This window comes from Trachypithecus francoisi, unplaced genomic scaffold, assembly GCF_009764315.1.
Source record: "Trachypithecus francoisi isolate TF-2019V2 unplaced genomic scaffold, Tfra_2.0 Lachesis_group13, whole genome shotgun sequence".
NCBI classification, from domain to species: domain Eukaryota; kingdom Metazoa; phylum Chordata; class Mammalia; order Primates; family Cercopithecidae; genus Trachypithecus; species Trachypithecus francoisi.
Window position 1 is genome coordinate 71,358,567 of NW_022681458.1, and position 71,812 is coordinate 71,430,378.

Genomic DNA, 71,812 nt, shown 5'->3' on the forward strand with positions numbered 1-71,812 from the left:
TTAATCAGCCTGATTTGATCATTCCACAATGTACACATGTATCAAAACATCACATTATATCCCATAAATATATGTAATTATTATTTGTCAATTAAAAAGAAAATAAAACTTAAAAAAACCAAAGCCCCAGGTGGGGATGCCGTGCCCTCAGGCACCATGAGAAATTCACCATTTCTTCCAGCCCTGCCAGGAGACATTCTCCAGCTCTTGCTGTGATGTGCCCAAGGTCCCCCTGGCTGCACAGGGGCCCAACATGGGAGGTACTCTTCTAGGTCTGCAGGCCATGCTCCATTGTTCACTTCACTAATGCCATACCCTGGCATCATGGAGTCATTGCCTTGATTGGACTCCACGGTATGTCCTTTCACTCCTTCCTTCCAGTGTGTGAGAACATAAGAAATCTAGTCAAAGTTCTTTGTCCTTCTCTGCTCATAAAATGGTTGAGTCTGCTTTGGGCCCTTTTCTTTGTTTTTGTTCTCTGAAGTTATCTGGGGGAAAATATTCATAATCCAGCTTGTTTTTCCCTAATAGGAAAGAGTAAGGCAGCTTGACTACTATCAGGAGAAAATAAGATCCTTGGTACTGGCCCAGCACAGTGGCCCACGCCTATAATCCCAGCACTTTGGGAGGCCAAGGTGAGAGGATCACTTGAGCTCAGGACTTCCAGACCAGTCAGGGCAACACAGCAAAACCCTGTCTCTACAAACAATACAAAAAATTAGCTGGGTGTGGTGGTGTGTGCCTGTAGTCTCAGCTACTTGGGAGGCTGAGCAGAGAGGATCACTTGAGCCCGGGAGGCCAAGGCTGCAATGAACCATAATTGCACCACTGTACTCCAGCCTGGGCAACTGAGTGAGGCCCTGCCAAAAAAAAAAAAAGATACGGCCAGGTGTGGTGGCTCATGTCTGTAATCCCAGCAGTTTGGGAGGCTGAAGCGGGCGAATCACCTGAGGTCAGGAGTTCAAGACCAGCCTGGCCAACACAGTGAAACACTGTCTCTACTAAAAATACAAAAATTAGTTGGGTGTGGTGGCGGATGCTTGTAATCCCAACTGCTCAGGAGGCTGAGGCAGGAGAATCACTTGAACCTGGGAGGCAGAAGTTGCAGTGAGCTGAGATTGTGCCACTGCACTCCAGCCTGGGCGACAGAGCAAGACTCCGTGTCCCCCCACCCCCCCAAAAGAAGATCCTTGGTGCTTATTCTGCCATTATTGTAAATTAGTTGTAAACATTTTTGTACAGTCCTAACTGATTGGGGTAAAACATGAACTGTATTGTTTGTCTTTGTCTCCTTTCCCAATTATTATCTCTTTCTCATTAGGTAGTAGACCCCTTAGCAACACCACCAGCTTGGATTCCATAACTTCCTGAACACCCTTGATTATTAAAGATGTTCCAGCTTCTCAAAGCTGTCTATTTTCCCATCTTGTCAGGCTTGTGGCTCAAAGGAACTGCAGTAGTTGGGACAGGGCCACGAACTGCTCTGGTCCTCTCCTTTCCACCTTCCCTCAGAGTAGAAGGGCTGTATCACCTCTAGGATGCCGCCTCCTCTTCAGCCTCCAGGCTCCAGCTGCAGTGGGGTGTTGGGCCCCAACTCACAACCCTACCAAATTCCTTCTTTCTGAGAAGGTGGTAGGGTTGGGGGGCTGGTTCGAGGCTATGACTGGTGTTAGAAGGGCCAGCTTGGCCAGGTGTGGTGGCTCACACCTGCAGTCCCAGCACTTTGGGAGATCAAGGCAGGCGAATCACCTGAGGTCCGGAATTCGCGACCAGTCTGACCAACATGGTGAAACCCCATCTCTACTAAAAATACAAAAATTAGCCGGGCTTGGTGGCATGCACCTGCAGTCCCAGCTACTCAGGAGGCTAAGGCAGGAGAATCACTTGAACCCGGGAGACAGAGGTTGCAGTGACCTGAGATCGCACCACTGCACTCCAGCCTGGGCAACAGAGTGAGACTCCATCTCAAAAAAAAAACAAAGAAGGGCCAGCTCAATACCCACCCCACCCCGCCCAGTAAGCTGTGAGCGTGGTGAGCATCCCAGTGGTTGGCTGCTTTCTTTAGAATGTGGGGTACTTACCGCCTTTTTGTCTCCAGCATTGGATCCCAAGCACCAGTTTTGGGGCAAACAGAAAATCCCACTCATTAACCTGCTACAAAGTAGAATGCCATCCCTCATGCCCCTCTTCTTTTCCCCCCACTGTGTTAGGCCACCAGACCCCACCTCCATCATTGGGGATTACATTTCAATGTGAGATTTGCAGGGAACAAACATCCAAACCATATCACCCACACACAGTTGCTTTGAGGGCTCACCAGAGGAATATCTGAGACTGGATAAGTGATAAATAAAAAAGGTTTAACTGGCTCACAATTCTGCAGGCTATACAAGCATGATGCCAATATCTGCTCTCCTTCTGGTGAGGCCTCAGGAAGCTTGTACAGCCTGCAGTACTGGTCTGGGGCTTCATGATCTCACCCCAGGAATCTCATCAGCCTGTCTAGGGTCAGGTGTCCATCCCTTTTGCCCAGAGGATTCGAATGCCTTGATTGACCACACTTGAGTTGGGTGACCACCTCTGGAATCAGAGGGTGAGCTCATCCCTTTACTTTCATTGGGAAAGAATGAAGAAAGAATATTTTCTCAAAGAAAAATGAGGGTGATATGACCAGAAGAAGAAACAATAGATGCCAGGCAGGCATAAAACACAAATGTCCATTATGGAGAACAAGGGAACCAGGAATAGGAATTTTGAAGTGGTTTTATTGCAATATTAAAGCAACCTTGCATACCACATTTATTACAAAGAATCCCACTTTTCAGCCCAAAATATAGTGAGATTTTCTTTATAAATTTGCTTTATATCATTTGCTCAGATTAAAGGATTTAAGATTCCGGCAGGTACATTTTGATGCATGTATCTGGTATCCTTTAAGTGTAAGAGATAACAGAAGCCTCATAATGCCTAGAGGCAGAGCCCTGTGGTGTGACTGGAACATTTCCTGTTTCAACAAAGTCTGTTTCATCTAAGAGTTACTGTTGCCATCCTCAAGGCAGCAAATCACCTGGATCACTGTGCTTGCAAACCAGCCTCAGAAATAATGTCCACGAAGCAGACAAAGTTAGAGAGCCCTTTCTAGAGAGGGGCTATTAATAGGCTTCAATAAGGAAAAGTTCAAACACATGCAGATCAGGAAAAAAGAAAATTACCCAAATGAAAGGTCTGAGATGTAAGAGAGAATCATGCACAAACGCAGTGGTAAATATGTGGGCACATCAAGCAAAAATCAACCAAACAAAATTATAAATAATGTACAAATTGTGGGATTAAAAGAAGAGAGACTTTGGATACTGGATACTGGATAGCATTGGCATACGTATTGGGAAGAGGATCAGAGTAAAAGTATTCTTAGATTCTTAGATGACTCATAAGGAGGATAAAATTATTAACTTTTGAAATGGTAAAATATTTATGCTATTGTGTCTAGGGTAACCAATGAAAAACAGACAGAGAGAGTATAACTTATAAGCAGGGGGAAAAATCAGAAAAACAAAAGAAACAAAAAGCAAACCTCAATGAATCCAAATTTTTTGACAAGCAGAGAAAAAAGAAGAACAGAAAAAGTGAAACAAACAGCACAAAATAAGATAATAGAATTAAATCAAAATATATCAGTAATCTCAATAAATGAAGTGAATGACATCCTTCAGTTAAAAGACAAAGAGGGTCAGAAAAAGGTTCAGGCATGGTGGCTCATGTCTGTAATCCCAGCACTTTGGGAGGCTGAGGTGGGTGGATTGCTTGAGTTCAGGAGTTTGAGACCCTACCTCTACAAAAAATACAAAAATTAACTGGGTGTGGTGGTACATGCTTGTGGTCCCAACTGCTTGGGAGGCTGAGGCAGGAGGATTGCTTGACCAGGATCTGGAGGCTGCAGTGAGCCATGAGAATGGCATTGCACTCCAGCACGTGACAGAGCAAGACCCGTCTCAAAAGAAACAAAAAAAAAAAAAAAAAAAAGAAAAAAATGATAAAATCTAGCTCTAGGCCATTTATACAACACAAACCTAAACCATAAGGATACAGAAATATCCTTAAAAGAGAAGAAAATGTATATCAAGCAGAGACTAATCTAAAGAAATGTGGTATAGCTATATTAATATAAGACAAAATATACTATTAGACAAAAAGGCAAAAAAACCCCACACCCAACACTGGTCACTACATAGTGATAAAAGCTTAAATCACCAGAAAAATATGAAAATGATAAACTTGTTTATACCTAATAATAGAGCAAAAATTATCCAACTACAAGAGAAAATTGATAAATTCACTGTATTTATAATCAAATGATAACAAAATAATATGTGCCAAGCCTTGTAGTATATAGTTAAAGGGATGCTTGTAGGGAAATATATATTCTTTTTTTTTTTTTTTTTTTTTTTTGAGATGGAGTCTCGCTCTGTCGCCCAGGCAGGAAGAAAAGCTCAAAATTAATGATCCATGTGTACAACCTGAGAAGTTAGAAAGAGGAACAGCAGGCTGGGCATGGTGGCCCACGCCTGTAATCCCAGCACTTTGGGAGGCCGAGGTGGGCGGATCATAAGGTCAGGAGATTGAGACCATCCTGGCTAACACTGTGAAACCTCGTCTCTACTGAAAATACCAAAAAAATAAAATAAAATAAAATAAAATTAGCCGGACGTGGTGGCAGGCACTTGTAGTCCCAGCTACTCGGGAGGCTGAGGCAGGAAAATGGTGTGAACCCAGGAGGTGGAAGTTGCAGTGAGCCGAGATCACGCCACTGCACTCCAGCCTGTGTGACAGAGCGAGACTCTGTCTCAGAAAAAAAAAAGAAAAGAAAAGAAAAGAAATAGGAACAGCAGATGAAACTAAAAAAAAAAAAACAAAAAGTAGAGGGAAGGAAATAATAAAAACAAAGATAAATTAATGAAGTAAAAAACAATCATACAATTAAGAATATTGACAAAGACAAACATTTTCTGAAAAGTTTAATGAAACTGACAAACGTCTGCTAAGATAAAGCAATAATGAAAGAAGACAGAAATTAACACTTAAGAAAAAATAGAGACTGTAACTACAGATAAAAACAGATTTTAAAAATAAGAGAATATTATAGACAACTTTATGCCAATGAATCTGAAAACTTAAAGTGTATGTAAATTCCTGGAAAAATACAACTCGCAAAAACTGACTCAAGGCATTGAAAATTTAGTTTATGAATAATGCCACATTAACACATGAAGAAGAAAGACATGATCATCTCAACCAATGCAGAAAAAGTTGATGAAATTAAACATTTATTTACTATAGAAACTAAAAATAAAGATAAATGTCATTAACATGTTAAAGGGCATTGGCCGGGTGCGGTGGCTCATGCCTGTAATCCCAGCACTTTGGGAGGCCGAGACGGGCGGATCACAAGGTCAGGAGATCACGGTGAAACCCCATCTCTACTAAAAATAAAAAAACCGTGGCGAACACGGTGAAACCCCATCTCTACTAAAAATACAAAAAACTAGCCGGGCGAGGTGGCGGGCGCCTGTAGTCCCAGCTACTTGGGAGGCTGAGGCAGGAGAATGGTGTAAACCCGGGAGGCAGACTTTGCAGTGAGCTGAGACCCGGCCACTGCACTCCAGCCTGGGCGACAGAGCAAGACTCTGTCTCAAAAAAAAAAAAAAAATAAAAATAAAGGGCATCTACAAAAAAACTAAAGGAAATGTGAAATCAAATGATGACTGTGTGAAAGCATTCCCTCTAATATCAGGAATCAGGTAAGGATGTCTGCTACTAACAATTCTTTTGAACACTGTACTGGATATCCTGGACTGTTTAGTATATCAAGGAAAAGCAAAATAAAAGACATAAGAATCAGAAATGAATAAGCAAAATTGCCATTATTCATAGATGGTATATTTGTCTGTTTGGAAAGCATTAAAGAAACAAATTATTTGCGTTTCAGCAAGTTTTCTGGATATAAAATCATCAACCGAAAGGCAATTACATTTGTTTTTTGTTGTTGTTCTTTTTAATTGCTTTCCTTCTTTTTTCTTAAAAAAATTCCTCATTGGAAGGAAATTATATTCTATACACCAGAAACAGTTAGAAAATGTAATTTTTAAGAGATGCCATTAAAAATAACAACAATATAAAGCACCCAGGAATAAATCTATCAAAAGTTTTGCATGGTTGGGGTGAGGTGGCACACACCTGTAATCTCAGCACTTTGGGAGGCTAAGGCAGGCAGATTTCTTGAGCTCAGGAGTTTGAGACTAGGCTGGGTGACATAGCGAAACACCATCTCTACCAAAATACAAAACGTTAGCTGGGCATGGTGGCGTGTGCCTGTAGTCCCAGCTACTTGGGAGGCTGTGGTGGTAGAATCACTTGAGCCCAGGAGGTCGAGGCTGCATTGAGCTGAGATCATGCCACTGCACTCCAGCCTGGGTGACAGAGTGAGACCCCATCTCAAAGATAAAAAAAAAAAAAGTTGTCCATGACTGTTGTGAAACTTTATTGAACTACATTAAAGATGACCTAGGTAAGTGGAAGTATATACTATACTTACGGCGACGATATTCAATATTAAAAAGATGTTAGTGTTGTTCAGTTGATCCACAGATTCAATGAAATTTCAATAAAAATGTCAATAGGAATTTTTTAGAAACTTGATGAATTGGTTCTAAATTCATATGGAAGATTGAGGGGCTAATAATAGCCCTTTCAGTCTCAAAAAGAACCAAACACAAAAATCAATTCAAGGTGGATTAAAGACTTAAATGTGAAAGGCATAAAACCTTAAAACTTAAAAGCCAATATATGGGAATGTCTTTATGACTTTGGGATAGGGAAGAATTTCTTAAAGAAGACATACAAGAAAAGCAGAAACAATGAAAGTAATTGATAAATTTACCACATTAAATTTAAGAACTTAGGTTTTCAGAAAAGACCATTAACTGAGTAAAAAGGGTAGCCCCGAATTAGAAGAAGACATTTGCCAAACATAATTAAAAAGAATTAGGATTTGGAATATATAAAGAATACCTAAAGAATCAAAAGAAAAAGACAAACAATTGAAAATTTGACAAAAGGCATGATTTAGGCATTTCGTAGAAGACAGAACACAAATGATTCATAATAATGTGAAAAGATGCTCAACCTCATTTGTAATCAGGGAGAGAAAAATTAAATTTATAATTAGATATTATTTCATACTGGTCAGACTGGCAAAAATCTTAGGCCAACTGATGGTGAAGTTATGGAACAGTGTGCACGGCTGCTTGAAGTGCAACTTGGTATGACCGCTCTACTCAGTAAAGTTCAATAAATACCTTGTGACCCAGCAATTTCACTTCTTGGTCTAAATCTTAGAAAAACTTTTGTACATGGACCCCGGAAAACAAGTACTAGAATGCTCATAGCAACGTTATCTCTAAAGGCAAAACTGGAAAAACTCATATATTCACCCCCAATAGAATGGATAATCCTTCTGGAGTATATTCATACACTGTAATAGCATTGCAGTTATAAAAATGAATGAATTACAGCTGGAGCCATTGTCAAAGGTGACTCTCAAAACCATGAGGCTTCTACATGAGACTGTGTTTGCAGGGTGTGCCAATGGGTTGAGTAGGCGCTGAAGTCTATTCCAGCTCCACTGGCACACGGATGCTTGGCTATCAAGGAAGGGGTTTCTTTTTTTTTTTATTTTTATTTTAAACTGCACAAGGTCTCCCTACAGGTTAGCTCTGGACAAACAAAATCATAATGTTGACTAGAAAGACAAGTCACAGAAGTATACAGATTCTGTATTATTCTGTTTACATAAGTGCAAAATCAGGTAAGACAAAACAATAAGGATGCATGTGTATATGGTGAAACTATATAGAAAAATAAGAGAATGAGTAACACAAAATTCAGAATAGTGATCACTTCTTAGGGAGTGGGGAGCACCCAATTAGGGAAGGTTCATGATGGGGTTGGAGAGTGCTAAGGTCATGATAATAATAATGTTCTATATCTTAGGCTAAGTAGTGGGTACTCAAATATAATGTCACCACCCTTTGTGCTATGCATGTATGTCTAATAAAGCCCTTCTTGGCCAGGCACAGTGGCTTATGCCTGTAATTCCAGCACTTTGGGAGGCCAAGGTGAAAGGATCACTTGAGTCCAGGAGTTTGAAACTAGCCTGGGCCCCATAACAAAACTCTGTCTCTACAAAAAATAAAAAAATCAGCTGGGCATGGTGGCATGCACCTGCAGTCCCAGTTATTTGGGAGACTGAGGTGGGAGGATTGCTTAAACCCAGGAGTTGGAGGCTGCAGTGAGTTATGATCATGCCACAGTACTCCAACCTGGGTGACAAAGCAGGACCCTGTCTCACAAAAAAAAAAAAAAAAAAAATTCAGTTATTATAGATTATCTAAGGAGGGTTTTGTTTTTGTTTCTGTTTTTTTGAGATGGTGTCTCGCTCTGTTGCTCAGGCTAGAATGCAGTGGCATGATCATGGCTCACTGCAGCCTTGACCTCTTGGGCTCAAGTAATCTTCCTACCTCAGCCTTCTGAGTAGCTGGGACCACAGGAGCTCACCACCACACTCCCAGCTAATTTTTTAATTTTTTGTAGAGGTGGGATCTCCCAGTGTTGCCCAGACTGGCCTTGAACTCCTGGACTCAAGCAGTCCTTCCACTTTGGCCTTCCAAAGTGCTGGGATCACAGATGTGAGTCACTGCATCTGGCCAGTAACTGATTTTAAATAAAAGGCATCCCAGCCAAATGTACTACTTGGAGAAGAAAGGATCCCAACCACAAGGTCAGGACAGTGTAGACTGCCAGGGGCCCAGGCCTGAGGGTCTGAGTCCTAAGTGGTTGCAGGAGGATAAACCTTTACTGCCTCCTGTGCAGTGAGCTGAGAGGACCCCAGAAGGATCCTTCAAAAGTGCTTCATGAAAAGCAAATTAAAACCACAAGATAATACTTTCAGAATGGCCAGCATGGGGGAGAAAATGACAGTACCAAGTGTCAGCAAGAATATGGAGCAACTGGAATATTTGTGCATTGCTGGTGAGAATGCAAAAATGGTACAGCCACTTTGGAAAATAGTTTAGCAGTTTCTAATAAAATTAAACATATTATTAATGTTATCTTGCAATCCTACACAAGGATTTACCCAAGTTAAATGAATCCTACATTTACCCAAGTTAAATGAAATCTATGTTCACACAAAAATCTGCACACTAATGTTTCCAGTAGCTTTATTCTAATTGCCAAAAAACTGGAAACAACAGAGATTTCCCTCTACTAAGGGATGGATAAACAGAGTATGGTACATCTATGCAAATGGAATACTATGCAGTAGTGAAAAGGAATGAACACTGATATAGAGATAACATGGATGAATTTCAACTGCACTACGTTAAGCAAAAGAAACCAGATTAAAAAAAGACTACATATTATATGATTCCATTTACATGGTGGGAAAGGCAAAAGTCTAGGGACAGAAAACAAAGCAGAGGTTGCCAAGGGCTGAGTGGGAGAGATGTTCAATACAAAGGGGGATGGGGAATTCACTGGGGTGATAGACCTGTTGTAGACCTTGATCATGATGATAGTTATTAATACATGACTGAATGGGGTTGTCAAAATCCACAGAAAACTATACACAGTACACTACAAAGAGTTTTATTGTATCTAAATTTTACCTTAATTAAAAAATTCTCATTCACTCCAGAAAATTTCTCAAGAAAAAAAAAAAAAAAAAAAAAACACCCAAAAAACAAAAACTCATGTTCCGGGGACCTTGATGCCCAATGACAATTTCATAGCCATGTAAAATTTTACCGTTTTCACTTTAACCCTTTCTCCTGCTAGGCCTGACCCTGAATGAGGAAGCACAGGAGCTAGGGAGTTAAGTAGAAAGATGAAGAAAAAAGGTGACCTCACCCACCATCAGCTTTGCTCTCCCTGCCACTGTAGGCTTGCAGCTGAAGCAGTGCCAGATCGGGGGGAGGGAGGAGAAACTCTATATCGTATAAAAGTTGAAACTTTGCTTATTACATCAAGCTGGACCCTCAGTTGCAAAAATGAGACTGTTCGTGCACCCGAGGCCAGAAAAGCTATGGGATTGGCCTAGATTCAAATGGGGGCATGGAAAAAACTCAGCTCCCAGAGGGGTTTTAAAGAAACAGTGAAAGAATAAGTTGCTTTATGATCACTCCCTATAGAGTCGTTTAATACAATGGTTACATGCAATCAGTGTGCTAATTACAAAGGACTCTTCTCTAATCCCTACTTGTGCTAAATAGGGAGCTTCTTGTATTCCAAATGAGTGAGATTGTATTAATATAGCTGAATAGAATATTGTAGAAAATGGGCTGGGCGCAGTGGCTCACGCCTGTAATCCCAGCACTTTGGGAGGTTGAGGTGGGCAGATCACAAGGTCAAGAGATTGAGACCATCCTGGCCAACATGGGGAAACCCTGGCTCTACTAAAAATACAAAAATTAGCTGGGTGTGGTGGAGCATGCCTGTAATCCCAGCTACTCAGGAGACTGAGGCTGGAGAATCGCTTGAACCAGGGAGGCAGAGGTTGCAGTGAGCCGAGATGGCGCCACTGCACTCCAGCCTGGCGACAGAGTGAGATTCCATCTCATACACACACACACACACAGAGTGAGATTCCATCACACACACACACACACACAAAGAATATTGTAGAAAATGGGTCCCATATCCTAATGATCCAGCCCCAAAATATATTTCCCTAGGAAGTGAATTGGGACCACCTACAAGCATAAAGCAGCAGGAAGTTATGCTTCTGCGATCTTCAAGGCATTCACTTAGCACAGACACCTAGTGATATAAGATGCCCACTAGAAGGAATACTTGTCTTTTGTTGAATGACTGAATGAATGTAATTCCAAGATGCAAGTAGGAAAAGGAGAAACAGGGATGGCTTTTCTTGCTCAAGGCTTGAACTGCACATTTAATTAATTATAATCATAATGATTTTATTGATTGAGACAGGGTCTCACTCTGTCACCCAGGCTGGAGTGCAGTGGCACAATTTCAGCTCACTGCAGCCTTGATCTCCCAGGCTCAAGTGATCCTTGCACCTCAGACTCCCAAGTAGCTGGGACCACAGGTGTGCATTACCACAGCCGGCTAATTTTTATATTTTTTGCAGAGACAGGGTTTCGCCATGTTGTACAGCCTGGTCTCGAACTCCTGAGCTCAAGTGATCTGCCTGCCTCAGCTTCCCAAAGTGCTAGGATTACAGGCGTGCACCACCATAATGATTTTATAGAGGAGAAGCTTCAGAGCCTGTGACAGTGGATCGAGTCTCCCTCAGCTTAATCAGGGTACTGAGCATCACCTAAAGTCAGCCAATAGAAAGCAAATGGGCTATGGGCAACCCAAGGAACTATAATTAGAAACATCTCTGTATGAAACACAAACTAGAAGAAAATTTTGCTCAAATTCTCCATGGAGAATATTTTTATTTATTTATGTTCTTCTTGCATACTCTAAAATGCACAGTGTGAATTGCCCTTCTTCAAAAACAGTTGTGAGCCTGGTCACTTTATCTGAGATCTTCAGAAGGTCTTCGGAAATGTTGCCTTAGGTTTCAGCTAAGCGAGTCACAGAGATTGGTCATCAACTACTACAAAATTACAGGAGATCTAGTTATTTTCCAACAATTACTAGAAAAGCATTGAGAACACCAGATGTATAGCCAGACAGAGAGGGTAAGAGAAGAGCAGATGCTATTTAAGTAACAGGATTTCCATATATATGACTCTATGTACAATCTTAGAATTCTTTTACAGACAGTAAAATGCTTAAATCATTATTTTAAGGGCACTCTAATATAAATACAAGTCTCACTAATTTTAATCTTTTCTCTTTGGCTCACAAATGCATGAAAATACCATAAACAGTTTTCAGAACTTACTTCATTAATATATAAATAAGATACTTTACAAATGGGAATAAAATACAAGACGCCTCTTTAACATGGTACATCTCTGAATATAAATAAGCACATATTTCATTGACCTACAATTAAACAATCATTGAAATCATGACACATAATCTCCCCCTCCTGCCACCAAGGTCAGACAACAGTAATTTACACAATCTACACAAATTAATCTCTAAAAATACAGCCATAGTACACCTGTAACAATGACTCTGCTACTATTTTCCCTTAACAGAATGCTAATGGGGAGGGTGTGACTTGTCATCTGGTGGTGTTTTTTCTCATCCATCAGCACTTCAGATGGAGAAACGCTGACAGTGAGGTCGATTCTCACCAACAGCATTTCCCTCAGCCCCTAGGACATGGCGTTTTGAAAAACGGCTTTCCTGGAGTTATTGGACAAGCTGGTTGGCAGCACGTTTAGCTCCTCGGTAACTGCTGAAGGTAAGGTGAATTCTCTTGGAGCGGGAAACATGCTGTGGTCTATTACTAAGCCACACTCACTATACATGTATATAGAGAGGTATGTATAACTGTACATATATACTCTGTTCCTAATGTGCAACTTTTTAAAAAAGAACACTATTTCCTGCTAACTAAACAAGCTTTAAGTAATGTTTTAACAATATTCTTCAAGATATTATGTTTTCCCTCAATGAAATGGCCTATGTGTTTCAGCAACATAAAGAGGTTTGTTCTGGAGTGCCGGAGGGAAAAGGCATTCCCATAAACTCATGTTCTGCGAAGGGTGATTACAGATCCTGGCCCAGTCTTTCTATCTCCTCAATGAGGAAGTCAATGTCAGACTGGGTAGCGGCTGGGTTAGAGATGACCATCCGGAAGAAGTTGGCCTTGTCCCCCTGGGGCTGGTAGCCAACCATGGTCGTGCCTGACTCCATCATCAGGGCTTTGATTTTTGGAGCCACCTTGTGATGGAAAACACAAAACAAAACTCAAGATTGATATTAATACCCTCTCTTTTTAACAATTCGACCCAACTTGCATTTTACTATTTGTGTTTACAATGACATAAAAGCAAAGAAATATTTCATATCCAGGAATCTTTGGGGGCTAATATCAAATGACCACCTGGTCACGAGTTCCCTCAGAAAGTACCGTGCAACCGAATTTTGAAAGTCAGTCATGGAACAATGATAGTAAAATAAAAAATGAAGACAAAACCAAAAAACTCTTATAGACAACACCACAAATTCGGGTTTTGCATAACTCAGAGCCCAGGATACTGCCTGGCACATAGATTGTGTTTAACAAATATTTGTTAAATGGTTGGATGAATTAAATGTTATATAAATTAAATATAATCTTAAGAACCCTGGATAAGATGTAAACTGGATATAGAAAACAGCTAGAATGAAACAGCATTACAGTTTGCTTGAACTTTAAAGGTTATTGTAACAGACACAGTTTAATCTAGAACATCCCTGGGAATATGCACATTATTCCCTTATCCTGCGTAGGGCTACTTTAATAAAGAACATCAACCAAGGACAAGGAGACAAGATGCATCCTTTCAAAGTTCCTGTGGTAACCACAGTAAGGGGGTGATGCAGGCTCAAGAGGAATATAACAAGATGGCTCTCCACCACCCCATTACTAGAAACCCACCCCATGGCTTTATTTTTTATATTTCCCCCACTAGAAAGGCACATTGGAATGAGGATGTCCTGACCAGCCAGAGAAATTGCAGAGGATTAGATGAAACAAAAAGCGAGTCTATACCTTATGTAGCTTTTCCCGTCGTTGAGGGCTGTCTGGCACACCCCTGAGGCTTTGTGGAATATACCAAAAACAGACGTTTGTGTGCTCAGGCTGCAGAGATTTTAACAGACAAACAAACAAAGAAAATTATGATAACTTGAGAGAAAACTGTTCCCAAACCAATATGCATCCTTGGTGGAAGTCTCTTAGACCAAAGAAAGAGGTTGAATGTTCATCTCAAAGGCAATGTTGGCCGGGCGCAGTGGCTCAAGCCTGTAATCCCAGCACTTTGGGAGGCCGAGACGGGCGGATCACAAGGTCAGGAGATCGAGACCATCCTGGCTAACACGGTGAAACCCCGTCTCTACTAAAAATACAAAAACTAGCCGGGCGAGGTGGCGGGCGCCTGTAGTCCCAGCTACTCGGGAGGCTGAGGCAGGAGAATGGCATAAACCCGGGAGGCGGAGCTTGCAGTGAGCTGAGATCTGGCCACTGCACTCCAGTCCGGGCGACAGAGCGAGACTCCGTCTCAAAAAAAAAAAAAAAAAGGCAATGTTACTTCCACACTAGGGAGAACAATGCCTCATTTATCCAATCATATCTAGCAAGAGAGCTGTTCCTACAACCAATTTTCTAGGTAACTAAGGTTACCAACTTTAAACATTAAAATGTTACAAATAATTACATTTGGGCAATTTTTTAAAAAAGGTATCCATCTATCCATCTTGTCATATAGAAGATACTTGAAACATAGTTTATGGATGCTGAATATTTTATTTAGTTTATTATATTGATACTGAATCTTTTCTTGATGAATCAGGACTATCATAATAAACATTAAGACTGGTTATATCAATTAATAGAGTTGCTCCTAAAAAAAAACCCAAAAGACTGGTTCTACAGCATAAGGTAAGGCCTGCTGAGATGCCTCAAACTGTTTAGTGTCCCTCCTGTAAAGATTCCGTGCTTTTTGAGTTCTGTGTATTCTTGCTGTAGTTTTAAAGTTTTCTTCCTAGTTGCTGTTTGCCATTACTGTGCCTGTCTCTAATTGATTTGAGATATCACATTTGTTGTTTTTAATCTGCTATTAAGAGTGTTTAAAGTAGTATGTAAATGATCAGAGCAATGTCATTGATTTTAAACTGCCTGGGGCTCTTTATTGTTCATTTGGTGATTCACATGTGTTCCTAGTAGTTTAGGTTGCCTGATAAATAGAATAATGTTGACTGTAGGCAGTGTTATATTATACTGGCTTATAGGTGGATTTTCTTTTATTCAACACTGGCTCCTATTCCATCTTTATTCAAGTGTGAGCTCCATTGGGTCAAAGAAAGTATCTGTTTTGTTCAATACTCTAGAATCTAGGTCCTAGCAGGAGGCCTGGCACACAGTGGATACTCAGTAAACTCTGACAGATACTTTACTGTGTGCAGTATGCACATGAACTCAGGGCAGAGACAATTTTATCTTGCTCTCCTCCTTATGAATCTATGTTAAGTAGAATCTCATTTTAGAACAAGTCTTGGAAGGTAAGAATATACCCACCCTATAAGCTTCTTGAAATGAAAACCACTTTATCTTTTTTTTTTTTTTTTTTTTGAGGCGGAGTCTCGCTCTGTCGCCCGGACTGGAGTGCAGTGGCCGGATCTCAGCTCACTGCAAGCTCCGCCTCCCGGGTTTACGCCATTCTCCTGCCTCAGCCTCCTGAGTAGCTGGGACTACAGGCGCCCGCCACCTCGCCCGGCTAGTTTTTTTGTATTTTTAGTAGAGACGGGGTTTCACCGTGTTAGCCAGGATGGTCTCGATCTCCTGACCTCGTGATCCGCCCATCTCGGCCTCCCAAAGTGCTGGGATTACAGGCTTGAGCCACCGCGCCCGGCACACTTTATCATTTTTTAAAATTTCTTTTTATAAGTTATATATTTTTTTCTTATAGAGACAGGGTCTTGCTATGTTGCCCAGGCTGGTCTTGAACTCCTGGACTCAAGCAATCTTCTTGCCTTGGCCTCCCGAAATGCTGGGATTACAGGTGTGAGCCACCATGCCCAGCCTGAAAAACACTTTGTCATAAAGGTTCAACACAAAACAATCTCAAGAATGATGAAGGATTCAGACCTGTCAAGGAAAGACGTCTTGTCTGCCCAAAGCTGGCCAAGAACAACACAGTTTTAAAAGACATAAAGGAAAAAGTCATCCCAGTGCTACCAGAAGAAAAGTTCATAGACATGGTAGGAATTAAAGAGAGGAATTAAGAGTGCATAAGAATAAAAATTTTGAAGCAGTTTCTGACAATGTGGGAAAATCCGGCTTCAGGAGCTTCCCTCAATACTTTTTCTGGAAATACTGTGTACCTGGTACATGATGATTACCTACCTCACCATCGAAAACCATCTCAAATTCTTCTCTGTTTTTAATCTTGGCATAGAGGTATTCAGCCAGTTCCAGGCATTTGTTGATCTGGTTTTCAAATCCCACTGTGCCCTGTTTTAAAGAGAAAAGTCATGTTTGTGGTTGCATTTCCTTGTGATGAGCATTTGAGAAGGCTATGCCGTCCCTGTCTATGAGAAATATACAAAAAAGTATTTTTGGAGATGGTTAGGAAGAACAATCTAATCAAATATGTACAGCTTTTTCACAGATGTGCATGGAATAAATGATGTGTGCCCGCTTCCTCTTTGAAAGGCACTCCAGTCTTTGGGTAGTTATTCTTAACTGGACTTATGCCTGATTCTGGTTTGCTTTAGGATGGTGCTACTCAAAGTGTCATCTATGAACTGAGGCCACTCCACAACTGTAACCGGTCTACAATCAAATGAGAGTAGAAATTGAGATTAAGCATAGGAAACTTTTATAGCAATTGGACAAAGGGATTTTGTCTATTGACTCTAATAAAAAATAGTGGCTTGTTCTTTGTATGTTTTTAAATTTCATTTTTCTAACGATTCATCTTTAGGGTACTGGTCCATGATAGGTGAAAAAAAAAAAAAAAAATAACTGGTTCTTCAGCATAGAAACTTCAAAAGATACTGCTGTAGAACTCATCTTCCCCAGCAGTAAGTCCTTGTGAAACATGTCCCATGCCCTCTCAGGCAGGCTACCTTCCACATAACAGTGTCATACCTTTTAGGTGACAGGCAGGCAGGCAGATGGGGAAGCCATTGGTCTCAGTATATGCCCCGAGATTGCAATAGTTACAACTATTGACAAACTGGTTGAGCATGAGTTTCAAAAGCCAGCATGGCTGATTAATAACAGCAGTATGAGGGTTGTTGAGTGGGTCGGTGTTAACAAGGAGAGCAGATGCACAAGGCTGGCTATGGATTGCTAATGGGCCTGAGCAAAGTCCAGCACTGACAAAGCATCAGCCTCTCCAGGTATTGTAACTGCTGACTGTACACCCTAGTCAGTCCACTTAGGAATGAAGCCTGTACCAGGGTCCCATTTCAGCAACCAATCACTATGGAAAAAACCTCCAGCAGATGGTTCAAGAGGTTATTGTTAGAAATGAAAAAGAAGACACAAATTACTGAAACAGGCTATGTGATCATTATATTTCAAAATGACAGAACTCCTTTTTTGTTGTTGCTATTTATGGCTTTTCTTTTTTGAGATGGGGTCTCACTCTGTTGCCCAGGCCGGAGTGCAGTAGCATGATCTCAGCTTACTGCAATCTCTGCCTCCTGGGCTCAAGTGATCCTCCCACCTCAGCCTCCTAAGTAGCTGGGACCACAGGCATGCGCCATCACACCTGACTAACTTTTGTAATTTTTGTAGAGATGGGGTCTCACTTTGTTGTCCAGATGGGTCTTGAACTCCTGAGCTCACATGATCTTTGCCTGCCTTTGCCTCCCAAAGTGCTGGGATTACGTGCATGAGCCACCGTGCCCAGCCTATGGCTATTTATATGTTTACAATTCCTATGATTACTTTGTAATAGAAATCAAATTCAGACTATTTCTATATTAAGTCAAAACAGAACTGGGTGTGGTGGCTCAAGCCTATAATCCCAGCACTTTGGGAGGCCAAGACGGGTGGATCACTTGAGGTCAGGAGTTCAAGTCTAGCCTGGCCAACATGGTGAAGCCCTGTCTCTAGCCAGGCATAGTGGCGCATGACTGTAATCTCAGCTACTTGGAAGGCTGAGGCAGGAGAATTGCTTGAATCTGGGAGATGGAGGCTGCGGGTAGCAGAGATCGTGCCTCTGAACTCTAGCCTGGGCAACAAGAACGAAACTCTGTCTCAAAAAAAAAAAAAAAAGGCCAGGCGCGGTGGCTCAAGCCTGTAATCCCAGCACTCTGGAGGCCGAGACGGGCAGATCACAAGGTCAGGAGATCGAGACCATCCTGGCTAACCCGGTGAAACCCCGTCTCTACTAAAAAAATATAAAAAACTAGCTGGGCGAGGTGGCGGGCGCTTGTAGTCCCAAGCTACTCGGGAGGCTGAGGCAGGAGAATGGCGTAAACCCGGGAGGCGGAGCTTGCAGTGAGCTGAGATCCGGCCACTGCACTCCAGCCTGGGCGACAGAGCGAGACTCCGTCTCAAAAAAAAAAAAAAAAGACAAAATGACTTACTGAGGAAAAAACGAATAATCTACCAAATTTTTCCTACAGAAGAAATATTTGACTAGAAATTTTGCTGGAAAATCTTGTTGTTTGAGTGTTAGTTAGACTCAATCTTAAACAGAAATTATTAAAATTAATTTACAATAAACAAAAACAAGGTATGTAATATAAAACTATAAACTCAAAATTTCTTTTACTTGATTGCATACAAATACTTTTGAAACAAACAGTCAAATGGTAATCCTCTCCCTCACTCATATTTTGGGAGAAATTCCAATAGTTAGCTTTTTTCCTTAGGTACAGAAATGAAACCCAAAAGATTGATGAATGCAGACACAGCATGCTACCATCTAACAGTAGGGTTTTTCACAATAAAGTATACATTTTCCAGAATAGCGTATTAAGTACAAACAATAGGAAAGGCATTATTGAAGTAGAAGTTAAAACTGTCATACATATCCCCATGATGAGAAGCCTCATAAAAGAATTCAAGGGGTCGGACGCGGTGGCTCACGCCTGTAATCCCAACACTTTGGGAGGCCGAGGCGGGTGGATCATGAGGTCAGGAGATCAAGACCATCCTGGCTAACACAGTGAAAGCCCATCTCTACTAAAAATATTTTTTAAAAAAATTAACCGGGCGTGGTGGCCGGCGCCTGTAGTCCCAGCTACTTGGGAGGCTGAGGCAGGAGAATGGTGTAAACCCGGGAGGTGGAGCTTGCAGTGAACCGAGATCCCGCCACTGCACTCCAGCCTGGGTGACAGAGCAAGACTCTGTCTCAAAAAAAAAAAAAAAAGAAAAAGAAAAAGAAAGAAAGAATTCAAGGTTCTACTCAGAATAATGCAGTAATTTTATTTTTTTTATCTCTTTCTCTACGCCTGCACTAAATAATTCCATCATCCCCAAGGATTGCTGTGGAAATCCTTATCTTGGCATAAGTTTTAGTTGTTCTAAGAAGACTTCATAATAGTTCAAATTGAGGAGACTGAACGAAAGGAGAGAGAATTTCACATAAGGAATAATTTCATTCACAAAGAAAACACAGTTAATTCAATGATCTAGATACTGATTCCACATATAGTGAATTATCTGTGATGTATCTTTGCCCCTCTTTTGCCAGCCAGTCCGTGCAAATTACGTTTCTGCTCTATTTTCTGAATTATTCCCTTCATACCTTTGCTTTCCACATCAGCCAGAACTTGAAGATATCCACGTGGCGGCCACACTGAATTGCCTTGTCCCCGGTGTCGTAGGAGACATCATACTGCTTGTCTGGCTGGAAAAGGTATCCAGCACACATCTGGTTGCATCCTTGGAGTATACCCTATCATGGAAATCAAGATGGGTGCATCTGCATTTATAGATCAGAGATGTGGGTGGCTTTAAAGCCAGGCTGGCTTGGAAGGAGAGGCGTGGGGTCATATGCAGTCTTTCTTCTGATGTCTTTATGAGGCCTTATGCTTGTTCTGATGACCTTTTCTAAAATCACTCTTGGAAAACCTGCCATCCCTTTTTCTCTGACTCTCTGATTAGAAAGTGATTTTTCTGTCTCAGATGCCATCCCTCTAAGGGGAAATGTGTGTGGGTGTCTGGGATTGTTTCAAGATTGGGAAGTGCTATGGCATTCAGGGGGCCAGGGTTAGAGATAGAAACTTCCTCAGTGGGTGGGATAGTTGCATGCTGTGAAGAATTTTTCTCTCCAAAAGCACTCTGGCAAAAGTTTTCCAACCTTTCCAGGACCTCCTATGACATGAACATGGATTCCATGTATGAGTGGACTAAAGAGGCTGTGCAGATTCTGGCTCCTACAGGCTGGAGACAGACTTTTTGGAATTCTTCTGTGTGCAGTTTTACTGGAGCAACAATGCCTTGGAGGGCAGGGTCCTATTATTAGGCATGTGAAGAAGGGAATATGAGGCTCAACCATTTATAGCAGCTTTTGGGGCAACATTCCTTATGGCCCTAAGTTGATATTTGTAGTTGTTGTTCTGTCTCATTTATTTCAGTTCTTGGGACCACACATTCATGCTATGAACTCCGAGTATGGAACTAAAAGCTCCAGTGAGTGCTTTTAGTCCTCACTGAGGACAAAACTGACTGGATGCCTCACCTAACTGCTCTCACTTTTTTTGTGCAAATATGAAGGAATACTCAATTAAATAATTCCCTTAAAGGTTCAGTTGCTGACAGACCCTGAGTACTGATCAAGGAAGAAGTGCAGTAGCCAGCAAGAGCCAAGAGAAGAAACCAGGTTAGCTGCAAGGGCAGGAAAGGACAGCAGCAGCAGTCTCTCAATGGGGCTGCCAATCTCGTGAGTCAGCCAACAAGTACTGCAAAGAGACCCCACGTGTGTCTCTTTTTGTACTTTCTAAAGAATGTATGGGCTCCAGCATAGCTTTGGAGGGACTACAGACCTTTTCTTTGACGAGAATGGCAGAGCACTGCAACAGCACACCCATCATCTTGTGAGGGTTCCAGGTGACTGAGTTGGCCCTGAAAGAAGCACATGAGACTTCAAGAAGGTGCAGGAGTCAGAAGGAGGCAACTGTTCTCTTGAGGAAAACACCACCCGTCCCAATTCAAGTCAGTAAATATTATCCATGCCTATTCTCCTGAATTGACTAATCAAGTAGTAAACAAATGTTTTGCAGGCAGTCTCGAAGCATTACATTGGAGACTGCATCTTAGAGGTAACTGCTATTAACAATAACTAACATTTATGAATAACTTATATGTCTTATTGTTTTGAGAGCTTTCAGGTATTACATCAATATGGTATCATGGTTAAGAACTCAGGTTTTGGAGCCAAACTGTCTAAGTCTGAGTCCTGGCTCTGACATTTGTTAGCTTGGGCACATTATATAACTCTTATGTGCCTCAGTTTCTGTTAAATGGGAAGTGTGTACCTCACAGAATTGAATAAAGGACAAAATAACTTAAAAAATGTAAAATGCTTATAAGAGTGCCTGACACACATAATTCTCATCACAACCCTATAATGTAGGTACAATTATTACCTCTATTTTAGATGGGGAAACTAACATGCAGAAAGGTTAAATATATTACCCAAAGTCACTGAGTTGGGAAGTGTTGGAGCCAGGATTCAAGTCCGAGGCCTCTAACTGCACAGCCATTGTTCATAACCACTCCACTAGACTGCTTCTCTCTAGGAGACACAATGGCTTCTTTCTGCCTTTCTCATTTATAGGCTGATGATGCTGACCTACCCACTTACCGGGCAGTATCAAGAGTGGTACCTAAAAGCAAGGCTCGACTGGACTAGTCTAGACTCTGACTGCCTAGCAGCATTATTTAAATGCTAAATGAGAGTGATTTTGCCAGTTTGGGCTGCAATGATAGCTTAACAAGCATGGTCTCCTAGCAACTGCATCATTCTGTCAGACATAATTAGATGGTTAAGGAGCACACTAGCTAGGGCATTACAGAAACAACTAAGTCTAATGTATGATGATTAAAACATGGGTAACTTGCTTGATTGGTTTGCAGACTCCTTCCCAAAGGCCTGGCCCATAGCTAGGTGCTGCATTTTAATACCTGTGAAGGATCTTTTCCCCTAGATAGAGCAATTGGTTCAGAATCATCCTGCCTCTGCTCTCCCTAGAGCTAAACCCTTGCTGTGAACTTTCAATCTCTTCATCCTGCTTAGGTCCTTTAGTTAAAGGACCTAACAAAATAATTTAGCGCATATGTGCGTTGTGTTTCAAGGTAAAGAGAGGAAGGTCGGAAGATCTTTTCCCTTCAGTGTATAATAAAACCTTTGTGAAAGAGACCTGTGAAAAATTCCAAGGAAAGTTAACTAAGTGCTTAGTTCACTAAAAAGCATCAGTGTGAGGTCATATTTAAATGGTAGTGAATTTAATCAAATTTCTTATTGCTATCATTTACCAAGTTGTTAAAAAATTATATTTAGGTCTCATAAAATGTCTTAAATGGTTTTCTGCATATCCTAAAGGTCTGAAGTAAGTGATTCTTTGCTGCTACAAAAGGAAAGTAATAAGACATAATATGAATTCAATTTCCTTTAGAAGACGTATGTGATTTAAAATGTTAGAAATGAAAAAGTCTAGTGTGAAATGTTTTAAGTTTTCCTAGACTCAAAGACAGAAAATTAAAATTGTCTGAGAAATCTAAAGTTAAGTTGGCCTGGCTCATCCAGAGTTCTTTTTTTTTTTTTTTTTTTTTTTTTTTTGAGACAGAGTCTCGTTCTGTCGCCCAGGCTGGAGTGCAGTGGCATGATCTCTGTTCACTGAAACCTCTGCCTCCCAGGTTCTAGTGATTCCCCAGCCTCAGCTTCCTGCGTAGCTAGAATTACAGGTGTGCACCACCACGCCTGCTAATTTTTGTATTTTTAGTAGAGACAGGATTTCACCATGTTGGCCAGGCTGGTCCTGAACTCCTGACCTCAAGTGATTTGCCCTCCTTGGCCTACCAAAGTGCGGGGATTACAGGCTACTACACCTGGCTCAAATTTTTTACATTATCCTGTGAGTTACGAGGTTGTCCACTTGACAGAGCCCGTCTCACCCACGTTGATACTGGTCTTTCAAAACTGAGACAAAAGTTTGGGGAGGCACAGTAGAGGTAACAAAAGCCAGAATCCTGGCTGTGGGAGGAGCCCTGGGCGTGCTCTCCCTGCCTGCTCCATGTTCGCCTCTCCCTCCTTAGTCTGCTTCTACCTCTCCCACCTTGCTCTAGCCCCACTGGCCTCTTTGATGATCCTCCCACTTGCCAAGAACAGTCCTGCCTCAGGGCCTTTGCACTTGCCACTTGCACTGCCTAGAATACTCTTCCTCATATCCTTGCTTCCTGTCTCCCTTTATCGCAGTATCTGCTGATGTGTTACCTCCTTAGGAAGGCCTCTGACTACCCTGTCTGAAACAGCATGCCTTGTCACTCACTGTTACCTAACCCTGTTTTATTTTTCTTTACTATGAGACAGATTAAATATTTGTTATGAACATCTAGCCTACTGGAATGTAAACTTCAGGAGGGCAAATCTCTTAGTTGATAACACTTTTCATATACTGCCTTATTTTTCTGCATTTATCAGATATGCATTTTTATTAGAAAAGCACCATAAGTGGCTGGAAGACAGGTAACTGAATATTCACATCCACCCCTACCTGGCTCATGATAGGTGCTCAGTAAATATATGCGGAATGAATCAATGAATCATTGTGACTTTGTTATGGATCAACACTTAGGAGTCAGGTCAAAATCATATTTGGCCTAGAACATCCACTGAATTTGAACAGTAAAAAAGAAAATAAGTTAGGAGCTGAGTGTCCTGCCCTTTCTGGAAGCAAGCTTAATGAGGAAGAAGAGGAAAGTGAACCAGTGGCCCTTCCTGTGCTCTTGGCAAACTCTGATGGCCTCCAATTCCCCTCACTGGTTAGTCTCTCTCTTCTCCTACCTGTGTACCTGCAATTGCTTCCTGTTATACTTATCACATTGTGTTCTAACTACTTGTTTACTTGCCTTTCTGATTGATTGATTGATTGTTATTAGAGACAGGGTCTCACTATGTTGCTCAGGCTGGTCTCGAACTCTTGGGTTCAAACAATCCTCTCACCTTAGCCTCCTAAAGTGTTGGGATTACAGACGTGAGCCACCATACCTGGCATGTCTTTCTCTCTTTCTAAATTGTGAATTCCTTCAGGACTCCTTTGACTGGGAAATCAATCATCCAATAAATGCTCAACAAATGCCTGCTGAACTAAAGTGAATTTAGATGGAAATACGATGCAGGGGATCAGGGCAAGGCGGTGCAGGCTGACATCAGAGCATGGTCTGTTTGATGTGCTGGGTGGAAAGAGGCCTGGCGAGTTCTGGCCCATACCTTTCTATGCCATTGAGTTTATGGCGGTGCTTCCTGGACATGAGCAGCCCACCTCCCCAGGCAGCCTGTGGGGACAGAGAAAGGAGAGGAAGAGGGGAGCAGTGACATTTAAGAATCTAAAACTAGTCATTTCTCACTTCTAGTAAAACATGAGCAAGAAAGTACAAGGTGAAAAACATAAGTTTCTCTGAAAAGTTCAGCCCACACTGATCGTTCAGTCAGTTGTGATTCTTCATTGCTTGTCGTTTGTTTTTCAAAGTTCCTCTGGAGTGTAGCTGCGCAAGTGATACAGCTAGGCGAGGTCTGAGCCTGAGGAGCCTGAGGTGCCTGTTCTGCCAAGACCCAAAGGTCCAATGGCCTAATAGCCCAATGTGCTGTGGAAAGCCAACACAGTGAATCCCCCTCCGGGTGGCTCTGGAAGCTGCCCAAAAAACTGAGGCCTGCTCTCTGGTTCTTCCCAGAGCAGAATTCTAACAGCTCCTGAAAAACTAAAAAAGCAGCAGTTCCTGCTGGGTTTGGAGGTCTCAACAGCTTATATAACAAGAAGACATTTTTTGTGGGTACCACGATGCATGTTTACTGAATAGTTGGGATGCCACATGATACACAGCCTTTGTTAGTCATTAGTTCAGTAGCAAGGCAGATTATCCTACTAGCCAATTGTGTGAAGTTAAATCCCTAAGAAAATGTGCAGAGAAAGAAAAAAAAAAAAAATACACCCAGTCACACATGTGAAAATGCATCTTTTGTGTTTCTGGGAAAATTTGGGATTAAGTCTCTTAGTTGACAATGCCTTTCATATACTGCCTTATTTTTCCTAAATGTAGCAGATATTCTTTTTTTTTCTTTTTCTTTTTGGGACAGAGTTTCGCTCTTTCACCCAGGCTGGAGTGACATGGCATGATCCCAGCTCACTGCAACCTCCGTCCCCAGGTTCAAGCGATTCTCCTGTCTCGGCCTCCAGAGTAGCTGGGATTATAGGCGCCCACCACCACACCTGGCTAATTTTTGTATTTTTAGTAGAGACAGGTTTTACCATGTTGGCCAGGCTGGTCTCAAACTCCTGACCTCAGGTGATCCACCTGCCTCGGCCTCCCAAAGTGCTGGCATTACGGGCGTGAGCCACAGAGCCCAGCCAGATACATTCTTTTTAAAGACATGTCATAGATGGCTGGACTGAAGGCAGGTAGCTGAGGGTTCACATTCATGGCCACATTCTGTATGTTGTATCTTCTATTTTTCACTCTGAAATCAGTTATATTTTAGTCTGTAGCCATTTGTCCCAACAAAGCTACCTGGGAAGGCAATGAGACCATATTCTAGGATGAAACACAGAAGACAGCAATCGACTAGTAAGGAACTGGATGAGTCCCAGAGGATGTTCCATGTCTGTGGTGTGTACCAGTTGTGAATGGCTGGCTAGGGTCCAGACAAGAACTGGAACTAATGTGGTGTGGAGAGAGGGCTGGCTGGGGTGTGGAGAGAAGCTTGAGGCAAATCATAGAAAAGAGCTGCCTCTACCCCCAACATGGACTGGCCTCTCTGAGTTATAGCACTTACATCTACATGCAGCCAAAGGTTGTATTTCTCACATATATCTGCAATCTCTTGTATCGGATCAAAAGCTCCATAAACAGTCGTGCCAGCAGTTGCATTGACATAAAAGGGAACATATCCCTACAAGGTAAGACAGATACAGGCTGATTAGTGTTTTTAACCTTTCTCATTTGCTGAGTTCCACAAGAAGCAGAATTGTATAACATTTATTTCTAACAGTAATTGGCAAAGCTTATGTGTTACCAGATACTACGTCTAGTAGTGTTTTGTTGGCTCATTCACTCATTCATTCATTTATTCAACAAATATTTTTTGAGTGCCATTTATGTGCCAGGCCCTGCCACAGATACTAGGACTCTGCAGTAAGCACAAGAGATAAAGAATTCTGTCATTGCGGAGTTTACATTTTAGTGGCAAGTGACAGATAATAAGCTAAATTAAATAAGCAAAATATATAGTATGTTTGATAACAATAATTTCTATGGCAAAAAATAAGGCAGGAAAGAGTAATCATAAGTGTTTGGAATGATGGTCAGGTAGTTCTAAATATCATCTGGGCATCATTCTTTTCAGAGGTTGTGTTGTTTTAAGTGTATTGATGTAATAATTATACTGAAACATTGTGGGGTTTGATTATTTAAAAAAGGTCTATACACTGTGAAAGCTGATACATTCATTAACAGTGGACATGGTGAAATGTTGACATAAACAAAAAATAAATGAAGGAGTAGAGTAATAGATCTAAGACAAGTTTGGGGAAATCTGTGAATCTTAAGCTTTTCTTTTTTGCTGAGACAGGTTCTTGTTCTGTCACCTAGGCTGGAGTGCATTGGCATGATCATGGCTCATTTCAGCCTCTACCTCTCCAACTCAAGCAATCCTCCCACCTCACCCTTCTGAGTGGCTGGGACTATAGGCGTGCACCACCACACCTGACTATTTAAAAAATTTTTTTGTAGAGATGTGGGTCACCCTATGTTGCCCAGGCTGGTCTTGAATTACTAGGCTCAAGGGATACTCCTGCCTCAGCCTCCCAAAGTGCTGGGATTACAGATGTGACCCCCTATGCCAGCCCTGTCTCTTAGGCTTTTGTGAAGCTCAGCTCCACCTCTGCTCCTTGCTCAGCCTTTACAACACTTAAACCCACCTCCTGTGCCAAGACCCCAGTAAATAACTACAATTAGAGAAGGAGGTATAAGAATGTAACCGAAACAACCATGTGTTGGTAAGTGGCCTGACAGCTACCTGGCACTGACTTGTGGATACATCTGTTCTATGAGTTTTTTGTTTAATAGAGTTTGTTGAGGCTGGATTTGCCAAGTACCATGGGCCATCTGCCAGGGCATGGAAGCACTTTGCTAAACAGAATCCTAAGCTAAAATGGCATTTGTTAAAATGAGATAATACCCAACAAGTAGTAAGTAAAAAGTTCAATTAGGCTATATCTTCATGATGCTCAGGGAGTTGATTTATTGAAGAACATCAAACCAATCACTTGGCACCATGACGACAGGACAAATAGTTTAATGACTGAATTTTTCATTGTTTAAAAAATCCCTGATATTGTGTAGACACAGCTTTACAACCAAATCACTTTACAAGTTGGAAATAAGCAAATACCTAAGAATATAATTTTAGAAGCACAAGAAAATTGTCTCATATTATCAAGGACTTTTTTGTCTAGAGCAGAAAGAAGGTATTTTTAAACTGGAGTTTAGATGCACCACAGAGCACATACCTTCTGTTTGGCTTCAAGAATTTTTGCCTCAAAATCAGCTGGAATTATTTTCCCCCTATAATTATTGGAAAAGGAGGGAAATTAAAATGAAGAATCAATGAGATTGCACATGAAAAAAACTTTAGCAGCAGCAAAAAGCAATTTAATCGGATATTTTCAACAGACCATTAGCAGCTTGGCACACTGTACTGAGCCAGTCTTTAAGCACAATAAAACAAATTTAACAGATGAACACATTTAATACATCAAGAACCTAATATTCACTCTCCCCTGCCTACCTTTCATTGCACTTTATCAAAATCACATTGTCAGTTCCAAAGCCAAGTGCAGCCCCAGCTTTCTTTATGGAATAGTGACTCTGCAACAAACAGAGGCTCGAGGTTAGAAGTTGGAGAGTCCCCTGAAAAACACCTCTATCCATGAGAAAGCATCCCCGACTCACGTGTTCTGAGGTGAAGAGTACCAGTTTGGGCACAGCCGCCATGCCCTTTGTCTTAACTTCCGGGAAGTACTTGTAGCGAGCAGCCATGATGCTGTACATGTTGGATATGGCGCCCCCTGTCAGCAAGCGGACATATTGGGAGGTGTTGAGGCTCTTTCATTATTGTTTCTAAAAACGAACGCTGAGCTGGTGTCTCAAGAGACAAGGGAGGTCAGGAAGCAGAAGGATAATATCCTGATAGGTTTTGCTGGCTTCCCTATTGCTGGGGCTTCCCACTGGACCCTTTACCCTGGGAATACAAGTAGTCACACTTATTATCAAAGCTATCTAGGCGGTTTGGCTGGAGGTGATTCATGTACTTCAGTGCCCTTTCCACCTGAAGTCTAGACAGAAATATAAGAGGTAGCTGCATCAGTGGCTGCAAAGGGATAGGTGAGTTATATCCTTCCTGCTTTACTTTCTGCTCAATTTATTTACTGAACAAAGATGAATCTGTTCCCTGAGTTCAGAAAGACAGAGAAAGAAAGAGTAATGGAGCCTACAGAAAGAAACAATGACATTTCTTGGTTACCTGCCTAAGTGCTCTCTTCAGCCCAGCTGAGTTACTGAGTCATTTAGGAGAACTCTAAGTTTATTAAAATAAGAACAAACTCATGTTTACTTAAATAAAGACACAAGGAGAACTGACATAACTATGTATGTTTGGCCAACACAAACTAGTTAGTTTTACATTAATTATCTGACAATTAAACTTAGGCAAATTTGTGGCCTGCTTGAATTACCTAGATAACTGCAATTCTTATTTATTCTTTTCCCCTTGTACACAATCACATTGTTTCTGACACCATCAGAATAGCTATCCTTGTTTTAAAAATTCTTATTTTATCTACTTCAAGCTAGAGATTCAAAGTAGATATACTATTTTGACTGAAATCAATTAATTAATAATCTTGATTCACTGATCCCCAGCATAATCAAACTGCTGTTGACACAATGGAGTTGTTTAATAGTGAGACCTTGTTTCTACAAAAGAAATTTTAAAACAGCTGGGCATGGTGGCACATGCCTATAGTCCCAGCTACTTGAGAAGCTGAAGCAGGAGGATTGCTTGAGCCCAGGAGTTCGAGGCTGCAGTGAGCTAAGATCACACCACTGCACTCTAGACTGGATGACAGAGTGAGACCATCTCAAAAAAAAAAAAAAAAAGAAAAAAAAAAGGGGTTCTTTAGCATGGTCTAGACACAACCTTTGTCAGTTTTTATGGATTTATGCATAGCCTTTGTTAGTTAATTCATACATAATGTAGCATTTTTGCTAGTCTTCATCTTGAAAAAAAAGCAAGTCAGAGTATCCAAAAAAAATTTTAAGGCATTATTCTTGTACAAACCTACTTCATATTTTGTATTCTTGAGAATCCCAAACCTTGAGAAGAGGAAAAGAAGAGAAACCTACCAGGAGAAAATATCCCATCACCATCTTTACTTGACCATCCAACTATCTCTCTCATCTTCTTAAGTGTTATTTGTTCCATGAGGACAAACACTGGTGCAATTTCGTATGTAAACCTGGAAAGGTGGTAAGAAAAAGGATGAAAGAAAATAAAGAAGTCAAACCATTTATTTTAGGAACACAGCGGATTGGTTTAATATTTGTATTTGGGTTCTAAAAAAAAAAAAAAGCTGTTCAAAACCACTAACATGATTCATTTCCTGGAAATGCATTCAGTCGCCAATCATAAAATGTCAGAAACCAGCCTGGGTTACTGAGAGAGGTGGTGGAAGTGCCAGCCCTGTGATACTTCACCAACAAAATAGATTCTAATCTGAATGAAATGTCTTAGGCATGGTCCACCTAGAGGAATAGAAGGAAAGAAAATGACTTTTCTGAGTCCCTTTTACCTCTAAGATTGTAGGACAATGCAAATGTTAATTGAAAAAAGCATTCCAAGGTCTACGTAAAATTGGTTTACAATTTGTTTTTAAAAAAACTGACTGCCAGTTGCGCACTTGTAGAATATATAAAAGCCAGAGCCAAAGTCTATCTTTTAAAAATAATGTAAACATCTGAAAGCTAACTGTGAAGATAATTGGAAATATTGACCCAGGTTTTAAAGATCTCAATATAATTATCTACATGGTTTTTCTACTAATCCTCAAGGACAGCTATGTTTCTATAATTCTCTGAAGTCAATATCTGTCAAGAATAATTCTAAGTGATGATTTTCTAATTACAAATTATAAATAACAAGAAGACGGTCAACTGGCATACACAGCTAGCTGTGGGCATCAGATATCTTGGCAGGTTACATTTGTCTTCTAACAAACTGATTTAAAAGTAGCAAGCAATGCTCTTTTCAAAGCAATTCAACACAGAGGCATAGTCTGGTAGACTAATCATTGAAACAAGATCGTGAGATCAAACGTGGAGCCTAAGAAAAAATCAAGGAAGGTATGTCTGCAGAAAATTAAGCCAGAAAACAAAAAGGTGTTTACTAAGCTCTGAGGCTCTTTGTCTTTCTTGTTTTCGCTTGGCATTCTTTAGCATTAGAGTCTGTAGGCTGGGCTCACATCATCCTCACTGAAAAGAGATGCCTAGACTGACTCAGCTAAGTGACATAGGGAAGCTTTATCGCTGGTTAGGGTGTTTGAGCCAAGTGCTAATGTTGAAGACTAATGGGAATTCTTGCTTGCTTAATGTGAGGAAAGGCTATTTGTAAGGATGAGATAACGATTGTTGTACATAAGACACAGGTGAAGCTACTAAGTTTTAATTGTGGATGAAAAAAGCAGTCGAATTAATCACATGGAGGTAAAAGAAGACAAAAAGATCCTGAAGGATCCTCAGATATGTTGGTAGAAGTATTTTATTTCCAAAAAGAATATGTCCATTTTCCTTGGGAGGCCCCTGGAAATTTAGGAGGAAGACCCTTGGAAACCATGTGTGCAGTTACCATCACCTCTGGAGGTCACAATCATGCTTTGGTTCTGCTCTGAGCCCCATCACCGTAGCAACCAACACTCCCTCATGTCTGATGGCCTGATAAAGGAAGAAGAAGAGAAGGATTCCTGGTTTAGCCTGTGCTGCCAAGTGTACCAAGAGGCAAACTCATGATGGGCTTTTAACCATTCTTGAACAAATGTGTTATTAATGGTTCCACCGGTTTTTGGAAATGTTGACATGACAAAAATGTTTGCATGGTGAGGAGATATGGTGGCAGTGTATGTGCTAGAATCTCCCAGGACTATATAAGAAAGGAGGTAAGGCAAGGAACAAATGAAATCACATACCATAATATCAGAACCATATCAAAGATTGGATGGAAGTTGGCTTAGGGTCAAGTCAATGTTGGCCAGGCAGGAACCACATGGACAAGGGAGAGGGAGTGGGACTGAATATCAGGCATAGGTCCCACTTCATGCTTCAGATTTAAAACGAATTAGGCCCAAGGTTTGCATGAATTAGCCTCCCCAAGGACCAGGAACATGGCCATTACTCTCAGGATTAGGAGGAAGAGTCTAGAGAGTTTATCATGAGATTAACTGATCTCATCTATTTCAGGTTCCTTATCTATGTCAGGTACCTGATTCCTAAACTTTCTTTCAGTTCTATTCAACAAATACTTACTGAATGACTATTCTCTGCCAGGTGACATCCTATGTACTAAGGAAACTAAGATATTAGAAGACACCATTCTCAACCTTGAGGAGGAAACCTACTAGGATGAATCTAGCATCTGGTTCTTGGCCTTAGCTGCATCCTGTTTGATAGTCCCCGCCTGAGTCCAAAGGACCAATTTTCCACTCTTTTCCTGACTCATGAGCTTAGTCTTGACATTCTCTCCTGAAAGCTGGTATATCAGTCCATGGCTGCTGATCCACAGCCAGGCCTGACAAATGGGCTGTCATGGTGTTCTTCATTCCTGACACCTCTTCTGACCCTGCCACCCTATCCTGGGCCATGTTTACAATCTGTGCAGCCGCACCCACAGCCTTAAAGAAGGCCTTGTAGTTCACCTGAAACAGTTTTTAAAAATTTTTTATTTTCAATTTTTAAAATTTTTTGTAGAGATGGAGGTCTCACTAAGTTGCCCAGGCTGGTCTTCAATTCTTGGCCTCAAGTGATCCTCCCGCCTTCACCTCCCAAAGTTCTGAGATTACAGTCGTGAGCCACCGTGCCCAGTGGTTCTTCACCTAATTGGGATCACAGACCCCTTTGGGAATCCTAGGAAATCTGTAGTCCCTCTCTCCAGGTAAAAAAATGAAGATAGGCATATCATTTTGTATAGAACTATAGGAGATTCTTCTCTTGCAACCTGGACTCCAGGTTGGGTACCCTTTTCCTAAGTGACTGATGAAAGCAAATGAAGTCAAGAGATCAAAGGTCAAAGGTCAAATATGAATTCAGAAGAAGCTGGTTAGATGCTAAAGTCAAAGTACAAGATTACATTTCAGAGTCAGAACCAGAAACTAAACCTGCCAGAAGCTCTGGGTTGAAGCATAAGAACATAGGATTAGAAGTAAAGATTTAAAACAGGAGGATGGTGGCGTTCATGGAGTGACACTAAGGAGCATTCTGAGCATGTCTGTATTCCAAGTCGGGAAGTGAATCAGCCCTTTTTCAGTGGTTCAACTCACCTTCCCAGAAGGCTCACTCAGAGTGAAGGCAAATTGACTGTCAACAAGCTGTAGTTCTTGTGTGGCAGAGTCTGCTTGTTGCTAGCCATATCAATTTTCCCTTTGTTAAATTTTATTTAGGGTTGCTGTTCACTCTGATCAAAGACTATATTTTCTACCCTTTTTTGGTGTGGTCATGGACTAAGTTCTGGCTAAAGAGGCTTTATGGAAACGTATGAGACTTCTGAGAAGGTTTTTTTTTTTTTTTTTTAAATCAAAAAGGAGTATGTCTCTTTTGCCCCTCCCCTCCCCTTCCTTCCCCTCCCCTCCCCTTCCCTTCCCTTCCTTTTCCTTCCCTTCCTTCTTCCCTCCCTCCCTCCCTCCTTTCTGAGTTCTGGAACACAGGAGTGTAGGCTGGAGCTTCAGCAGCCAGCCTGTACCATAATGCAACTTTGAGGATGGGAGCCATGTGCTACAATAGGGATTAGAAAGGCACACAAAATCTGGATCCCTGGTGACTGTCAAACGGGGAACTTCTTTAATGAGAGAAATAATCTTCCATGCTGACTATCCTGATACTCCTCTTGACCTCTTCTCCTTAAAGATGTGGCAGGTAGCACATCTTCACTTTAAAAGGTAACACAGCTGAGGGGAGCTTAGGGAAACACTCTACTATCCAGATGATGAGAGACAGAAATAAAAGAGTCAGGAGGGTCTCACACAGCAACAGTGACTGTGCGGTGGTTGCCTTTCCTAGGTGCACACACTGTACCTTGTATACACTAGGCACTTAGGACTGGAACCATTTTTAGTCTTCAGAACCACTCTGTAGGATGGATACTATTATCCTCCATTTTCCTGATGAGGAAACTGAGTTTCAGAGAAATTCAGTGATTTGTTTTAAGATCTCCGAGTTAGTGTGTTTCATCAGAATTCCAAGTCTATGTATGTCACAGCTGCTTTTCCATGACAAACGAGAACTGCTTACTGCAAGCTCCTCTCTAATGACCTGCCCAGTGTGTAAAATGATGAATAACTCCCATAGAGAATTTCTCCTGGATATTTTCTATGAAAATAAAGTGCTAGATGGTTGAAATCATAACCTCATAGCAAAGAGTTATGATAGATCTTGCCATTAAGATTATGTATTGCCATTAGATGTTTGAGGGCAGGCTGTTGTTTACGCTCAGGCCCTGCTCAACCTGCACAATTGTGCTTGGTGGCCCTGTTTTGGAAGAAAAGAGCTGTAGGTGCCTTGGACAACTACACATTTATGAAGTTTTTTTTGGATCTTCACTGAGTTGTTGCTTAGAAGAATATACTGCAAAACTATGTGCAAAAGCAGGTGTAAAGGCATGGACACAGACGTTCTTTTTTTTTTTTTTTTTGAGATGGAGTCTCGTTCTGTCGCCCAGGCTGGAGTGCAGTGGCATAGTCTCAGCTCACTGCAACCTCTACCTCCCAGGCTCAAGCGATTCTCCTGCCTCAGCCTCCTCAGTAGCTGGGATTACAGGCGCCCACCACCACACCCGGCTCATGTTTGTGTTTTTAGTAAATGCAGAGTTTCACCATGTTGGCCAGGCTGGCCTCGAACTCCCACCTTAGGTGACCCACCCACCTCGGCCTCCCAAAGTGCTGGGATTACAGGCATAAGTCACCGCGCCCAACCTACAGTCTTTCTATTCTAATAGTCAGACACCTTGTACTTTGCACCTGAGTCAGGTTATTGGATCATTCTTTTAAAGAGGCTATGACTGAGGAATATAGTTCTTATTTTCTATGTCAGGTGCCACCTAAACTCAATGAGAGTACAGGACCAAAAACCAGGCATTATCACTAAATAAATCCTGCACTGCCATAGAAAGATCCTTTTGCCATTCTTTCCCAGACTTATTTTGAACACTGTTCCCAACCAGAGAAGGAATTGTCACAGGGAGCAAATTTTGCCTCAGCTCCTGACAGTGCTGCCACATTTCATGATCTTCCAGGGGAACTGGCTTAGAACAATTTCTAGATAATAGTTATTACTTCTTTAGACAATGCCTGTCTCTAGAACTGACAGAAACTATTTTGCTATTTTAAATAACCTTCTCTATCGATCTGTTGGAATCAGATCATATTTTATAAATATCTCCCATTCAGTACAGCTGCAATTACTACATGTCATTTAGTTGGATTGGCCTTGACCTCAGATGGCTGGGACACATTTTAGTGTTTTGCAGCTGAGCTAAGAGAAGAGTAAGAGACTTTGGTTTTATGAACACATGTCAAAAAAGGAGAATTTGTGGGATTTTTCTGGTTGAGGAATATCTGGTCATAAGTGGTTGAAAGGGGGGAGGTCCCTTATTTACCTTGAGACTGAAGACATATATATACATGGAAAAAGCAGCTGAGAGCCCTGCAGAACACACACTTAAAGGTGCTGAGTAAATTCACGGCCTATATTAATATGGGTACTTGGATTTTAATAGATACGTATTTTTTACTCTCTTTTTCTCACTTATTTTCCAAATAGTTGAGTTAAAAACAACTATATTTCCTAATTTAAATTGTTCCTTAGTGCTAGATACTACAATTAAGGGTTAGTGTCTTTTCTCAAATTATAATGAACTTTACTATGATGTCTGTGCTGGCTGGTATATTTTTATCTCAAAAATCACAATACGGTAAAGATTGCTAAACAGAGCTTTTTGTTCAAATTCCAAGCAACTGTATCTTTGACCTGTATTCCTCTTAGCCCTTTCAAATCTCAGTGACCCAACATAGACACTCCGTGAAGCTAAGCATGACTTGCAAGGAGGGAGCATGAAAATCATTTTAGTTTTTCAATCAGTTTAATCTTTTATGCCTTTTAGCACCAAAGGCTTCACTTGTCACATTTGCTCTTTAAAATTTGTCACTGTTGTTTTAAATTAGCCAAGAAAACAGGAATTCTTAATTAATAGAAACTTTTCTGAATATAGTTACGTATTTTGAGTCACAGCGTTAAATAGCTTTAGAATACACATGGGTCACTATATAATTTTAAATGCCCTCCAGATTTTCTGGCTGAGAGCAGTTTAAGAAAAACAGAATACCTTAAACTTCAACAATTTACATTCTATCTTGATATCAAATGGAATTTCTCATTTTAAGCAATATTACCCTTTCACATAAATTCATTTCTTGGAATTTATTTTTCTATGAACTTAAAAAGTGAGTGGCTATTTTCTGAATATTTCCACAGTGACAGACACCCCTATAATTCTTATGTAGTTGTTTTAAAATTATTATAAGATAATTTGTTTTATTATTTTCCTTTGGATACTTTAATAGAATGTGGTACCATTAACTGGATGTATAGATACTGGTAAAACATTGTCAGTAGTGTTGAGAGCAAAGGCAGTACTCTGATGACCCTCCATCGATTTGTAATCTGACATTTTCTTTTTTTTTTTTTTTGAGGCTGAGTCTTGCTCTGTCGCCCAGGCTGGAGTGCAGTGGCCAGATCTCAGCTCACGGCAAGCTCCGCCTCCCGGGTTCCCGCCATTCTCCTGCCTCAGCCTCCCGAGTAGCTGGGACCACAGGCGCCCGCCACCTCGCCCGGCTAGTTTTTTGTATTTTTAGTAGAGACGGGGTTTCACTGTGTTCGCCAGGATGGTCTCGATCTCCTGACCTCGTGATCCGCCCGTCTCGGCCTCCCAAAGTGCTGGGATTACAGGCTTGAGACATTTTCTTAAAAGAGAGCACATGTATGTAAAGGAAAATTTGGGGTGATTGCTATAAGACTACCCAGGTAGTACTTGTGCCCATACCCTACAGGACCTTAGAGTCAGTTTCATGTAAATTTTCAAGAACTTAGAAACAAAGAAAGGCTTTGCCTATACAAACAAGTATGAAAACAATGTCACATTTAGAAAAACAATCACTTATTTTGAAAAGAATATATACTGTATCAGTACTGGCTGAATTTTGTTTTAGAATTTTTAATTAAGCAGTAGGTTGATCAGATTGATTTGTGGGTTTATGGCTGCTTTAATTATGGAAGAAATATGATCTAAATGATAAGGACCAATGTGCTTGGGTAGAAAAAGGTAAAACCAAGATCATACCTCAAAACATAACCTCTTTAGACACACCATTAAGAGAAATGGGTCTTTTAACATGAAATTTCAACACTGCATTTTGGAAGTCAGAGTTATTATTTCTCATGACCATGTTCTTCTTAAATTCCATTATTAAATTCAACAATAGTTTATCAAGTATTTACCATTAAATCAGAACTATGATTAAACCTAAGGATTTTAAGAGAAAAAATGACCAGGGCAACTTTAATAAAATAGAACCACTGGAATTGAACTTTTAAAGCAACAAGCTGTAGTCATACATCAGGGTCGCTTATATGAAAACATATGGGACTTACATATTGGTATTGGCTGTTGATGTCAGCCATTCTCCAGCTAGGCCAATGATATCCAATCCAGTGGAGAGCTGGTTGAAAAATCGAGGATGACCTAGAGAGGAAACAGAAAAGCATCAAGACAAATGCAGATTTCTCAACCTATCTTCAAGGCAAACGGCCTGCCCCACTGGGTCACACTGATGGGGCTTGCATCCCAGTGATATGTCGAATAAGGCTGCTCAAGGATATTGAAGAAGGAAGGGCAAGTTGACCCACCCCATACCAACCATTAACATTCATGATGTCCCCCAAACTTCTATGTTTCTAAAGCATCATGCTTTTAAAGAATAATATCTCATATCATGAAACAAATCATGCTTTCCAGTGTTTTGTGTTTCGATGTGTTTTGCCAATATATATATAGTCAGGTGACCTTCAGATTAAATTTATGGCTGAGATAACCTAGCTCTCTTCTGTGAAATGGGCAGTCACAGCCTATTTCACTCATTGAGTTGTTGGTGAGGTAATTGTTTTTGCTACACAACTCTAAATCCCTGTGCAACCCACAATATGCTTTAACAGGCTTTGCTCTCAGCAAATTCAGGATTGTTGCCAAGTTTTTGCCAACTTAGCATTCAATGGAAAGCTCAACTCCACATCAGCAGGCTTGGCTCAGCTGTCAGGAAGGAGTCAACGCAATAGATTATCTAGGGATGTGTGGCTGGGAACTGGTGTTAGAAAGATATGCTGACTGCTGTGTTTCCAGTGGAAATTGCCTTTGCTTCTGAAAAAAACAAAAACAAAAACGGTCAGAGAGCTAGTGTTAGAATGTTCCTGGTCTAACTCTCCTCGCTGAGAATCTCTATTCTTCCCTAGGTATGATTCAGAACATCTGGACTATGACTTCTTACATCAGAAGATACCAACCTCTGCATCTTAAGAGCCCTCACAAAATAATACTGGTTTTCAGAGAAAACTAAAAGAAGCATCACTGGTAAACTTAGTTTAAGTATGGGGCCATATTCTAGATATTCATGTGGACTATCCTAGATAGTTAAATGATTCCATGTTACTCTACTTTGCTCACTGCCAACAGAATCTGAGGTCTTTTGAAACAACACGTTTTATTGAAAGTCATTAAAATATATATGCAATATCCATTTAAAAACTTTTAACAATATACACTTCATTTTAAGACAAGACTGAATGGTAAATAAATGCAGTCACACTATTTGATAATGTATCAAAACCATACAGTTTGGCAGAGACAAAAGATGGACAAAGAGAGATTAACACAAAGTGAAACAGTATCTCTTTGTCCATTAAAATATAAAGGACACAAAGTCCTTCAAAATCTTATTTTTAGTTTATGGTTACAACCTTGTGCCCCAAAAATCTTATATCTACCAGAATTTCTATTAAGTAACAAAATAGTTTCAATTTCAATTTCAATTCTCTATATTGGATGAAAATAACAGATGATAGATACGGTGCTGGGCCACTCATGGCCTAAATTCAGGTAGGGGGAGAAGGAAAGAATTATTTTTTAAAGTAAAGCTTTCCTACAAATAAACTACAAGAAAAAAAAAAGAAGGGTTGGAAGGGGAGATCCCTTGATTAGGAGACATGGCAAACAATTGCATGTAAGAAACTTATTTGGATCCTGATTCAAATGAGTTTGACAAAATTAAAGCATTTATGACGCTCATGATACAATTGGAAATTGAAAACTGACTAAATATTTCATTAAGGAGCCTTAAATTTTTTTTCCAGGTATGACAGTGACATTGTGGATTTTAACAAAAAAAATTCTTAAGAATGAATATTGGGCCAGGCGCAGTGGCTCATGCCTGCAATCCCAACACTTTGGGAGGCCAAGGCAGGTGGGTCATCTGAGGTCAGGAGTTCGAGACCAGCCTGGCCAACATGGTGAAATCCCGTCTCTACTAAAAATACAAAAATTAGTGTCAGGCATGGTGGCGTGCGCCTATAATCCCAGCTTCTCAGGAGGCTGAGGCAGGGGAATTGCTTGAAACCCAGGAGGTGGAGGTTGCAGTGAGCCAAGATCACACCACTGCACTCCACTCCAGCTTGGGCAACAAGAGTGAAACTCCATCTCAAAAAAAAAAAAAAAAAAAAAAAAGAGTGAATATTTATGAATATAATAATATTATGTTGGGGATTTACTTTCATGTAATGTAGGTGATGGGGAATGGATGGCGGTACAGGTAAAAGCTGATAATAAAGCAGGGCATTAGGTATATAGGGTTCATTATAGGATTCTACTTTCGTATAAGTTTAAAATTTTCCATAAGAAAACATTTAAAAAAGAACAACGAAGGGAGTCCAGCATATCTACAAATCACTTAAAGTAGCTGCTGTGGCTGAAGGCTGACTAGTGCCTGTTAGTTAATGGGAAATCTCTATATGCTGGTTCATTTTTTAAAATAAGTCTTTTATTAATTTATAGAGAAATTTCTAAATGCCATTATCACCTCTTCACAGACTATACCCAGATCAGTATGTTTTCACTATTAAAACCCAAATCATTATTTTGGCTGAGCCCATTAATGCATTCATATCCTTGAAAAAATATTTCCTACTGTTTGTAGCTACTTGTGAGGTTTACCCTATTGCTCCTTAACTATGCTTAAATTCCACATCAGCAACCAGGAGCTGTTTTGACATGGCAGCAACAGCATGCTTTTATCAGCGCCAACATCCTGAGATATAGCAGGAGGTTTCACATTGCTTGGAAGACTGCGAACTCTGTAAAGACAAATATCTGCTCCAAGAAGCAACTCTGAGGAACAAAAATGAATGTTTGCAGGCTAAGTACTTAAGTGGGTTCATACACTGGACTAATAAAAGTCAATGCTTTCTTTCTCTCTCTCTTTTTTTTTTTTTTGAGACAGAGTCTCGCTCTGCCGCCAAGGCTGGAGTGTAGTGGTGCAATTTTGGCTAACTGCAAGCTCCACCTCCCGGGTTCATGCCATTCTCCTGCCTCAGCCTCCCCAGTAGCTGGGACTACAGGCGCCTGCTACCGTGCCTGGCTAATTTTTTGTATTTTTTAGTAGAGACGGGATTTCACCGTGTTAGACAGGATGGTCTCGATCTCCTGGCCTCATGATCCGCCCGCCTCAGCCTCCCAAAGTGCTAGGATTACAGGCGTGAGCCACAGCACCTGGCCTTTTATTTATTTATTTATTATTATTATTATTTAAACAGGTCCTGCTGTCACCCAGGCTGGAGTGGTGCAGTGGCATGATCTCAGCTCACTGCAACCTCCGCCTCCCAGGCTTAAGCGATCCTCCCACCTCAGCCTCCAGAGTAGCTGGGATCACAGGTGCACACCATACGCCCGGCTAAGTTTTGTATTTTTGGTAGAGATGGGGTTTTGCCCTGGCTAGTTTTGAACGCCTGAGCTCACGTGATCCACCTGCCAGCCTGCCAATGTGATGGGATCACAGGTGGGAGTCACCAGGCCAGGCCCGTCAGTGCTTTCTCTGACCACAAGATGCTTTAGTTTTGTAGATTATATTAGATGATATTATGACAAAATTATGTATTTGTATTTGGGAGACAATGCCATTCTGGACTTTCATAATAAAATGACATAGTTCTCATGTCTCTGAGAAAGTGCGTGTAGAGCAAACTGACAAAGTTCAAAATAACAGACCAAAGCAAGTCAAGCTAAACATACATGGGGAATTCTGACTCTTTTTAAAATGCAGCCAAATAACACTATTTGTTTTCCATCAGGAATAGATTAGCCATCTGACCAAGATGAGAAGTAACTAATTGTAAATTGATAGAGTGCTTTTCTTTAAAAATCAAACAACATAAACTTTGTACATATAATTGAGTCTTGTGTATCCAGCAGTTATTTAATGAAGCTGCACTTATTCCAGTGGTGTTGGCAGACCTCAGCAGCTCTCTGGGATTCCTCATTTTAAAAAGCGTCTTTGGCCAGCATCATTATTTCATTATAAGACTTTGTTTTTGACATCCAATAGTCTTACTCAGCTCAATCACCACCAGCCTCCTAGTCTCAGTCTTAAATCTATCTTCAAATGATGAGGAAGAATGAGAGGGAAAATAAAGAAGGAGAGACAAGAAGAAGAACACAGGATTGTCAGTTGTGACCTTGGGGTTTCCCCTGTGGTGGCAACTCTGCTAGGGACGGTCAGTTCTTCTAGATCTGTCTGCCTGAGAGCTCAGGAAAGCCAGACTGTAGTGTGGAGAGAGTTATAGGGAGAAGAAACCACTGCATCACTCCTGGGCTTAGTCCAGTCTGAGCTGTTTCTAAGCATCTCAGACAGAGGCCCCAAAGTCCTTGAACTTGAGGCAATTGGAAAGCAACTGCTTTGATGAGGATTGCTGATCAGAGAGGGCTCCTGGAACATGAAAAGGAGGCAAGAGGACATCCTCAAGGACTCCCACTGGAAATAGAATTTGGTGACTCAGAGTGTCCTAAGCTCCAGAAATTGCAGTAGAATGAGAACGTGTGTGCATGTGTCTTTTTGGCCTAGCCAGTAAAAGGTGTCGTGGGTTGAATTGTGTTCCTCCAAAAGATGTGTTCAAGTCCTAATCCCTGGTTCCTGTGAATGTGACCTTATTTGGAAATCGGGTCTTTGCGGATGTAAACATGTTAAGATGAGGTCATACTGGATTGGGGTGGGCCTTAATCCAACGACTGGCATTCTTATGAGGAGAGGGAAATTTGGACACACACACAGGAAGAAAGCCATATGAAGTGAAGGCAGAGGTTGGAGTGATGCATCTACAAGCCAACAAATGCCAAGGAATCATCCACAACACCTGGAAGCTGGTAGAGGCAAGGGTGGATCCTCTCCAAGAGCCATCAGAGAGACCATAGCCAGCACCTTGATTTTAAGCTCTTAGCCTCCAGAATTGTGAGAGAACAAATTTCTATTGTTTTGAACCATCCAATGGGTGGTCATTTATAAAGGCATTCCTAGGAAACTAATACAGAAAGGGAGGGGAAATAGCCCAATTCTCTCTAGTGTCAGGGACAGGCAAGGGCAGGATTTATCAGAATGAAATAGACCTGAAAATGGAGGCAAGAAAAGAAGCAGAGGATGGGTCATTCTGCTCTCTTTAGGTTGTGAATAGCCTAAATCCAAGAATGAAAATTTTTCTTTTTTTGAGATAGGATCTTGATCTGTTGCCCAGGCTGAAGTGCTGTGGCACGATCTTGGCTCACTGCAGCTTCTGCCTCTTGGCCTCAGCCTCCTGAGTAGCTGGGACTACCGGTGCATGCAACCATGCCCAGCTAATTTTCATATGTGTATAAACATATATAACATATATATATATATTTTTTTTTTGTAGAGATAAGGTTTCACCATGTTACCCAGGCTGGTCTCGAACTCCTGAGCTCAAGTGTTCTGCCTACCTTGGCCTCCCAAAGTACTAGGATTACAGGCATAAGCCATTGTGCTTGGCCTGAATGAAAGCTCTTTATACAGAACTTGACCTAGCACCAAGTATTTGTATCTTTTTTATCTACTTTTACCATGATATATGCTGATGAACTTTTGTCTGGGTCAGGTACCTCCACCAACTGTTACTGCCCAAGCTTGTTCTTGTGGTCACTGGGTACTTTGCCGCCTTCTCTCACCAGGGCTGTGTTTTTCCTCCAACACGAGTTTGATATCCTTACAACTGGCAAGGGTGAGATGGAGGGCAGAGTTGCCACTACCTGTCTACCCGATTCTTCCCCTTACCTGTGCGAACCCCATACTTCAAGGTGTCTCTGCAGTCAACCAGGATCTGCTCCAGGGACTCGGGGTGGTCAGAGAGCTCCAAGTTGAAGCCCTCCATGCCTTCCAGCAACTGGTGTGGGTGATGGAAGTCCAGCACCTTGGTGGAGCGATCAAATGTCTTGCGGACATAGTTGAGGAGTATGTCCACCACTTCCAGGAGGAATTGCACAGTTTGCTCCTCCCCGTTCTTAGCCGGAAGCAGATCTGAATTGGGGAGAGCAATGAATGGTTATCACCTGACTCATATCTAGATTTCTTCAGCCCAGAGACCCCAAATATTAATCATGCTATCTGTATAGGCCTGATTTCATTCCGGGATATGTATGTGCACTGAGAATCTGATGTACCACATCCCCAGAAAAATGCACATACCCCAGAAAAATGCACATGCACAGAAGTTTTGCACGTTTTCCTGGGGGTTCGCGGCCTTTCTGACAGGCTGCTCAGACATGGAAGGAAGTGCTCTGAGACGCCCTGAACAACCTGTGACTGTGGTTGTCATCTGCCGATTGAATGGGCATCTGTGAGGAGTGTGATGGAGAGGGCATCTGTCGTGCTCCCCTGGGACCAGATGTGTCCCTGTCCATCTGGTTTAGTGTTGCGATGCGCTTGGTTTGTTGGCATCAGAGGGTAAGTCCTCTGTGGGTAGAGCCTGAGGTCCCCCCTAAAGAGGGTGGTTCTTGGCGGTGTCCTTAGACAGGAAACTGGAGCTGGAAGATGGGGCTCAAGAAGGTGGGACAGGGAACCCCTGCCTCTTCCTTGACCTCATCCTTTTGGGCCTGGACTTTGAGATATCCAGAGGTGACTCTGGGTTTCAGGCTCTGCAGTAGTCAAGCTAGAGGTTAGGCAGGGAAAAAAGCTGTAGGGGCCCAATTCTGTAGCTTATAGGCAGGCTGTGCAGCTGTGCACGATACTCTCTGTGATTCCCTGGGTTAGCTCCAGGGTTTTAGGGACATATTGTTTAACACTCTGGTCTGCCTTCTGTGGCCCTGTGGCAAGTTCACGGAAGGGGATGGCGGTGGATCTACCTGTGAGCTGTTCGGGAGAGACTGGTAAAGCACCTCCTGAGATGAGAGTTATGAGGCAGCAGGGGTTAGTGAAACATCTCCGAAAGGAAAACAAGTTCCAGGGCACTCGGTTACGCGGCTCAGCATGCAACTTCCCACAGTGTGATTTTGTGTGTATGTGTGTGGCCAATCTTGCAGGATAAATGTTATTAAGGAAATCATTAGATTTTCTTATATGTAAGGTTCCTTCGACTCTGAGAGTCTATGAATGCATATTTGTTCCCTCGAGTGTCTTTAGAGTTGACTTTTATTGACTGCCCTCATCCAGTTTCTAAAATGATGGAGACCTGGGCAGCAGGGAGAGAGGGAGTCAGTTATATTCCCCCAAAGTCAGAAAAGCAGTTTCTTGTGGGTTCAGAGAGAAGAATGACATTTCTTGATAAAAGAAGTAAAATTGCGGGAAAAAGTCAAGAAACTCAAATAAGAAATCTACTGGCTAGCATGGGGTGGGAGTGGGGCAGGTGCTACCTCTAGCAAACAGGTTGGAGAAGTCCGTCTCTGTGCGCCGGAAGCGGGCATCCCGGTCGCTGTTTTCACAGGAAAGCAGGTTCTTGGAGGACTGCCTCTCCTTGAAGGCACTCACAAGGCGACTCTTCTCTTCCAGGCTGTTGGTCCTTTGCAGGAAGCCTATGGCACAAAAAGCTGGTCAGAGAGAGTGCTGCAAACTGCCCAGCCCCTGAGGGTCAGCTGCGGAGCGAATTAACTCTCCAAGCAGGGCTCTTGTTTCTTCTGAGAAGAGAAGTGAGTGTCTGCGTTTTAAATATAGTGGCTCTGGCACCGCTCGCCTTCAGGCAGGGAGGGGGGCAGTGCCAAGTGTCATCAGTGGCAAAGACCCAGTCATGCAAGAGAGAAAAACAGTAAGTGAAGCCCATTCTCCTCTCTGAATGTGACAGTGAACTCACAATTAAGTAAGTTGGACAGCTTCCACTCCAGTGACCAGCCCCAGGATAGGGCTTTAAAGGAGGGGACACAATCAGAGAAGATGCTGCCAGCACTGTTCATGGGCTGTATAAGCAGAAGGAGGAGAGGAGAGAACAGCAGAGGGAGGAGGAAAGGTGAGGACAGCTGAGGGAGGAGGGTGAGGACAGCAGAGGGAGGAGGAGAGGTGAGGACAGCTGAGGGAGGAGGATGAAGATAGCAGAGGGAGGAGAGGTGAGGATGGCAGAGGGACGAGGAGGGGTGAGGACAGCAGAGGAAGGACAGTGAGGACCACAGAAGGAGGAGAGCAAGGACCGCAGAAGAGGAGGGTGAGGACAACAGAGGGAGGAGGGTGAGGACAGCAGAGGGAGATGGCGAGGACAGCAGAGGGAGGAGGGTGAGGACAGCAGAGAAGGAGGTTGAGGACAGCAGAGGAGGAGGGTGAGGACAGCAGAGGACAGCCGAGGTGAGGACAGCAAAGGGAGGAGGGCGAGAACAATAGAAGGAAGAGGGGGGTGAGGACAGCAGAGGGAGGAGGGTGAGGACAGCAGAGGCAGGAGGGTGAGGACAGCAGAGGGAGAAGGGTGAGGACAGCAGAGAGAGGAGGGTGAGGACAACAGAGGAGGAGGGTGAGGACAGCAGAGGACAGCAGAGGTGAGGACAGCAGAGGGAGGAGGGTGAGGACAATAGAGGGAAGAGGAGTGAGGACAGCAGAGGGAGGAGGGTGAGGACAGCAGAGGGAGGAGAGGGAGGACAGCAGAGGGAGGACAGCAAGGACCATGGAGGGAAGAGGAGGGGTGAGGACGGCAGAAGGAGAAGGAGTGAGGTGCAACAATGAGGATTCGGGCAGACACTTTCCTCCAGCACCAGGTAATGCTCACAGGGTTGAACATAAGTGGTATTTTTCTGAATGCAAACCTGAATGCAGCTTTTCTTGTACTACCCCCTTTCCTTGAATAAAGGTATTGCAAGACAAAAAAAGCTTCAATCTAATGTGTGTTGCCATTTAATTCTACAAGTACTTATTGAGCACCTGTTGTACAAAAGCACTTTGCCAAGCATCTAGGATGGGAGACCGATAAAGCTGAGTGAAACAGATCCCCTGCCCTCTAGGAGCCTACAAGCCTGGCAGATGTTGACCAATGCTGGAATAAAAATAGTCATCCAAGAACTCCACAGAGATGACAGGAAGGATCTGAGCCCCGGGCGGGATTCTCAGTGCCTCATCACGCCTCAGAGGGAGTGGAAAGTTCTTCTGCCTGAGGCCAGCCGGACAAACTCCAGCAGCAAATGGGGAAGGAGAGTTGAGCCAAAAGGGCAGGAGAACCTGCCAGCGTGGAGCACACTCCCCTCCACATCTCCACCGTCCCCTGCGGGGCTCCTGGCCCGCACACCTGCTCTTTCCCTTGGCTTCTCCTCCTTCAGTTCAGCCTTAGTCTTATCCCAAATTGCAATACACTGAAAAGAAAAATGTTCCAAGCTTCTAGTGACCCCAAAGCTGTCTCTGTAAATACTGAGATCCTTGGAGAGTCACACGTGTCACAAGGCAGACTTGGAAGAAAGTCCCAAGAGGTGCAAAAAGGCAAGTTAATCTGGAGAATTCAGCTTTGCTTCCCAGGACTACAATTCAATTGTGATGGGTGGGAGATGGAGGGATGCATGGGAATGCTGCGGTGATTAGAATCCTCCCACACAAGGGAGCCAGGGGCTATTTCTGGAGGGAAGAATGGGAAAGCAGAGGCACCAAGCTTTTTGTTGTTCCCAGCACCTTTTACATTTATCACTAAAGCCCAAAGGACATGAGAAGGGGGTAAATACACTATAATAGAGCTTTACACTTGGGTATAAAGATGGAGTTGTATCCTTTTCCATATCCCTTTGCCTACTTCCTGAATTCCTCCTCCAAATCTTCAAAGTCCAGAACCAGGAGCCAGCGCTCGTTTGCCAGAGGGATGCAGGATCAGATGGCACCTGAACTCTGAGACTGCTCCCCTCATCCCAGAACATTGAGCTGTGGAATTTGCCAGACTTGAAAGATCAAACCCATGTGGCCTCATGCAGTGAGGTCCTACCCAGCAGAAACGCCACTCTGTTGTCCCTGATGTCTGGTTAGGCTTCTGACTCACTCCCTGAGTCTCCCCACCTTGAAGCCCCTTCCCTCTGGGCAGCTGCAGGAAGCAGAAACTCGGCTTGAGGTTTTGACACAGGCTCTCCCAGAGATGCCCTGATGAGGCTGACGGATGATCATTATGCCACAGCTTTTTTTTTTTGAGACAGAGTCTCACTCTGTCACCCAGGCTGGAGTGCAGTGGCATGGTCTTGGCTCACCACAACCTCCATCTCCCAGGTTCAAGTGATTCTCATGCCTCAGCCTCCTGAGTAGTTGGGATTATAGGCATCCACCACCATGCCTCGCTAATTTGTGTATTTTTAGTAGAGACGGGGGTTTCACCATGTTAGTCAGGCTGGTCTCAAACTCCTGACCTCAGGTGATCCACTGTCTCGGCCTCCCAAAGTGCTGGGATTACAGGTGCGAACCACCGTGCCTAGCCCTATGACACAGCTTTAAACCTGCATCCCATTCCTTGGGCTGCACTTCCAGTAATGTACTAGGAATCAGAATCCTCTCTAAATCCTGTAATTATTTTATGAATAGCACACTTACACTGCATTATAATTTATGTTAACAACAATTAATTTGCTAGTCTAAACATGTAATATACGTTGTCATGTCTTTCACTTTGTTTAGGAAGGTGTTTGTTTTCTAAAATACTGGGATCCTCAGAAAGGTAGGTGATCCAGGCCTCCCTTGGCTCTGAGAGGCCCTGGAAGGAGCTGCTTCTCCAAGGATGAAGAGGTGGTGGATGACATGGAGGTCAGTGCCTTGACAATTTCCCTGGCTAGCAAGGGGTCCTGTAAGAAGGGGCCCCAGAGAATGAAGCCAACTGTACTCCCTCTTGCTCTACACCCCAGCTTCGAGGACCTACTTTAAGCCTGTGAGTAACTGGTCACAGAGCTCTACATTCTTAGAGGCAAAGAGGAAAGCAGAGGAGAGGCAAAGCTGCAGTTGTGTTTGGTTGGGGGCTAGCACACTGGCCAGCTGCAAGGGAAGAAGTCATGACTCCACCTCTGAGCTGAGGGGAGCTCCTGCTGCGGGTTCCTCACCCCTGCTGCCAAACTCAAAGGCTTATGGGGCCCAGTGAGAGAGTGTGTATGTGTATGTGCATGTGTGCACATGTATGTGTAGCTAGAAAGCATCTGGCTCCAGCCAGTTGTTGCCAAGTGAGGCTTTGAGCTGTGCATGGCATAAGCACCTATGGCCAACAGGGCATGTGGGAGCTGAAGCTCAGCATATTCTCTGTTCAGCAAGCTATGACATGGAATTGCATATGCATAGACGGAGGGGCTCTTTTTCATTTTTTGTTTTTGTTTTTGTTTGAGACAGGATCATACTCTATTGCTATGGTCCAGACTGGAGTGTAGTGGCGCTATCATAGCTCATTGTAATCTCAAACTCCTGGGCTCAAGTGATCCTCCTGCCTCATCCTCTTGAGTAGTAGGACTGCAGCTCCTCTGCAGGTGCGGCCACCACACCTGGCTAATTTTTAAAAAGTTTTTGTAGAGATGGGGTCTCCCTATGTTACTCGGGCTAGTCTCAAACTCCTGGCCTCAAATGATCCTACCACCTTGGCCTCCCAAAGTGTTGGGATTACAGATGTGAGCCACCATGACCTCTTTTTCTGATTTTCATTGGCTAACAGCACCTGCCATGTTCCCCCGCTGCCATTCCCCACCCCCCGTTTTTTTCAAGAGAAACCAGAAAAAGAGAACACTTGAAATCTCTCTATTTTTAAGGTTTGGCACTTGATACAAAATTATACACACACACACACACACACACACACATACACACACACACACAGTGTAGGCTAAATAAAACAGCTCAGGGGCTGTAATTGGCAGCAAGAGATAAGTGATGGAAGCCCAAGGACACCCTGGGAAGTTAGCAGAGCCCAGAGCCAGAACTTAGGGATCCCTGCAACTCATCGTATTTAGGTCATGCCACCATGCCTACAGCCACTTTCCAGCTCTTGGCAAGACCATGGGTTTCTTCTAGCTGATTATTCTCCCTGGAGGATTCTGCCTCCAGAGCTAAGGGTACCTACCACTAGTGGGGCCCAGGGCCTTCCTTGCAGCTTCATTCCATGGCTTTTGGGGAAGGGCAGGGGGAGAGTGGGTGGGGGTTGAATATTTTGGCAAGGCACTGAGGGTGCTTCTGAGAGTCATCCAGGGCAATAGGTTTGGAAGTGGGAAGAGGACCATGAGTTCCTCTGCTCTCTTAATGTGAAAGGGCAAACCAACCTGGATGGTGTCAAGTCAAGAAGGGACCCTCCAGGTCCATCCCTCCAGGGATGAAGGGAGCTGTGTGTGTGTGTGTGTAGGAAGGCAAGGAGCTGTGAACCTACCTAGGGCCAACACCAAAGACTGCACTCTGCCTCCACTAGCTTAAAATGGAAAGCCAAAGTTGTCTCAAGGTATGGAAAATAAATCTTCTTAGTGTTTTGTTTTCTTTCAGAATCAAACCTAATGGGAAGCCTCCTAACCTGTGACCCCAAAAGCAGAGCATTTTAGCCCAAGGCAATTTCTCCTCAACAGACTACCTTGGATTGTGGGGAGCAGAAACAGGGAGGAAACTCTGAGGACTGTAGCCCCCAGGAGCTCTCCCTCCTGGCTTTGGCTGACAGTGGGGGAGGGGGATTTGAGGCCAACTCCGGGTTGGTTCCCTATTTCCGGACCCAGTGAAGCCCCATTCTTTCCCTCCTCTTTACCCTTTCTGAACTTGTCGGGTATGTCCCCATAAGAAGCACTTAGACCTTTTATTCCCGCAGAAGTGGAGCGCCTGCAGCCAGAGGAGCAGGGGACAGTAGGGGCCAGGATGGGAGTGAATGAGGGCTGCCCCCTACCCTCAGCAGGTCAGGCGTCGCGGGTAAGGAGCCCTCACCCAGAGCCTGCCCCTACCCTGTCCTCGGCTGCGGCGGGAGCCCAGGGCTCGCTCAGTTCTGCTTGCCCGGCTGCATGACAATGACGGCTGCAGAAGCCGAGCGCCGCGGCCGCCGAAGGGACCTGGCGCGAAACGGGCCATTAAGCCCAGAATGGCGGCAGGGTGGGGGTGGAGGTGGGAGTGAAGGTGGGGGTGGGAGTGGAACTGGGCTATTTATAGAACAAAGCTCCAGCCTGCGGCCGCCCCAGCACAGGGATGCAGCCCTGGCCTCGCCCCACGGGCGGGCGTCCCGCGCTGGGGAGAAGGCCAAACCCCCAGGCCACCCGGCGGCAGGGCTGAGCTGGGCTTTCGGTGGAAAATGGCTGGGTCTAGGAATCCAGCGCCCCTTCCTCGGTAAACGCCAAGTCCCAGGGTCTAGAGGAGAGAGCCCCAGAAACGCTGGGAGGGCGCGGCGCAGCCAAGCAGGGAAGGGAGTAATTCCCAAAGCGGCTGCTCTGCTCTGACTGCAAACTGTCACCGCCCTCGCCCCAGGACCCGGGGAGGCTGGGAAGATCAGGTGCAGAGGGCACCCAGGCGGCGGGCGGCTTTCGGCGCTCCCGGGCTGGGGCGGGCTGGCGGGCGTGTCCTGCGCCTGCTCTGCCGCTATCTCCCGCGTGCAGCAGCTGACGGATGGCTCTTTAATAAGCCCCTCGTTAATCTTCCCCCCGCCTCTCCAACCTCTGCCCGGGGACATCCGTATTTTCTGGCCCGATAAGGCTAGAGAATTTTAGATGGTGAAATGTAGCAAGGAAAGCAAGTCCTTATTGTTCAGCCGTAGTCACTCAGCTGTGTCCCTTCGAACAAATCTCCCTTTTTCCTTAAAAAAACAAAAAAAAACAAAAAACTCCATCCCTTGGGCGTTTTCATTTCAGACCCTCCTGTCTCCAAAGAGCAGTTCTTTCTCCTCTCCAGCTCCCTGATCTATTTTTTTCCTTCCCGGCAAATCTCGTCCGGCACTGCCCGGTCCTTTCGCCCCCTGCGACTCCTTGTCTCTGCTCGTCCCCTTTCCCTTCCTTCGTCGCCTTCAAGGATACGCCAGGCAAACCCTTGTGCCTCTCCCGGGCAGGTCATGGAGGGCTCCAGGCAATCCTTTTCCCTAGCCTCCGAAGCCCCAAAGAAAGAAACTTGAATCCGTTATGACATCTCAGGGCAAAACCCCTCAAGGTGGAGATACCACTTTCAATGTGACCCAACCGCGGGTGGAGGTGCGAGTGAGGGGTAAGCGATGATGTAGGGGACTGGGGAGACGTGTCAGCTACAGCTTTAGGCAGATACCGCGCCTTTGGTCTGCTCTCCAGCAAGCCAGATCAGTTCACCTTTTCTACGCAACCTTTGGGACGCGCAGGCAAAGTGCACAGCACCGGGTGGGAGCTGCTTGCGCACGGGGCTAGGAAAGTGGTGTTGCCGCGCGGGGGCGCCTTCCTCCCGCTTTTGCGCCCAGGCAGGACACCCGGCGTTCGCTCCATGGGGTCTTGGGGATTGGGGACTCCAGAGGAAAAGACCCCTGGGGACCGGGTCTGGGGCGGGCAGAGGAGGGTCAGGGCCTGTAGGGGAGCGTAGTCGCTGGCTGTGCTGGCTGTAATTACATTAGAAAATCAGACCCAAGAGCCGGGATCCCCCTCCGCTTGCGTCCCGGTCTCCCAAGCCCAAAAGGTCTGCGCGCCTTGCCGCCCAGCCGGGCCCCAGCGGGCCCTGTCACTTACCGCAGATCTTGAGCCCCAGTTTTCTGGTGCATCCATGGGCCACGCCGCACCAGGTATCGTACGCTAGGACGAGAGAGAGGGAGAGAGGTGCGGTCAGGGAGAGAGGTACGGTCGGGAGGCTCCGACCGTGGGGAAATGGGTGGAGGGCAATGCTTTTCTTGGGGAAGGATGAGATCTTTGCCGGAGCTCTTCATTAAAAGCTCCTTCCTTAAAGGAGCTAGGAGCCAAATCTGTGAGCCGACAGGCATACCCTCTGAGCCCCCATCATACTCCCTTCTTGTTCCTGGCTTCAAATATAGAACGGTGTCTCTGAGAGGTGGGGCACCCAGCACCCCTCCGGGCCCCCAAGCGACCCCCACCCGGCAGGCCCGGAGGTGGGGTCAGAGTTGGGTGAAGGCTGACCCACACGGAAAGGGCCAGGGCTCCGCAGACTCAAACTGCCCAACACCCACTGGCCAGGCCCCGCAGACTCAAAGGGCGACCACAGCAGCCCAGAAAGGGAACACAGGCATCTGGGACCAAAACGTCTCATAATTTCTTGGCGGGTCTCCAGCCTAGTGGCAGCTTAAAATAAACTGGCATGAAATGGGGTCGCAGAAGAGTTCAAGAATTAATTGGGTGAAAAATAGTATTTGACTAGATGATCGGGCTCGCATGGCTGCTCTTCACTCAGACCGGGGAGTGGGGAAGACAATAGTGCGCCTCGGCTCCTCATCCCTGGCCCCTTTTCCCAACCTGCCCCTCATTAACCCTTCCCTCTGACATCTTGGGTCTGGAGCAGGCACAGGTAAATGGAATCAAGCACCCTTCCTCTGAGTCACAACTGAGGGTGGAGGTGCTGCTGGATTTTCCTTCTTTTCCAGGCTGTTCTCAAACCCCTCAAGGTCTACCTGCTGCCTTCGGGGCTCAACTTCCAGCAAGAAGCCTGGAAAGCAGCCCCATACCCGCTAGGCCCCCAAGCGGGCTGGTGTGGTGAGCCCAGCACGAAATCCCCTTCCAATCTCTCAAAGCAAAGCTCTCCAAGCACTCCCATCCCTTACCCTACCCTTCCTGGTGCCTTCAGCTTCACACAAGTGTTGCAGGCGATAAGGAGAGTGACATCAATTAAACCCGAACCACAACAGAGCCCCAGCGGGGAGAAGAAACAGCCTGACATCGGTGAGACATCTCACAGATGGAGTTCCAGTGACAGACAGGAAATCAGTGCAAAAGCGAAACCTAATAATACCTGGCGGATAAAGAGCTATTTGGACCTGATAAAGTACTTTCACTTTAAACATCATCTCATCTAATTCTCGTAACAGTCCTATGAAACTGGCAGGAGTGTTGATCTAAGGGTCATTTGACAAAGAAAAAACATCGAGGCTCAGAGAGGTTACATGAGTTTTCCAATGTCACTCGGCAGGGAAGTTGGAGGTCAGATACATTGCACTGTCTTTCAAAATTGGGGGCTGCAATGAAAAGGAGACGGGGAGAGCAAGTGAGAGAGCCCCTTCGATGTAGCAAGGGTCGGGAAGACCTAGTGGTTGAGGACAAGGAGGGCTCCAAGTCCCACCCAACGGTTGCTAGAACAAGAGAGTGCCTAAGGTTGCCTGCACTAAGGCCACCTCCCAGGATATTCTAAAGGGGCAGAGAAGTGGAGCTAGCTCGGTGGGCAAGGGTATTGTCTGCAAGGGAGGGTGAGAGTGGATAGAGCGCCCAGCGCTCCTGTGAAGCCTGGGGTGCGGATGCCGTAGCTAGGCTAAGGGCCCGCAACAGTGTGCCTGGGACTCGTGCTGCTTGCTCTTTCACAGCAGGGTCTCCGGCTTTCTTTTGTAGCTTCGAGGCAAACCAGGCCACGTGCAGATTCAGGTCATCGCGTCTGTTGGGTCTCCTACCTGTGACTGGGCATTTGCACCGGCGACTGGCGGCCACCGGGAAGTAGGCGCAACGGGAGTGGAGGGTAAATTAACACAACTGCTTGCTAACCCCCCACTCCCACCCCCAGGCGGCAAAAGGGGGTGGGAAATGTGGAAAGCGTCAGAAAAGAAATCCATCAAGGCTAAAGCAACACACAAAGGCGGGCAGGCCTGGCGTTCCTCCCACCCTGCCCTGACCAGCTCCAATCCCTGTGCCTGGTTCATATGCTACCAGGGCTGGCGACTCTCCTGAGCCCCTCTTTGTTGTGTGGGTAATTGTATCCCTCCTGGGTGGCGGGAAGAGGGAGCTGCAAAGGAAACTGGAATGAGACCTGAGGACTTAACACAGGACCTCCTGCCCGGGAACCAATGCCAGCGTCTAAAGGGGCTTTCCGGTAATAATCCCCACCTCGTTGATGAGGATAGTTATTTTCTCAAATATAAAGTGCTATAAAAGCGCATCAATAAGCACTCCCTGTAACCACATTGTCCTTCTTAAGCCCTTTCTGTATACAAATTCTGGAAATGCATGTAATTAATTACATCTCAGAAACAAAATAAATAAAGAGGAGAGCGGGAACCCTTACAGTCTGAAGCTGATAGTTTTTTTTAGGGGGGTGGGGTCAGGAGACACTTCTTCACTCCAACAAGGAGAAAGAAAAACAATTTTCTCATCTCAAGCCTTTACAGAGGTAGGAAATAAAATTAAAGATAGATTCTGGAAATGGGTTGAGGAGCCTGTAGCACTTAAGACAGGGAAGCATAAATCCTCCTCCCTCTTTAATCTGGGTTCTCTTTTCTTTCTCTCTTTTCGGGACATGTCACCTCCTGACAGATCTCTTGCCTGGGGTAAGGAGAGAGGTGCACTCTCCTCTCTAGGATAAATCTTCTTGCCCCCTCCCAGTTCCCCATCTCTTGCCACTCAGAATGCTGCCCGTTCCCCGCTTTATTTATTTATTTATGTCTCTGAGATGTAATTAATTGTATGAAATGTCAAGGCTCAGTCTCAGTTTTATGCACCTTTCCCGCCCCTGGCTTCTCCCTAACTCGTCAATAGCTTGATGCAAATTTGGAGCAATTAGGGACCCTGAGTTTTCTAAACGCTGCAATTAACGTCCAAATTTCCGCTGATTACAGACTTTGAACACAGCGCAGGGGGAAAGGAGGCGGTTAGATCTTGGCTCAACGAAAGCCGGGGACTGAAAACTCTTATTCCTGCTGGGGCTCCCAGCTCTTCATTCCACCCCCTGCCCTGACCCCTGTCGTCCCACGAAGCAAAGAAACCACACACAACAGAATAAAAACGACACTGGCTGCGCGCCCCTCCTCTGCCGCGAAGCCCTCAACGATCACCGCCACTCGGACCTTGCGTGGTCCTCGCTCTCCGGTGCCCTGGGAGTCACCTAGCGTTCCTGACAGCCAAATGACCTCTGGCAGGGACCCGGTCAGAGCCCCATTCATTTCCCAGCCTCCATTATCTCCCTGCTCCCTCTTCCCTTTCCGCCAGCTCAGCCTCCCGACGTCCCAGCGCCCCCATCTTCCCCGCAGTTCATTTGATAGAAAATTGGGGCGGGACCTACTTGTGGGGCGCAGGTTAGTGGTATTGGGGTCCGCTCCCGCGTTCGAGGAGGTTGCAGACGAAGATGGGGTCGAAGACGCCATCAGCTCGGTCGTCCCGGGGCCTCTACTGTCCGGGGTCCTCAACTGGTCCGGCGCAGAAACAGGCTGCAAAGAGAAGCAAGAGCTATGCGGGGAGGACTTCCGGGGTCCTGCACACTGGAGGGACTGAGCAACCGGGGGCGCGGACGACTCCTCTTGAAGATCCGGCGCTGGAGAGACAAGAGGGAGGAAGGGCAGCGAGCCTGCCTGGTCGGGGTGCACGGGGGTGGGGGCAGCGGAGGAGACGTGCACGTTAGCTCCGGTACTGGGGCGCGGGCAGCGTAGCCCTGGGCCGGTCTCGAGTCTGGCGGTGCTTCGGCGCGACCTAGATTGAAGCGCCGACAAGAGGCAGGGTCAAGGTGGGGGGTCCAAGGCCAGTACAAGACACGGGGGTGTGGGGGACTGGGCTAGGAGTACAGGGGAGCGTTCAGTGAGAGATTTTCCAGCTGAGCCGCTACAAGCCCTATTGGGCACTCAGCACCGGCGTGCGGGCCAGCGGGGGGAGGGCGCACTGGGCGGGCATGTCTGGTTCGGTGTCTCGTTCCCGTTGTTGTGTCTGGCTAATTCCTTGGAAAGAAAGACAGTAACTGCTCCGGGGACCAGGGACTTTGGTGAGACAAGGTGAGAGGGGGAAAATGGCCCATATTTTTATGTTCTTCCTCGGACTCGGCCAGAAAGGAACCACAGTCACCTTGCACTCCAGACAGCCAGGAAGCAGCGAGTCGGAACCTTGCTTGTCTCCCTCTTATCCCTACCGGTTTTTAGCCATGGCTAAGCCTAGGGCGAGGTTTCGGTCCGGTTTCAGTGTTTCTCCTGTACCTAGCCCCTCGAGGACCCCAGATTCCTCGCGGTGCAGATCCAGAGAGGGTGGGGTAGGTAAGAATGGGGATCGTCACCGGGGAAACGAACTTGCGCGCAGCGCGCAGGAGGCGGCGGACAAAGATCTTGCGCGGCGCCCCTGCTCTACTCTCCGCGCTGGCGCGATGGCGCCCGAAGGCCCTGGGACAGAGAGTGCGGGAGAATCTGGGTAGATCGAGGACCCCGCAGAGAAGCACCCATCGGCTATCACCTCCACACCCTCCCTCCGACCTCACACCTAGCCCCGCGCGCGCACTCGCACAGCAACACGGGCAGCGGGTCGACCACGGCCGCTGGGAAAGTAACAGGTTACCGCTCCTAGTAGCGCCTTTGGCTGCTGCTGGCCAGGCGCCCTTTGGAGGGACAGGCGCTGGCAGCATGGAAGCTCAAGGGAAAATCGCTGTTGCCCCACTTCAAGTAGAGCCTCAGCCTCTGTGCGTCCCCGGGGCGTGAATCCGGCGGGCAGAGATAAGAAGAGTGACGAGGGCGGGGGGGTGGGGGGGGTCCCTGCGCAGCGCACCCGTGGAGAGCAGGGACTAGGGCGGGCAGGAAGCACTCATTTCGGGAGGGTGGGTGGCCGGCGCCGGGGATGGGGTTGGTTGAGAAGCCGCGGGCGGAGAGGACCTGGCTGAACAGACAAGGTTGGGCGCTGGGAAGTCCAGGTGGTCGCTCGCTTACCCACCTCGGCTCGGCCACAGCGAGCCGGGCACTCCCGCCTTTCCTCTGCACAGCGCCCAGCGATCCGCTCGGCTCGGCTCGGCCCTGACAGGCGTAATCTGCCCGGCGTCACCTCCAGCTGCTTCCTCGTTCTCGCTAGTTCCGTCTCGCACGCGAGCGCCAGGAGAAGAGAGAGATTCGAAGAGGCGGCTGCACGGCTTCGGGGTAGGCGGGGGCAGAGTGGGGAGGCGGGGACCGGATCGGCGGGGAAATCACGAGGCCGTTGCTCGCGGGGGCAGCTCGTTGGCGGAGCGGCGGGGCTCCTCTGCAGGTGCCTGACCGCCTCTGGAGCTTTATAGGGCGATTATAAATCCAGCTCACGGTTTTGCGCCCGGAAGGAAAAAAAAAGGTCTTATGAGTAATCCAGAACGTACTCAACACGCTTTTTTTTTCCTTTGGAAATAGGCAGGCTGTCGGGTGAGAGGAGGGAAAAGATAATTCCTACGAAGAATTCTGCCTTTCTGAGCGTTTCTTCTTCCCTCCCTCCTTTCCCCTCTCCCATTTCCCCTCCCCCTCCCATATCTTGTCGGAGACCAGCGGCGGCTTTGCCTCAGTCCTTTTCCCCGGGGTTCCCCCAAATCTGTGACCCTGCGACGCTTCCTGGAGCGAAAGCGCGCTCCGGGTCGTGTCCTCGTTGGCTCTCTACGGAGCCGGGATTGTTGTAACGGCCAAAGAGGCAGAAATGAGGGGAGATCTCTCGGACCACGGAGGAATTAGTGTCCTCATCCAGCCCTGGGCCTCATCAAAGTAGCACACCTGGCCACAGCTACCCAGTGCCACCGGCAGAGAAAAGGACCCCACGCCCCTTTCGCTATGAGCTCGCTCCTCGCTTTGGCCCCCTTGGTGATGGGAAAAGACGGCCTCCTGATGAATCACGTCTGAAGGTTGATGACACGCACGAGCGCCGCTGCACGCGCGTGGGGAACCCGTGCACAGAGGTGCCCCGGGAGGGGCGGACCAGCTCCCCTTGCCCTGGCCCACTTCCCCTTCGATTTCACGCGCTTTAAGGATTCTCCCATTGCAATATTTAGGCACGGTTAAAAGAACCGCTGCGTTGGGAAAAGCCCCTCGCCTTAAAAATGCGTTGATGGAGAAATTCCCACCAGAGGGCGCCAAGAGCCCAGAGACCGACCGGCCCCGCGCTCCCGGGTCTCTCCTCCAGCGCCCGAGAGGAGCCCACACCTGGAGCTGCTGGCCAGACGGTTACGCGCCAGCCTGCCTCTTCATGCCTTGCCTCACCGCCCTGTCACTAGTTTAAGTTCTCCCCTTTCTTTTCCCCCCGTTTCTTTTTCTTTAGGGCAAAAAAGTTGATGTCTGTGCGTGTCTGGGTAACACTGTGTAGGCAGTGATTCCTCTACAGGTATTTACCGTGGTCCTCCCCCTCTCCCCCGGTGGTGCAGCATGCAGGGGTTATTTATGCGCACATCTGGGGCCTCACTGGTTCAGCCGAGGCCCGTCCGTTTTCTTTGAATGTCCTGTCGCCTTTCACTACAACACAATGGAAACACACACACAAAAAAATGTTATAAATCAGAGAGTTCCATGAGGGAGATCGAAGAGTCCGCCCTGGGCAGATATGGCCTGATCAGCAAGAGGGATCTCGAAGGGTCCGCCCTGGGCAGATATGGTCTGATCAGCAAGAGGGATCTCGCTGTTGGGTTTGAAATAATCGCGTTGCCTTTGGTACTAAAGAAACTACTGTTTTGTCGCCTTGTCTTCTCCTGACAATAAAATCCTGGGCACTTTTTAAGGATACAAAAACATCCTAAACGGCGGGGCGCGCGGTGACTGCAGCACTGGGCACTGAGGCTTGGGCCTGGACAGGCTGGGGGTGCCTGTTCCACATAGGAAACGTCCCCCCGAAACCACTCTGCTCGGCGCCGCTTGAAGTGGGCGGCATACAACCAGGTGAAGCTCGGAATTCCATCCACCGGCCCTCCTAGAGCCTTCCCTAAACGAGACGGTCGCACCAATCAGGGAGCCAGGTGCCAGTGCTAAATCATTCAAGATGCACGGGGCAGGAGACAGGAGGGAGGAGGCAACACGTCTCCCGGCGCCCCTCGGTCTTCATTGTCCACCATAGACGCCCGCTCGCCCTGTCTCCTCAACCGTTTCCCAAAACCCGTGATTCCATGGAAAGGAAGATTCGTTTATTTCACCTGTGGCACGAGATTGAGACATTTACAACCATTTCCTCCTTTGACCCCAGAGTTCAAAACACCCCTAACGTTTTAGCCAATAAAATAATCTCGTTGGAGAAGGAATCTCCTGCAAGGCTAGGTGTCGCAAGCTGAAGCTGAGTCTGTCCAGCTTTGAGGACATCCCTCTCTTTCTCCTTTATGGTGAGTAGGGGAGGAATGAAGCCTCTTGCCCGTCCTTGTTTAGAATGTTTAATTGAATATTAGCAATAATTGAATAAACGTGTATTTATTAATCCCCTACTGTGTGCCAAGCACTTATTTTTTGGAGCTTGCATTGTCCCTGCGGTTTATATTATCCTGCACGCCGGGAGTGGACATTCCAGTGACGCAGGGAGAGGAGCGGACTTATAGACTTCATGAATTTGATTTAATTTTCAATGATCTCCTCCTCCAACTCGGACTTTTGGGCACAGCAAGAATGGTAAGGAATTGAAGGCCTGGAATTCTACCCCATCCAGATACTGAGTTTTGAGGTAGGGCATAGATCTTTCAGCACGAAGGACAGCGCCCGCCTTTCTGGTCCCCACGCCTCTGTTTCGTTCGCTTCCGCCAATAGCTCTGGGCCAACCCACCAGGCTTGCCCCAGCACTCCACTCCTGGCAGTAACTGCAGTGTTTGTTTTGCCTAGTTGGGGCATGAGGTATTTCGCCCACTGCTCTTCTCTCGGGTAGGAATTTGAACTAAGAGTGGCCGTGGTTGTCATTCGGCTCTAAACAACATTTGAAACTTATATTTTTGTTTATGTCTTTCACTCTTCCTTTAATCTTTTATTACTCCTCGGGGAGGACTCTTGGGTCAATGGGGGTGGAAAAAAGATATCCTCTCCAGGGACTCGAACCGGTGATGAGGGGTGGCCCGGAAGGGAGTGGTATCCGCCCAGCTGTTTCGATTGTAGTTGAAGCGCTTTGAAGAAATGGGAACGCGGCACTCAAAGGCAGAAGGAGGGGGCGATGTGCGACCCCTCCAGTCTCTTTCGGGCGTTAGGGATTTGCGATCTTGCAGCCCCAGCTACTCCACCCTGTCTTGCCGAGGATAATCTTTCCTTAGGTCAACCACGGCTGGGACTTGGGAACACGACCCTCCGCCCACAATGCCCTTTATTCCTTTCCCCGGCGTGGGTGGGTGGGGGATTGTTTAAAGATATTCCAACCGGATTTGGGGCCAAGCCTTTTCTGCAAAGGGAAAAGCGGGTGGGTAGGAGGAGCGTGAGGCGTTGAAGCAGCGCCCAAACGGGCTGCGGGGAGATCTTCATGCCTAAAACGTGATCAGTCAAGGTGAGTAGACAGGACACGTCAAATTTTTTTTTGACGCACTTAGAAGTTTTAGCCTCCAGGAAACGTAATTTAGAGCCACGGTATTGGTTCGTTTCAGCTGGCTCTTTAAAATCTATTTTAAGTGTCTAATTTATGAACAAAAAGAAAAAAAAAATGGCAGTGTTCACCATTTAAACGTCTGTCTCCCGAGACGAGAACTGGGGGAAGCGTTACTTAACCTTTCGTTCTGCTTAAGTTGGAGCTAAGGTCCATTTGCTGTTTTTGTACTTTAAAGATAGATCCCTGAATTATTCTGGACTTTCTTGGAGGACCATGGCTAAATCCACACCCCCATCCCAACAGACCACACAACTCACAGCTGGGAGGTAGGAAAGGGTTAAAAGAGTGCGAGAGGGTGGGAGGGGTAACAGCAGAATGCTGGAAGGCTGGAGAGGACTGTAGGAATTACAGTCACTTCTAAAGAAGGGAGCTGGATTATTCGGATAATTGGCAAATGGTCCTTCCCCCTTGACAGTCAGAAGATGAAAATATTCTAATACAAAGAAATGAATGAAGAAGGACAGGGTGACTTGTGTTTGGGCAAATCTCCTTGTGCAAATCTTAAAACGCCCAATTCTTGCTATTCTAAACACGAACACAGAACGACCACCAGGTGGCAATAGATTACAATTTCTGAGAAGAAACAACAGGCCTCTCAAGGGAACAGTTCTTGAAGGAAGAATGCAGGCTAATACTCATCCTTGCCGTATTTCACAAAGCATGGCCTTTTCAAGTGGTCAGAAGTGATTCGGAAGTGACCTGAAACACCCAGGGTGGTGTGTCCCTTTGGTGAAAGACTAGGGGATGCATGGCATCTGTTTTTTTCCCACCTAGCTGTGTCCCAAAGGTAGTGAACCTTTGAATATTAGGCAAGAAACTGTTTCACTGCAAAACTGGAAACCAAGGAAATATAGTTCTGGATTGTAATTCTGATGGGGAGATTTAAAGGTATATCTGTGTTTTCTGATCTCAACAGAAACCAAGGCAAAATCAGTCATTCCCCAAAAGGGTGGGATGCAAAAAGGAGGATTTCCCACCTGAGATGCTTTAGTGAAATACAGAATTCATGGGAGACTGAGGAGAGTAATATTTTATTCATTTCTTTTAGTGTAAAAGTTCTTGAACTATTTAAAATAACAGATATTTAGTCCCCATTTTCAAACATAGGTATCTGGGACTGTTACTTGTGAAAAGGTTCTGGAAAGTTCTTACTTAGTTGTGGAGAATCTAATAAATTTCTATTCCAGGCCAGGTTTCTTCCCCTAATCCTGGAAACTAGAACCTTAAGAGAAGGGGTGCATGATTGATTGCCATTTTCATCAGGCCCCACCTTCAACATTGGGGGTCACATTTCAGCACGAGATTTAGAGGGGACAAACATCCAAACTATATCAAATATTGTGACAATAGCTGATGAATGCACTCTCTAATACCAAGAACGGCAAAGGGGGACGGGGCGCAGTGGTTCATGCCTGCAATCCCTGAACTTTAGGAGGCCGAGGCAGGCAGATCTCTTGAGGCCAGGAGTTTGAGGCTAGCCTGGGCAACATGGAGAAACCCAATCTCTATTAAACATACAAAAATTAGCCAGGTATGGTGGTGCACGACCTATAATCCCAGCTACTTGGGAGGCTGAGGCAAGAGAATCGCGTGAAGTCGGGAGGCAGAGGTTGCAGGGAGCCGAGATCATGCCACTGCACTCCAGCCTGAGCAACAGAGTGAGACTCTTGTCTCAAAAAAAAAAAAAAAAAAAAAAGCCAAGGCAGGAGCAAGGTGGAACTCAGAGGAAAGTCTGGCATAGGCTGCCCAGAATTGCTTACTGTGGGCCCAGTCTGGCTAACAGTGGTGGTGCTGGGGTCTGTGGGGGACATTAGAGACCTCTCTCTCTGTATCTCGGTCTCTCTTGCAGTCTGTCTGTCTTTAACGACATGACTAATAATTGTCCTCATATTATAGAGGTAGGAAATAAGTCTGAGGGAAATTGTGTGATGTGTTTATTGTATGAATTCTCAGTTAATTATCACCTGAGGTCTTCCGTTTTCTTGATGAGGAAACTTAAGTCCAGAGAGGCTACAGGACTTCCCAGACCATATTCCTAGTGCGCAGGGGACTGGAAATGCTTTCTTCTTCCCTCAGTCCCAGCGCCTTACGCTTGTTCAGTGAAGCCTTCTGACTCTGTCACACAATAATCATCAGACCTTGGAAAAATCACAGAATCTCTCCAGACCCCCATAATGGGAGGGTTAGGGTACAAGATAAGACCGGAGGAGGCTTCATTCATCTGAAACAATTTATTATTACAGGTATTTTGTGATTCTTCTCACTGGCGACTCTTCTCATGTTGTAAATACCATGGACTCAAGAACCTCTTGAGGCCCTCAGGGCAGCTTTTGCTGGGAGAAAAGCAAAAACGTCAAAGTCAGTCTGACTTGAGTTTAAATCTAGATTCTACTTACCGGCTATTGTATGATTGCTCCAAGTTTACTTCTAAGTAAAACGGGTGTTAATATCAGCCTTGTGGGCTATCTTATTTGATGCTCATAGAACCCATTTTAGGCTGGGCATGGTGATTCATGCCTGTAATCCCAGCACTCTGGGAGGCCGAGGCAGGCAAATCACCTGAGGTGAGGAGTTCAAGACCAGCTTGGCCAACATGGTGAAAACCCCGTCTCTACTAAAAATACAAAAGTTAGCCGGATATGGTTGCACATGCCTGTAATCCCAGCTACTTGGGAGGCTGAGGCAGGAGAATCGCTTGAACCTGGGAGGCAGAGGTTGCAGTGAGTCAAGATTGTGCCACTGCACTCCAGCCTGGGCAACAGAGCAAGACTCAGTCTCAAAAAAAAAAAAAAAAAAAGAGAACCCATTTTAGCAAGTGCAACTGTGCCTAGTTAATGGTGTTCAATACATGTTAATTGCTGCTTCTGCTCCTTCCCCTTAGTTCAACAGTGATTTTGATCAATTTAAATTTGTTCTCCTGGGATGTATAAGCTAAGCATAATATTTGTATTATTTTGCCAATTTATTTTATTAGAGCTACTGATCATTCCCTGATATAGGACTCAAAACCCTCCTCTTTAGTGCCTTAGAGGTTTTTATTAGTGTACAAAGATAGTCTGAATTGTAGAGAAAGTTTTCTGATGGAGTATTCAGACTCTCTTAGGAAGGGGAGAGAGCGAGCCAGTTTTGTGATGAGGTGACATTTACACATAATTATGGATTTCTGCTGGGATTCAATCTTTTGATCATTTCTATTTTCCTACTTTCATTTTCTCCCTCTGTAATCTCATCCAATCTGGTAGTTTTAAGTATCTTAAGTTTTATTTAAATTAAAATAAAAAAATTTAGATGTTGTTGACTCCCAAATTTATATCTGTACCCTGAACCTCTGTCCAACATTCCAGTTTGATATGTCCAGTTGAATTTTCCACTTGGATTTTTTTTTTTTTTTTGAGATGGAGTCTTGCTCTGTTGCCCAGGCTGGAGTGCAGTGGCGTGATCTCAGCTCACTACAACCTGGTTTCAAGCAATTCTGCCTCAGCCTCTCTAGTAGCTGGCATTACAGGCATGTGCTACCATGCCTAGCTAATTTTTGTATTTTTAGTAGAGATGGGGTTTTGCCCTGTTGGCCAGGCTGGTCTCGAACCCCTGACTTCAGGTGATCCACCTGCCTCGGCTGCCCAAAGTGCTGGGATTACAAGCATGAGCCACCACACCTGGCCATCCACTTGGATTTCTAATAGGCATCTGAAACTTAAGGTGTCCCAAATTGAATTCCTGATGCTTTTTTCCAAACCTGCTCCTATTACAGTTTTCTCCATCTCTGTAAATAACTAGAGGCAATTCTACCTTCCAGTTGGTCTGGTCCAAAACCTTGGATTTATCACTGACTTCTTCCTTTCAATCTGTCAGTAAATTCTGGTGGAGCTACTTTCAAACTTTAACAACTTCACTCTCTATTTCTGCTCTTACTATCCCTCATTTCCTTCCCTAACACACACAATGTAAAATACTAGGTCATACTCATATCATGGCTTTCCTCTACTCAAAACCCTCTAATGATTCCATATGTCAAAGGAAAAGACAAAGTCTTTATAATACCGATAAAGCCCTACATACGCAGTCTGATCTTGTTACCTGTTTGAGTTCTTCTTGTACTGCTCTATCCCATCCTCACTCCACCCTAGGTACAATGGCCTCCTTGCTGTTTCATAAACATGAACTAGAATGGGCCAGGGACTCTGTAATTACTAACCCTGTGCTTGGAAAGCTCTTCCTCCAGGCATTTGTAGGGTTTGTTCCTTCTCATTCTGGTCTTTACTCAAATGTTCAAGTGTTCTTTTCCCAGTGAGGTTTTCCTTTATCCTTATATTTAAAATTGCAGGCTGGGCACTGTGGCTCATGCCTAGAAACCCAGCACTTTGGGGGGCCAAGGGTCTCACTCTGTCAGTCAGGCTAGAGTGCAGTGGTGCAATCATGCCTGCCTGCAGCCTCGACCTCCCTGGCTCACATGATCCTCGCACCTCATCCCCACTGCTGAGTAGCTGGAACTATAGGCTCACATCATGACACCTGGCTAATTTTTTGGTTTCGGTGTTTTATTTTTTATGGAGACAGGGTCTCATTATGTTGCCCAGGCTGGTCGTGAACTCCTGGGCTCAAGTGATCCTCCCACCTCGGCTTCCCAAGGTACTGGGATTACAGATGTGAGCTACTGCGCCCAGTCTGCTTTGACAGGTTTTCAAAGAAAGCTCAATTTAGCAAGTTTTCATTTGAGATAAGTTTCTTGAAGTACTCCCTTAATTTTGTGTAGTGACATGATTTTTAATATTTTTTCTCTTATTTTCTTTCATTGGCAAGTTGTGAGCTAAAAGAAGGTGGCTTTAGATGAGGATGTTGTCTGCTGATTTATATACTCTGTCCCCTCACCAGGTGCCGTGGCTCACACTTGTAATCCCAGCACTTTGAGAGGCCAAGGTGGGTGGATCATCTGAGGTCAGGAGTTAGAGACCAGTCTGACCAAATGGTGAAACCCCGCCTTTACTAAAAATACAAAAATTAGCCAGGCGTGGTGGCACGCACTTGTAACCCCGGCTACTTGGGAGGCTGAGGCAGGAGACTCGCTTGAACCTGGGAGGCGGAGGTTGCAGTGAGCTGAGATCACTCCATTGCACTCCACCCTGGGCAACACAGCAAGACTCCATCTCAAAAAAAAAAAAAATACTCTGCTCCCACCTTTAGTTGGGTTCTTCTGATGCCAATTGGAAGAAACTGAATTTGGTGCTTGTTTTGATGGGAAAGAGATTTTCCGCTTAACATATTGTCCAGTGGTAGGCAGGGAACTGTGAAATCTATCATCTTAAAGAATAGTTACTTTCAAGCAAGTCTTTTTATGGAAAGACATTTAGAATAATCTTTATTAGAGATGAAGATACATTAGGGACCTGAGAGCATGGGACACCAAAAGCCTTGTTACAAAATAGCTGAAGTATTAAAAAGCAGAGGGAGGAATTTATGAAAATTCAGTATTAAAATATATGTTGTTGTGCAGCAACAGAAACTACATAATAAATCCTAAGAAAACAGGGACTTTGGGGGCTATCTGTGATGGATTGCAATTAACCCTGCTTAAATATCCAATTAGTCATCAGGGTAAGCAATTTGTAAATGTACTACTGGTTAATATTTTATGAAAGTGAGCAAATTTCTACCTCAGGTGACTTTTTTTCCCCCATACTTAATGAACTATTTATTGGCTTATTTATTAGTATTTATCCTCATTAAAAGCTTCCATCATACCAGAAAGAGTACTAAGGCCTGCTAAAACACCTCACATAATTGTATACTCCATGAATGTTGATTTCCTTCCTTACGTTAACTTTTCTGATCCTATCAATTTTAAGGTCAATTTTACCTTAATTCTCTTTTAAAGTTTTTTTCTTTCAAAAACTCTACGTCTTCTTTCCTTTCAAGTAATATATGATTGCTAAAGAAAGCTTATGACTTTAGAATGATGAAAAAGGAAATAACCTCATCACACAAACACAACCATGGTTATTAGCATTTTCAGTAACCCCCTCACCCCCATATTTTCCCCTACCCCATGTATATGCTTAATTTAAAAGGTTTTAGCCTCTGACAGATATTTGTACACCTGTGTTATCATAGCAGCATTATTCACCATAACCAAAAGGTGAAAACCACCTAAATGTCCATCAGTGGATGAATAGATGAATAAAATGTGGCATATGCATACAGTGGAATATTATTTAGCAGTAAAAGGAATAAAGTATTGACATATGCTATGACATGCATGAACCTTGAAGACATGCTAAGTGAAATAAACCAGTCACAAAATGACATATATGATTCCTTTTATGTGCAGTACCTAGTGTAGTCAAATTCATCGAAGCAAAAAGTAGAATGGTGGCTAGTGGGAGTGGGAAATGAGGAGTTACTGTTTGATGAGGACAGAGTTTCAGTTGGGAAGATGAAGCAGTTCTTGAGAGGGGTGCTGGTGATGGTTGCACAGCAATGTAAATGTGCGTAATACCACTGAAGTATACACTTGAAAATACTTAAAATGATAAATTGCATGCTATGCATGGTTTACAATAAAAAAGTTTTTAGTTATAAAAGTGATATATGCCCATGATTTTAAAATTTTAAGGGAATAAATAAAAGGTGTAAAATGAAAAGTAAAACTCTTCTTACCTACCTTCCCTCAATTGCAAAACCCAGAGATAACCATTTTAACCAGTTTCACATTTCTGCTTATCCTGACTGACAGAAGGACCCACCAATTCCTCTCCCTTGGCTTTGAGTGGCCATGAACCCTTGGGAACCTGAGGGTAACCTAAGCATCCAGTTTGACTTACACAGTCTTAGGAGATGTTATTGGCATTATCATGCTTATTGTGCTGTGGCAGATACATTGTATATACTCTCAGCTACTAGTGATAGAAAATCTGAAGCAAAATGGTTTAAATAGCAAGAAAATGTATTGTTTTACATAGTGAGAAAATGTCTTCAAGGACTAGGTTCCTTTTTCGCTCTGCTCTGCTGCCCTTAGCCTTGGCTTCAGCATGAGGCCTACTCCTGGTTCTAAGATGGCCGCTAGCAGCCATGAGGGCTCTCCGTTGCTTCCTGTTAATATCCAACTCCTGCTGATGTTTCATCAGCTGATATTGGTGTAGTTCTGCCTATGCCTAGCAATAACTAGTAGCAAAGGGGATAGGATTACCATGATTAGCTTAGATTTATCATCTGGGGTGGAATGGATATAGGGGGAACCAACCATGATATGTGTCATAAGCTGTCTCTTGGTTCAGAAAGGTATATTTTGAACAGGCTATGCAAGCCAATATCTTCTCCCATTATTTTACTTTCCAAGCTCCTCCAAGCTCTGTACACTTCCCCTGCTCCATTATAACTCATATCCTATGAGACTGGGGGGCTTATTAGGAGAGACAATCAGAGAGACCATTATATTCCTTAGTCTGGCCTTGGAGGCCTTATCTTACTTGCCTCTTGTGAACTCTCAAGACCTCATGGTATAGGACTTTTGCCCCGAACTCCACAATGTTTCCAATGGCTGTAGGCTTGACCTCACATCTGGTACCATGAGCTCTGGTCACGTGCTCCCCTGTGACCAACATCAATATTTCAGGCAAATACCACAATTACGTCTCTCTACATGTCCACCAGGATCAAGCTAAAGGGAAATAAACGTTGTAATTAAAGTAAATGCAGGCTGGGCATGGCGACTCACACCCATAATCCTAACACTTTGGGAGGCTGAGGTGGGAGGAATCCCTTGAGGCCAGGAATTGAAGACCAGCCTAGGCACCATAGCAAGACCCAGTCTCTACAAAATATTAAAAAATTAGCCGGGGGTGGAGGTGTGCACCTGTAGTCTCAGCTACTTGGGAGGCTGAGGTGGGAAGATCACTTGAGCCCAGGAGTTTGAGGCTGCAGTGAGCTGTGTTTACACCACTGCACATCAGCCGAGGCAACAGAGTGAGATCTTGTCTCAATAAATAAATAAATAAAGGCAGGTTATCACCCTGTTTAGTATATAAAATAATGTAGGGTAATTGAAGGCTATGAAAGGACCAATACTGGAGAAGAGGAGACACAGCTCTGATTCCACACTTGGACTGCTGGGACAGTGGTTCAACTAAACACTGCCATGTATTAAAGTTCCCTTACATGGATCTTCTAAAGTATTAGATAAATGCCTTGTAAGTTATTCCTTTTTTCAATCTGTTCCTCTCCACTGGCCTCTTAGGGAGGAAGCCATAGCGTGAAGGGCAGGGTATTAGAATAAAATGACCTGGACTTGAATCTGCCAGTTCCCAAGTATGTGATCATTAGAAAGTTACTCTCTACCCCTCACTTTCTTCGTATGTAAATTGGGAATAATAACGTCTATTCTATACAGGTGTTATGAGGATTAAAAACATTAACATCTGAATGCTTAGTGCCTAACACATAACAGGCTATCAGTAGCTGTTATTATCATCCATCCTATGAAACAGGCTCAGGCTCATCAATATTTATTTATTTGTTTGTTTGTTTGTTTGCTTGCTTTGAGATGGAGTCTCCCCGTTACCCAGGCTGGAGTGCAGTGGCAAAATCAGATCATGGCTCACTGTGGCCTCAAACTCTTAGGCTCAAGTGATCCTCCTGCCTCAGCTTCCCAGGCTGAGACTACAGGCATGTGTCACCACTTTCAGCTAATCTTTATATGTTTTATAGAGATGGTTTGTGCTATGTTGTCCAGGTAAACATGTTTTACAAATAATACTCCACTTACCTTATGTCTTCCAATGCTACTTCATCTTTTTTCTCTCCTTGTTTTCCTTACCTCCAATGCACTCAAATTCACTGTAATACAGCACCCCCAATCCACACTCAACTGACACAGCTTTCCCTAATATCACCAACCGCCTCTTTGCTGCTATCCAATTACCCTTTTAGTTCTTATCTTACTTGTCTTCTCTGCGACTTTTGGCAAAGCAGGTTTTTGCAGCCTCCTTGAAACACTTTTTTTGGGTTTCTGTGGTGCTGCTCAATATCAATTAGGAGCCTTTTGGCAGCAGGTAAAAGAAACCTTGATCCAACTGGCTTGAACAATAAGAAAGTTTATCTCATAACGTAAACTCAGAGGGCTGGCTCCCAGTCTGGTCGATTCAGCGGCTGAGCATTATCGGGGCCTAGGTTCTTTTTGTTCTCCCATTCACAGCGTCAGCTTCTTCCTAAGATTAGCTTCTCTCATGATCATGAGATAACTGCCAGCAGAAATTAGAGCAGCATGCTTCCTGGTTCTTAACCAGAAGAATGGAGGAACATCTCCTCCCAATCATGAAATAAAGTCCTCGATCTTTTTAGAACAAGTAGGTCACATGTCCATCTCGGGAACAATAACAGTCACCAGAGAAATGCCAGGCACTGGTTGGCTGAGTCTGATGGCTATGTATGTGGGGAGTGAATATCTGAACACAATCAGGACTGTCTTTGCAAAGAAAGAGAAAAGGATAGTTGCTGAGTAGGAAACCAACAGTGCATCCTATATTTGCTTTCCCAATTTTCCTCTTGGTTGTTCCTTCTCAGTCTATTATGTGCACTTCTCTTTCATGGACTGCCACTTAAATGTTGGTGATCATTATAATTCTATCCCTGGTCCTCTTCTATTTGGACTACACTGTCTCCATGGGTCCTCCACTCTTTTTTTTTATTACTATCTCTAACTGATGACTCCTAATAAAGGTATATTTCCAGCCCAAATGTCTTTTTTAAGCTTCCTACCATGAACACTAGTTAACACTTACTCAATACTTCCTGAAGTTAGGCAGAATAATGCACCCCTCTGCTCCCAAGATGTCTACATCTTAGGACCCAGAAACTGCAAATATGTTAGGTTATATAGCAATGGGGCATTGAGGGTGCAGATGGAGTTAACCTTGCTGATCAGCTGACTTTAAGATAGGGAGACTCGGCCGGGTGAGGCTGCTTAAGCCTGTAATCCCAGCACTTTGGGAGGCCCAGATGGGCGGATCACGAGGTCAAGCGATTGAGACCATCCTGGGTAACATGGTGAAACTCCGTCTCTACTAAAAAAATACAAAAAACTAGCCGGGCGAGGTGGCGGATGCCTATAGTCCCAGCTACTCGGGAGGCTGAGGCAGGAGAATGGCGTAAACCCGGGAAGCGGAGCTTGCAGTGAGCTGAGATCCGGGCACTGCACTCCAGCCTGGGCGACAGAGTGATACTCCGTCTCAAAAAAAAAAAAAAAAAAAAAAAGATAGGGAGACTATCTTGGATTATCCAGATGGACCCAAGGTGATCACAAGCATCTTTAAAAGTGGAAGAAAAAGTCAGGAGAGAGAATAGAGAGATGGCAGCATGAAAAGGACTTGGCCAGACATTCCTGGCTTTGAAGGAGGAGAGATGGGGCCATGAGCCAAGGAATATGGGTGGGGTCTGGAAGCTGGAAAAGGCAAGGAAACGGATTATCTCCTAGAGCCTCCAGAAGGAATGTAGCTTTGCTGACACCTTGCTTTTGGCCCAGTGAGCCCCATTTTGGACTTAGAACCTCCAGAACTATAAGATCATAAACTTATGCTGTTTTAAGCCACAAAGTTTGTGGTAATTTTTTATAGCAGCAATAAGAAACTAATACATTTCCCATAGTCAACTTGTGCAAGTGAACCTCCATCTTCTTCAACAAAGCTGCTTTCCTGTGTTCCTGTCTTTAGGGGCTGGCATCACCATATACCTCATCCTCCCACTGAGAGTCATCCTTGATCTCTACCTCTTTACCACATTTACTTTATCACCAATTCCTTCTAATTCTTTCTACCTCTAGAGTAACCCCTCCTTTCCATTACATCTCCCTGCTACTATCTCTTTTCAGGTTACACTTTTGCACTGCTAGAGTCTGTATTCAACTCTAGTCTGTTCTCTGTACTCTAAAATGTTATTTTTCATTGAGATCCATAGGAAGAAATACATTTCGCATCAAGGTCTAGGGAATACACACTCCTGAAACAAGTTTCATAAAACAATACTTGCCATACTCTTTTGCAGTATATACTGATATTTTCTTTTTCTTTCTTTCTTTCTTTTTTTTTTTTTTTTTTGAGACAGAGTCTCGCTCTGTCACTCAGGCTGGAGTGCAGAGGTGCGATCTCGGCTCACTGCAAGCTCCACCTCCGGGGTTCACGCCATTCTCAGACCTCAGCCTCCTGACTAGCTGGGAGTACAGGCACCCGCCACCTCGCCCGGCTAGTTTTTTTGTTTTTGTTTTTTTTAGTAGAGAAGGGGTTTCACCATGTTAGCCAGGATGGTCTCAATCTCCTGACTTTGTGATCCAACCGCCTTGGCCTTGCAAAGTACTGGGATTACAGGCGTGAGCCACCGCGCCCAGCTATATGCTGATATTTTCTATTCTATGTATTTAATTTTGTAAAACCCTAGGTATTTGTGATTTACTGAAATGATTTCATAACTGACCAATGGATCATAATGTGTAGTTTAAGAAGACGTCTTTTCTACCTGGCTACCAGAATGCTCTTTCTAAAATACAATTATTTTCCTTAAAGTCATTCAATGCCTCCATTACTCTAAGGATAAAGTTCAAACTCTAACATGGATTCTAAGACCCTCCATCACCCAGATCTTTTATCACTGTAGCTTCATCTTTCTCCACTCTAACTGGTTCATTTGCGTTTTATAATCCAACCTTACCTGCTTAACTTCTGAACTCA

At 44.4% G+C, this 71,812-nt stretch overlaps 1 protein-coding gene across 2 annotated transcripts; it reads right to left on the reverse strand.

Annotated features, from left to right (window-relative positions):
- Positions 1-11,497: 11,497 nt before the first annotated feature.
- On the reverse strand, positions 11,498-56,981 carry GAD1 (glutamate decarboxylase 1). 2 transcript variants are annotated; one of them, XM_033231164.1, is made up of 17 exons: positions 56,493-56,981; positions 54,874-55,018; positions 51,396-51,458; positions 44,202-44,360; positions 42,628-42,870; positions 36,899-36,989; positions 29,336-29,448; positions 27,884-27,999; positions 27,720-27,799; positions 27,442-27,496; positions 25,707-25,823; positions 24,147-24,211; positions 20,701-20,779; positions 19,461-19,610; positions 16,097-16,204; positions 13,745-13,834; positions 11,498-12,930 (listed from the first exon to the last, which is right to left on the reverse strand). In XM_033231164.1, the coding sequence occupies exons 2-17, from the start codon at positions 54,953-54,955 to the stop codon at positions 12,757-12,759; spliced, it is 1,785 nt and encodes a 594-aa protein (XP_033087055.1). In that variant the 5' UTR covers positions 54,956-55,018; positions 56,493-56,981; the 3' UTR covers positions 11,498-12,756. The 2 variants fall into 2 exon arrangements, with proteins under 2 accessions (XP_033087055.1, XP_033087056.1); XM_033231165.1 differs by lacking the exons at positions 11,498-12,930; positions 13,745-13,834; positions 16,097-16,204; ... (6 more) ...; positions 27,884-27,999; positions 29,336-29,448 and adding an exon at positions 30,729-30,919 and having other exon boundaries at positions 56,493-56,856.
- Positions 56,982-71,812: the final 14,831 nt, after the last annotated feature.

Excerpts from the sequence above, each read along its gene's own strand:
- GAD1 (XM_033231164.1), bottom strand. The coding sequence starts at position 54,955 with ATGGCGTCTTCGACCCCATCTTCGTCTGCAACCTCCTCGAACGCGGGA. Across the intron at positions 29,449-36,898 it reads TCAACAGCCAATACCAATAT|GTTTACATACGAAATTGCAC; the intron begins GTAAGTCCCATA and ends CCACCTTTCCAG. Across the intron at positions 24,212-25,706 it reads ACCTTTGGCTGCATGTAGAT|GCTGCCTGGGGAGGTGGGCT; the intron begins GTAAGTGCTATA and ends CTGTCCCCACAG.